The sequence below is a fragment of the Bubalus kerabau genome, chromosome 2 (genome assembly GCF_029407905.1).
Source record: "Bubalus kerabau isolate K-KA32 ecotype Philippines breed swamp buffalo chromosome 2, PCC_UOA_SB_1v2, whole genome shotgun sequence".
Classification (NCBI taxonomy): domain Eukaryota; kingdom Metazoa; phylum Chordata; class Mammalia; order Artiodactyla; family Bovidae; genus Bubalus; species Bubalus kerabau.
Genome location: NC_073625.1, coordinates 137,435,664 through 137,507,752, shown reverse-complemented (window position 1 = coordinate 137,507,752; position 72,089 = coordinate 137,435,664). Strand labels below are relative to the sequence as shown.

Genomic DNA, 72,089 nt, shown 5'->3' with positions numbered 1-72,089 from the left:
GTGGGAAGAACAGACATCTTTACAATATTGAATCTTTATACCCATGAACATGGACTATCTCCCCATTTATGTAGTTCTCCTATTTTGTTCACCATGGTTCTATAGTTTTCCTCATATAGATCTCATATTTTCCTATAAAGTATATTCTTAATTTCACTTGTTTGTTTTTGGTATATAGGAGAGCAACTGAATTTTGTATATTAACCATATATTCCAATTTGCTATAATAGATTATTAGTTTCAGGAGTTTTTCTGCCATTCTTTCAGATTTTATACATAAATCACCACCTTATCTCCACAGTTTTACTTTTTTTTCCTTGGTTTTTAATCCCTTTGTTTCCTTTTCTTATCTTACTGCATTAGCCAGGATTTGTGATACAATATGGAAAAGAAGTGGTGGGTGGGGATATCTTTACAATGTTTTTAACCTTCGTGGAAAAGCTTCAAATTTTTAACCAATAATATGGAGTGAGCTGTAGAGTTTTATAGGTATTCTTTAAGAAGATGTGGAAGTTTCCATATGGCTAAATTTTCTCTTTTCTTAGTATATCAGTTATACTTTTTCAGTTGTCACTCTAGAGTTTGTAATAAACACTTACAACTAATCCAGATCAATTTGGAAATAATACTATACCACTTCACTTCACAGATAGTGTATTTATGTTATAATAACAAAATAGTCCTAATTTCTTCCTTCTATCCTTTGCATCATTTTGGTCCTCCACTTGGAACACATGTATACCTGTGGCGGATTCATTTTGATATTTGGCAAAACTAATACAATTTTGTAAAGTTTAAAAATAAAATAAAATTAAAATAAATAAATAAATAAAAGCATATATGAGTGTGTATACTTAAATACAGTTAGCTACTGTGTATATATACATTGTTGATATTTTTTAACAAACTGTTATCTGTTAGATCAATTAAGATAAAAAAACAAACACTTTATGTTACCTTCACTTATTACCTCTCCAGTGCTCTTCCTTTCTTTATGTAGACAAATGTTTCTCATCTTCATTATTTTCCTTCTCCTTAAAGAAGTTCTTTTAGAATTTCTCAAAAGACAGGTCTACTGGCAATAAAATACCTCAATTTTTGTGTATCTAAAGAAAGTTTTTACTTCTTCTCTACTTTTGAAGGATAATTTTTCAGGGTACAGAATTCTAGGCTGGTGGGTTTTATTTCTCTTACATCTTAAATATTTCATTCCACTCTCTTCTTGCTTGCACAGTAGTTTCTGAATTGAAGTTAGATACAATTCTTATCTTTGTTCTTTTTATCTTATACAATTCTTATTTTTGTTCTTTGCAGGTAAGATGTTTTTCTTCCCACTCTGGCTTCTCTTAGAAAGTTTTTTCTTTTTCTTTTATTTTCTATAGTTTGAAAAGTATACATCAAGTTACAAATTTTTTGACATTTATCCTGCTTGGCATTCTCTGAGTTTCCTGGGTCTGTGAACTGGTGTCATTAATTTGGGAAAATTATGAGTCATTATTATTTCAAATATTTCTCCTGCTTCTTCCTCTCTGTCTTCTCCCCTGGTACTTCCAATATGTGCATGTTATAACTTTTATAGTTATCCCATACTTCTTGGATATTCCAGGATCTTCATTTATTGGTCTGTTTGTTTCTTGATCTTGGAGAATTCTATTGAGATGTTATTAAGCTCAATATCAAGATGTTATCATAGAATCTTTCCTCAGTTGTTTCAGTTTATTCAGAAGCCATTAAAATCAGTATTTGTATCTGTTATGCTGTTTTTGATCTATCGTATTTATTTTGGTTCTTGAAATTTCCATCTTTTTTTTTTTCACTTAAATTATCCATCTGTTCTTGCATGTTGTTTACTTTATCCATTACTTAGTATATTAATTACTGCTTTTTAAAAAATTTCCTGGTCTGATACTTCTAACATCTCTGTAATATCTGAAGTGGTACTGATCCCTGTTTTGTCTCTTTGGACTGAGTGTCTTTTGCCTTTTGATATGTCTTATGATTTTTTTCTTGATAGGCAGGCATGGCTTACTAGGGAAAAGGAAATGTAAATTGACCTTAGTAATGTGGTGATAATCTGTGGGGAACAGGAAGCATTCATAGCCCTAAAATTAGGTCTCAGTCTCTTAGTGAGCCTCTGTCTTTACACTAAGTGTGAACCTCACATTTGCATCTCAGTCTCTCCAATCTGCCCAAATAACCTCCTTGCCTACAACCTACTCAAGAGGACAGGAGACAGGGTGGCTAGAGTACACAGGAAGTGGGTATTTCTCTTCTTTGCTACATGGGCCACCAAGAGGGATGGGCCATGGTGGAGAGTTCTGACAAAATGTGGTCCACTGGAGAAAGGAATGGCAAACCATTTCATTATTCTTGCTTTGAGAACCCCATGAACAGTATGAAAAGGCAAAAACACAATACACTGAAAGACATGTCCTATCCCAGGTCAATATGTGTCTTATCCCAGGTGCCCAATATGTTACTGGAGATCAGTGCAGAAATAACACCAGAAAGAATGAAGAGATGGAGCCAAAGCAAAAACAACACCCAGTTGTGGTTGTGACTGGTGATAGAAGTAAATTCCAATGCTGTAAAGGGCAATATTGCATAGGAACCTGGAATATTAGGCCCATGAATCATGGCATATTGGAAGTGGTCAAACAGGAGCTGGCTAGAGTGAACATCGACATTCTAGGAATCAGTGAACTAAAATGGACTGGAATGGGTGAATTTAATTCAGATGACCATTATATCTACTACCGTGGACAAGAATACCTTACAAGAAATGGAGTAGCCATCATTGTCAACAAAAGAGTCCAAAATGCAATACTTGGATTAAATCTCAAAAACAACAGAATGATCTCTGTTCATTTCCAAGGTAAACCATTCAATATCACAGTAATCCAAGTACATTCCCCAACCAGCAATGTTGAAGAAGCTGATGTTGAACAGTTCTATGGAGACCTACAAGACCTTCTAGAACTGATACCCAAAAAAGATGTCCTTTTCATTAGAGGGAACTGGAATGAAAAAGCAGGAAGTCAAAAGATACCTGGAGTAACAGGCAAATTTGGTATTTGAGTACAAAACGAGTCAAAGGCTAACAGAGTTTTGCCAAGAGAACACACTGATCATAGCAATCACCCTCTTCCAACAACACAAGAAAAGACTCTACACATGGACATCACCAGATGGTCAATACCAAAATCAAATTGATTGTATTCTTTGCAGCCAAAGATGGAGAAACTCTATACAGTCAGCAAAAACAAGACCAGAAGCTGACTGTGGCTCCTTATTGAACTCTTTATATGAACTCGTTATTGCCAAATTGAGACTTAAATTGAAAGTAAGGAAAACCTCTAGACCATTGAAGTATGACCTAAATCAAATTCTGTATGATTATACAGTGGACGAGACACATAGACCAAGGGATTAGATCTGATAGACAGAGTGCCTGAAGAACTATGGGCAGATGTTCATGACATTGTACAAGAAAAAGTAATCAAGATCATCTCCAAGAAATAGAAATGTAAGAAGGCAAAATGGTTGTCTGAGGAGGCATACAAATAGCTGAGAAAAGAAGAGAAGCTAAAGGCAAAGAAAAAGGAAATATATACCCATTTCAATGCAGAGTTCCAAAGAATGGTAAGGAGAGATAAGAAAGCCTTCCTCGGTGATCAATGCAAAGAAATAGAACAAAATAATAGAATGGGAAAGACTAGAGATCTCTTCAAGAAAATTAGAGATACCAAGGGAAGATTTCATGCAATGATGGGGATAATAAAGGACAAAAATGGTATGGCCCTAACAGAAGCAGAAGATATTAAGAAGAGGTGGCAAGAATACACTGAAGAACTATACACAAAAAATATTCATGACCCAGATAACCACAATGGTGTGATCACTCACTTAGAGCCAGACATCCTGGAATGGGAAGTCTTAGGAAGCCTTAAGAAGCATCACTATGAACAAAGCTAGTGGAGGTGATGGAATTCCAGTTGAGCTATTTCAAATCATTAAAGATGATACTGTGCAAGTCCTGTTCTCAATATGCCAGCAAATTTGGAAAACTCAGCAGTGGCCACAGGACTGAAAAAGGTCAGTTTTCATTCCAATCCCAAAGAAAGGCAATGTCAAGGAATGCTCAAACTACCACACATTTACTCTCATCTCACACACTAGCAAAGCAATGCTCAAAATTCTCCAAGTCACGCTTCAATAGTACATTGACTGTGAACTTCCAGATGTTCAAGCTGGATTTTGAAAAGGCAGAGGAACCAGAGATCAAATTGCCAGCATCCACTGGCTTGTCGAAGCAGCAAGAGTTTTCCAGAAAAACACCTTCTTCTGCTTTATTGACTACAGCAAAGCCTTTGACAGTGTGGATCACAACAAACTGTGGAAAATCTTCAAGAGATGGGAATATCAGACCCCCTGACCTGCCTCCTAAGAAATCTGTATGCAGGTCAAGAAGCAACAGTTAGACCTGAACATGGAACAACAGACTGGTTTCAAATCAGGAAAGAAGTAAGTCAAGGCTGTATATTGTCACCCTGCTTATTTAACTTATATGCAGAGTACATCATGAGCAATGCTGGGCTGGATGAAGCACAAGGTGGCATCAAGATTGCTGGGAGAAATAGCAATAACCTCAGATATGCAGATGATACCACCCTTTGGGCATAAAGGGAAGAGGAACTAAAAAGCCTCTTGATGAAAGTGAAAGTGGAGAGTGAAAAAGTTGGCTTAAAACTCAACATTCAGAAATAAAAGATCATGGCATCTGGTTCTATCCTTTCATGGCAAATAGATGGGGAAACAATGGAAACAGTGACAGACTTCATTTTGGGGGGATCCAAAATCACTGAAGATGGTGACTGCAGCCATGAAATTAAAAGACACTTGTTCCTTGGAAGAAAAGTTATGACTAACCTTGACAGCATATTAAAAAGAAGAGACTTTACTTTGCCAACAAAGGTACATCTAATCAAAGCTATGGTTTTTCCAGTAGTCATGTATGGATGTAGAGTTAGAATATAAAGAAAGCTGAGTGCCGAAGAATTGATGCTTTTGAACTGTGGTGTTGGAGAAGACTCTTGAGAGTCCCTTGAACTGCACTGAGATCCAACCAGTCCATTCTAAAGGAAATGAGTCCTGAATATTCACTGGAAGGACTGATGCTGAAGCTGAAACTCCACTACCGTGGCCACCGGATATGAAGAACTGACTCATTTGAAAACACCCTCATGCTGGGAAAGATTGAAGGTGGGAGGAGAAGGGGATGACAAAGGATGAAGCGTTTGGATGGCATCACCAACTCAATGGACATGAGTTTGAGTAAGCTCTGGGTGTTGGTGATGGACAGGGAAGCCTGGCATGCTGCAGTCATGGTGTTGCAAAGACTGGGACAGGACTGAGCGACTGAACTGAATTGAACGTATTATGTGGAGTTGGGTATTTCAGTAGCCCCAGGTCAGTGAGGCTCTGATAAAACTTCATCAGGTTACCCTCAGGTTAAATCATTTCCCTGAGGTCAGACCTTGTTAAGAAATACAGAATGTTCTGCAGTATTTCAACATGATTTCGTTTTTCTATCTATGGCAAAGGCGGCTCAGAGGTTAAAGCGTCTGCCTGGAATGTGAGGAGACTGGGGTTCGATCCCTGGGTCAGGGAAGATCCCCTGGAGAAGGCAATGGCACCCCACTCCAGTACTCTTGCCTGGAGAATCCCATGGAGGGAGGAGCTGGTAGGCTACAGTCCATGGGGTCACTAAGAGTCAGACAGGACTGAGAGACTTCACTTTCACTTTCACCTATGGCAAAAGTATAAGAGGATTTTTAATCTGGTATTCACTGTGAGAACCTAGTAGGCTCCAAAACTCAGAAAAGTGGATGGCTTCCCACTGCCTGGGTATCGTTGAAGATTTTACTCTCAGAGTTTTCCACACTGAGCCTCCAGCAATTCATCAAATACAGTTGTTTTCCCTACCCCAGCACTGTCTCCCCAGGAGGTTTTAGTGCATGGCTTTTTTCTTCAGTAGGCTGTGATTCTCTGTTTTTGCCCATCAGTCTGTCTAAATTTGGGGGCACCTCTTTTACTCTGACCTAACTTTCTTACACCTCTAACATGAGTTGATTTTTCAGTTTTTGGTTGTTAAGATAGAGTGGTGACTTCCAAACTTCTAACAAGCCAGAACTTTGTAATTTCTTTTTGAAGTAACAAATCATTTGAAGCTAAAAAGATGTTAAATCTCATTTCTCCTCTATTTTTATATTCCCATGGTACATTCTAATGAAAAGGAGACAAACCTCTTACATTTTTTTTTCCCCTAGCACTTCTATCTTCATTTTCTTCTCATTAGCCATCCATAGGAGCCAGCTTGATCAGCAGGAAATGTTGTATATGACAAATAAAAATGTTTAGACATATTTTCTTCATTATTTCCTTACTGATTCCACCCCCTTTCCTTTTCCTCATGATGAATGAATACCAGAGGAGCAAGTTGTTCACTCATGTTTAAATATTCTTCTTGTGCTGTCTAGCTGACATTAAGACATTTTGACTTTGCTGATGTTGCCTTTTTCATTTAATGATTACTCCAATATTTTCCATCCAGAAGTATAAACGTTTTAACATTTTTTTTATTTTAGGAGTTTTGAAGAAATCACTCATAGAAAGAGTGCCTTGGCACTTAGATAAAGTGAAAACCTTTGAAATCTGAATGTATAGCATATATTTATTCTCCTTCAAATTGAAACTTACAGAAGAAAGCCTGTTCTCTCACTGAGAGAGCTGTTGATCCTCTCAGAGGCAGTAGAAAATATAAACATATAATCATATTGTATTAAAAAATAAATGTCTGTGTTATCCAGTCTAATGGAGGCCTCTCCTATTTCAGTTTGATTGATATTTTACAAATATGGGTTTTAAAAAGTGAAATTGAATTGTACTTCTCCCTGAGGTAATTTTTTTTTTCTTTTTATCCAGAAGTTAAAAGGAAATCCAGACTTCCTCTTTCCCTTTAAAATGAATATTTTTTCCCCTAACAGTAAAGTTGGTGGTGTACTTACTTGACAATGATATAAAATTCTATGCACAATTCTTATTGTTACTTGGGTGTTAGGCAGAAAGATAATCAAAATATTCTGAGTGCATATCTTTATTTTCAGGGATAGGACATGAACAGATGTTATGTGGCCAAACACTGACTTGTCTTTCACCTCAATCCCATTTCCTTCCCCTATCAATATAGCTTCTCTTTTATATACAACTATATCTACTTCTCTCTGTCTCTCTTTTCTTTTTCTTTTTTTCTTACTAGATTACTTCCAAGACCCCTTATTCAGGATTTTAAATACTTTAATTGAGTTATCTAGGCTTTTGCTTTATAATCTTTCCCTGAGAGTTTTTCCCCCTACATTTTGAGCAATGAAAACAAAACAGGGGACTGGCAAATAAGCTTCCATCAATAATAAATGCGTTTGGATAAAATCCTAGATTTTGTTTGTTACCATTAATGCTATGATGCAGACCCTTACAACATGTCTACCAATATGGTCATGTAAATTTGCATCTTTAATGATTCTGTTGCTACAGGTTGATGAATATTTCACAGTAAAAAGTTTGTTTGCTTTATAACAAAATTATAAACAGGCAGGATAAGAGCCTCTAGGGCAATAATTGCTTCACAGTATGAGGCATCTACATCTCAAATTGCTCTGCATCTGGCTTCTAAATCATCTGTACAGAAGATGGTACCGCCAGCCAAAAAGCAGGAAAAGCAAGGTCTATTTATCAACACACAGAGCACAGTATATTTGAAGTATCTATAATTTATTCCTATTTTTCAAACAGAAAACCAAGGAAAACCAAGACAGGCTTGATAGTTTTTAAAATGGAATAAAGTTTAAAAACTGGGGACTATGCTAGAAAAGTCAGCATGCTATTGTTATCACAAATAAACATTACAGTCTTAAAATTTTTCTAGATCAAGTAGCATCATATCAAAAATGAATAGAAATAAGAGATAACACTCTACCCCACCTGCTATCAAAAACAGAAGAGATAACTCATATTTTTGTTGTCCTATGCTGGGTATTCAGTTATTTGTTTTTGGTTAGATATTACATTTTATTCTGATTCCAAATCTATGACACAGATTGCTCACAGGATTGCTCTAATTTATAGGTGAGGTAACTGAGGCTCCAAGAAGTAAGTACATTTGCTCAAATTCAAAGCTAGCCTCCAGCCACTCTGAAAATAAAAAATTTTTGTTTTTCTTTTCTGATACCAAAATCTATTGTCTTAATGACTGGGATATTTACCTTTATTTCTGGGTATGTGTAAATTTTATATTTATTCCAACATCTGAAATAGTTCTCAGGAATAGTAAGCAAACAAATATAATGCAAATTCAGCTCCAATTTGATGTTCTGGAGTTATCTGCTGCTAGTCAAGGATGAGTGACTGTTCCAGAATCAGGGTAAGGTGTGCCACTAGCCAACGTGCTTGTGCATTTGCATGAGCCAAAAGTAAGACAGAACTGGCCAAGTTATCTTCAAGGCATGCAAAGATATGCCACTTTTCTCCTACATACAACCCCATTTCACTTTCTACATAGCTTTATCACTATGTGAAATTATTGTATGTATTGAATTGAATTTTGCCATCTCTTTGCCTCCCCTTACACTAAGGTAAGCATGACAAGAATATGGTCCTGGTAATGTTGTTTTCAGTCAAATACTCAGAGTTTAGAACAGTGATGAAATATATGTGCAGAGTGAATGGATGAAAGAAACATTTTTGGAGGAGTTGTAAAGTAATGTGTATATGGAAGTGAAGAGAAGTAAGGAATCATTTCCAAATAGCTCTTGGCTTTATGTAAACTTTTTCCTACTGTCTGAGAAACTCCAATAGAAAGTTCCATAAATGGAAGTTGGACATACTACTTGGACAAAAAAAAAAGCAAGTGACCTGGTTAAACAATCACTTAGCATCAATGTAGTTAGAGAGGATAGAGAAATAATTGTAATAGAAAGTTTTTAATAAAAAAGATACCCAAAGGGTTGACAAAATCAAAGTTTCAAAATATTGACAAAAGAGAAAAATCTAACAGATTTCTGTTAATCATTTGAGTTCTATGGCATCTGAAGATGTAGCAAGAGTAAATTCAGCAGCTTTTTCAAATAACTAATACTCCATATCTGACATAACAATGCAAAAATCTAGAAAATTAGCCCAATTCGAATGGTACTTGTAAGACATTAAATATAAAGACAGATGATTTCTCTTCAAAGGGCAATAGAGTCGTGGCTTATCAGTTGTTCAGGTGCTAGGCTCTCATTTTGGAATCTGTGAATAAGATGTGAGAGAGTTTTCCCCCACACTTAAGAACAAAAAATTTCATTAACCTTTCACCCAGTTGGGCTGAACACATGGGATTAATACTGGAGTCAAAAAATAAGCAAACAGCAACAAACCTTGAGTCCCTCATAACACTTTTCAAATATTATGTAAGGAACTGAAGGGCATGGAGTCCAGGTGGTGTTTAAATCTTTTCCCCCAACTTGAAGGCCATACCTTTGGAAGAGAAAATAGATATGAAAAATGAACAGCTGGTTGCATCAGTGGAATCAAAGAACAGGATTTGGTTTTTTGGACCAGGATTATGTGAACAAAACCATTTTCTCCTGCAGTGCAAAGTACATCTTCTAGGTTTATAGAGGGCATATTTTTCAGGACATTCACTGACAAATCAAGAAGATTCTTAAATCTCAAAAGGGATAGCAAATGCATGAAGAAAGGTCAATGATAAATAATACAATGCATATCAATTAAAATACAGAGAAGAAAAACAGTGGTGTAGATACTATTCTAAGGAAAATTTAATGTGTGTTTAATGTGAAACTAAATGTCTTTATGACCAACCTAGATAGCATATTCAAAAGCAGAGACATTACTTTGCCGAGAAAGGTCCGTCTAGTCAAGGCTCTGGTTTTTCCAGTGGTCATGTATGGATGTGAGAGTTGGACTGTGAAGAAAGCTGAGCACCAAAGAATTGATGCTTTTGAACTGTGGTGTTGGAGAAGACTCTTGAGAGTCCCTTGGACTTCAAGGAGATCCAACCAGTCCATTCTGAAGGAGATCAGTCCTGGATGTTCTTTGGAAGGAAATATGCTAAAGCTGAAACTCCAGTACTTTGGCCACCTCATGCGAAGAGTTGACTCATTGGAAAAGACTCTGATGCTGGGAGGGATTGGGTGCAGGAGGAGAAGGGGACGACAGAGGATGAGATGGCTGGATGGCATCACCAACTTGATGGACATGAGTTTGGGTGAACTCAGGGAGTTGGTGATGGACAGGGAGGCCTGGTGAGCTGCAATTCATTGGGTCGCAAAGAGTCGGAGACGACTGAGCAACTGAACTGAACTGAAATGTCTTTACACTTTTAAACAATAATGCTGAGATTAAGTGTAATAAGATGAAAAAATATTAACATGAAGGCAGATGTGGGGTGAAACACAGATCTAAATTGCTATAATGAGAATTTTAACATGTTTAGGAGGAAAAATCTGAAAAAATGAGTCAGATTTTATGTCAAGATTATAAATAATTATTTGTAAATTAGCTTGATTAGTGAAGAAAGAGATAGCAAAGGCATTTTGTTTTAAAGATATGCTACTTTTGCCTAACCAACCACAATGATTTCCTATTAAAAGTCACAAAACAGGAAAAATGGCAAGGGTCTTAGTGATAGAGTTTTTCTATGAATTCCATCTGAAGAAAGGCCCATATATTATAAATTCCTGAATTATTTGGTCATGATAGTAATTTTCTCTTTCAAATATTTTAGAAAGAAATAAGAAGATCTTTTCATGTCATATGGAGAAAAGAGTGGAGAAAGTGATTTGTAAATGATAACTTTAAAACTTTTCTTATGCCTTCTAAAAGTCTATAACTGCCCAAGAACAGAATTGAGCTACTCTAAAACTAAGAATTTAGGAGCATAGAAAATTACTTTAGGGAAAGAAAAAAGATATGATCCTGTGACCCAAACTTCCAGAGCAATTGTTCTTATCCAGGGGCAGTTTTGCCTGCCACCTCCACGATATCTGCCTGTGTCTGAACACATTTTCAGTGTCACAACTTTCGGATACTACCAGCATCTACTGGGTAGAGGCCAAGGATGCTGCTCAGCATCCTACAGCCTCCTGCTCCAACAAATAGCTATCTAGCATAAAGTGGCAATGCAATTAAAGCTGAAAAATTCTGCTCTAGTTAGTAATATAGCTTTATGAATACATGAGATTAAAAAAAAATCATGAATTACTATAATGAGAAAAAAGAAAACATCAAAGCAAGTTACTGTGGCTATACGTGAAACTCCCTGTTGAAGTTGAGAATCAATGGGTATACTTTTAAGAATGCAGGCCTGGAAGATGGTTATTTTGAGGTGCTATTCTGTTATCTTCTCTGTCTGCTGGCTTCCCAATTAAAGTCTTTTCCTTGCCTCAACACCTCATCTCTGATTCATTGGCCTGTTGTGTGGCAAGCATAATGAGCTCGGTTGTATTCAGTTATCCAACAGACCCAAAACATGGTGTCTACTCATGGACTCTTCCCATAGTGCTTCTTCATCCCATATGGACTACTTCAGTGGCAATGAGCATCACAACATCCTTTAAATTTGATCTGGAGATCAATCCCTGAGCCTTTGGAGTGGGAGCACTGACCCCAAGACCCTAGACTACCAGAAAATAAACCCTAGTGAAGTGAAGTCGTTCAGTCGTATCCGACTCTTTGCGACCCCATGGACTAGAGCCTACCAGGTTCCTCCATCCATGGGGTTTTCCAGGCAAGAATACTGGAGTGGGTTGCCATTAGGGAGTATCAAATAGTGAAATCTCACAGAAAGAAAACCACTTGAATACAAGACCCAGCATCGCCCAACCACCAGTAGCATCCTGTGTATCTAAACAACAAACAAAACAAAAATACAAATCCAATCATCAACAGACAGGATTATCACCTCACTCAGCATTGCCCATCTGAGGAAAACAAACAAGCAAAAACTCAGCACAAATCTTATCCTATAGGAAGTTTACATAAACCACTGGACCAACCTTAGGAGAGCAGAAACCAGAACAAAGAAAGAATTCAACATTGAAGCCTGGGGAAAGGAGACCTTAAACACAATAAGTTAAAAAAATAATAATGATGATGAAAAGGCAGAAAAATGCTACACCATTAAAGGAATAAACTAGAAACACAAAAGTCCAAATAAATGAAGAGGAAATAGGCAAACTACCTGAAAAAGAATTCAGAATAATGATAGTAAAGATGATCAAAAACCTTGAAATAAAAATGGAAAAAATGCAAGAATCAATTAACAAAGTTCTAGAAGAATTAAAGAATAAACATACAGAAAAAAACAACACAATTAGTGAAATTAAAAATACTCTAGAAGCAATCAATAGCAGAATATCTGAAGCAGAAGAATGAATCAGTGAGCTGGAAGATAAAATGGTGGAAATAACTTCTGAAGAGCAGAATAAAGTAAAAAGAATGAAAAGAACTGAACATAGTCTCAGAGACCTCTAGAACAATATCAAATGCACCAACATTCAAATTATAGGGGTCCCAGAAGAAGAAGAGAAAAAGAAAGGGTACCTGAAATTTTTTGAAGAGATTATAGTTGAAAATTTTCCCAACATGGAAAAGGAAATAGTCAATCAAGTCCAAGAGGCAGAAAGAGTCCCATACAGGATAAACACAAGGAGAAACACACCAAGACACATATTAATCAAACTAACAAAGAGTAAACACAAAGAAAGAATATTAAAAGCGGCAAGGGAGAAGCAACACATAACATACAAGGGAAACCTCATATACTTAGCTGATTTTCAGCAGAAACTCTGCAGGCCAGAAGGGAATGGCAGGATATATTTAAGGTACTAAAAGGGAAAAGTCTACAACCAAAATTACTGTACCCAGCAAGGATCTCATTCAAAATTGGTGGAGAGATATAAAAACTTTTCAGAAAAGCAAAAGTTAAGAAAATTCAGAACCACCAAACCAGCTTTACAACAAATCTTAAAATGACTTAAATAGTTAATAAATACAAGAGAAGAAAAAAAGATCTACAAAATAAACCCAAAACAATTATGCAAATAGCAATAGGAACATATATATCAATAATTACTTTAAATGTAAATAGATTAACGCTCCAACCAAAAGACACAGACTGGCTGAATGGATACAAAAAGAACACCAATATACATGCTGTCTACAAGAAACCCATTTCAGAACTAAAGACACATATAGACTGAAAGTGAGAGGATGGAAAAATATATTCCATGCAAATGGGAAGCAAAAGAAAGCTGGAGTAGCAATCCTCATATCTGACAAAATAGACCTTAAAATAAAGAAGATTACAAGAGATAAGGAAGGACACTACATAATGATCAAGGGATCAATACACGAGGAAGATATAACAATTGTAAATATCTATGCATCCAACATAGGAGCACCTCAATACGTAAGACAAAAACTAACATTCGTAAAAGGAGAAATTGACAGTAACATAATAATAGTAGGAGACTTTAACACCCTACTCACCAATGGACAGATCATCAAACCAGAAAATTAATAAGGAAACATAAATCTTAAATGATACATTAGATGAGATGGATCTCATTGATATCTTCAGGACATTCTATCCAAATGCAGAAGAATACACCTTCTTCTCAAGTGCACATGGAACATTCTCCAGGATAGACCATGTCTTGGGTCACAAATCAAATCTCAATGAATTTAAGAAAATTGAAATTATTTCAAGCATCTTCTCTGACCACAATGATATGAGACTAGTTATCAATAATAATAAAAAAAACTGTAAGAAACACAAACACATGGAGATTAAACAACAACAAAAAGAATGCAGGCATGGTATATAGTTTTCTAGTTCTGTTTCATCCACATTATTTTATAATACTCAGGTGGAAGCAACTCTAGTAATATGAGTTGGAGTTACAGAATAACACAGGATATACATAATAAATCTGAAAACTAATAGCTGATAACCATTGCAGATTCTCTTCATAAGCTTCTTTTTTTTTTTTTGTATTTTCACCCACAGAATGGAAAGAAAATAATATCTGTTGGGAGCCGCATCAGGCATTACTGACAAAATGGAGGCACGGACCCAACCCCCTCTTCTCATCTCGCAGGCACAGCCCTGGGATGAAGGAGTTAGGCCTTGTGATTATGACTTGTTCTTTCCTTTCTTCGGTTGAGTTGGCTGGAAAGAATGTTAAGGTGCTTGAGAGAAGCATGAGAAAGCACAAAGCCTTCTACAGCTGTGCCCAGAAAATAATCTATAAAATAACCATTGACATTTGTTCAAGGATCTTTACAAAGAATTTCCTAGGATAAGCACATAGGCCACAGCTTGAGGCCATTGGAAGGGTTGTTATCTGAGACCTGTTTGTGAGGGAAATATTTATGGCTAAAGAAGATTGCTGAGTTTAGGGTTTAGGAATAATTAAGAATAGCTAGAAGCCTTTTTAGGAGATAGTGGTCTTAAGATGCTAGGGGCAAACAGGATTTAGAAAGATAAGAAATAAACTGAGGAATGTAGCATGAGTTACAATGTAATCACAAGTTAAGTACAGTAAATCTGGGTGGGGGAAACTAAAAACCTCTGACCTAATGCTTTTGTCAAAGTATAAAAGAGAACCTGAAGCTTGAAACAAACATGTTGTTCCGGACTATGAGTCAGAGGCTACATCATCATCTGCTGACACCGCTCACCCCTTCAGGCTGATTCCCTGGCTGCTGGAGCTAGACTCCGGCAAATATCTACCTCTTAGCTTTTTGATTTTTTTATCTTTTCTCTTTTTGGATATTAGGTGCAATAACAAAGCACTTAGTAATGCTTGTCATAGTGTGGGGCATATCAGTTCAGTTTAGTTACACAGTCATGTCCAACTCTTTGCGAACCCATGAACCACAGCACGCCAGGCCTCCCTGTCCATCATCAACTCTCAGAGCCTACTCAAACTCATGCCCATTGAGTTGGTGATGCCGTCAAATCATCTCATCCTCTGTCATCCCCTTCTCCTCATGCCCTCAGCTTTCCCAGCATCAGGGTCTTTTCAAATGAGTCAGTTCTTCTTATTAGGAGGCCAAAGTATTGGAGTTTCAGCTTCAACATCAGTCTTTCCAATGAACACATATGATTGATTTCCTTTAGGTTGGACTGGTTGGATCTCCTTGCAGTCCAAGGGACTCTCAAGAGTCTTCTCCAACACCACAGTTCACAAGTATCAATTCTTCGGTGCTCAGCTTTCTTTATAGTCCAACTCTCACATCCATACATGACTACTGAAAAACCATAGCCTTGACTAGACGGACCTTTGTTGGCAAAGTAATGTCTCTGCTTTTTAATATGCTATCTAGGTTGGTCATCGGAGAAGGTGATGGCACCCGACTCCTGTGCTCTTGCCTGGAAAACCCCATGGACGAAGGACTGAAGCGACTTAGCAGCAGCAGCAGCAGCAGGTTGGTCATAACTTTCCTTCCAAGGAATAAGCTCCTTTTAATTTCTTGGCTGCAATTACCATCTGCAGTGATTTTGGAGCCCCACAAAATAAAGTAAGCCACTGTTTCCACTGTTTCCCCATCTTATTGCCATAGAGTGATGGAACCGGATGCCATGATCTTTGTTTTCTGAATGTTGAGCTTTAAACCAACTTTTTCACTCTCCACTTTCACTTTCATCAAGAGGCTCTTTAGTTCCTCTTCACTTTCTGCCATAAGGGTGGTGTCATCTGAATATCTGACGTTATTGATATTTCTCCCGGCAATCTTGATTCCAGCTTGTGCTTCCTCCAGCCCAGTGTTTCTCATGATGTACTCTGCATATAAGTTAAATAAGCAGAGTGACAATATACAGCCTTGGCATACTCCTTTTCCTATTTGGAACCAGTCTGTGAGCATCTTTTAATTTCGTGGCTGCAGTCACAATCTGCAGTGATTTTGGAGCCCAAAAAATAAAGTCTGCCACTGTTTCCACTGTTTCTCCATCTACTTGCCATGAAGGGATGGGACCGGATGCCATGATCTTTGTTTTCTGAATGTTGAGCTTTAGGCCAACTTTTTCACTTTCCTCTGGGGCATATAGCTTGCTTTTTAATTAGTAGATCCTGTGCTCTCATTTTCTTAATCTATAAATTAAGAATACTTGCTAGAATGATCTCCAAGATAAGATTTAAGATCTGAAATTTCCTTTAATTTAATAGACTGTATGAAAAAAATTTTTAAAAAAACCTAAAACTAAAACAGAAAAAAAAATACGTGATATATTTAAGCAATCCTATTTAAAATAGTGGCATAGCCCTATAGTATCCTAAATTCTAAAATATAGTAAATTTTAAAAATAATACTAAAAAGTACCAGAGAACTTTTACATTCAGTGCTAGAGTGAACACAAGAAAGCACAAACTTGCAAGATAAGAAAGATACAGAAGACAAAGTAGAATTATGCGATTTCCACTTTTATTTAACAATGGCAAAAAAAAAAAAGAAAAAATTCAAACATGATTAAGAAGCTCATTGAGTTGGGACAACACAGAATCAATATTAGATTTGTGGAGCTAAAATCTGATGACCAAAGACATTGTAAACCAACACAGAACATAAGCTGCTAAGCAAGAACCAGGATCTTTTCAAAAGACTTGTCTCCAGCCCTGCATGGTGAATGACTTACAAGTTTACTAAGTAGTACTTAGAAAATATTCAGAGTGCAATTTTGAGAAATCCTAAAGAGAGAAGAGATGAAAAATATCATTGTAACATTTCTAAAAGAATAGGTAATTGAGTAGATTCTAAAAAGTTTAAACTACTATTTCCTCACTCTTAGTCCATTTCATAACTTTGTCATGATCATTTCTGCATACCATCAATATTAGGATTTGTTGTTTTTTAAAAATATAACTGTACTTTATTTATTTCTGACTGTGCTAGGTCTTTGTTGCTGTGCAGGCTTTTCTCTAATTGTGGCAAGTGGGGGCTACTCTCTAGTTGCAGTGCTGAGGTGTCTCATTGTTGTGGCTTCTATTGTGGGGCACGTGTTCTAGGGCTCATGGGCTCCAGCAGTTGTGGCTCCTGGTCTGTAGAGCACAGGCTCAGTAGGTGTGGTGCATGGGCTTAGTTACTGCACAGCATGTGAGATCATCTCAGATCAGGGATCGAACTTGCGACTCCTGCATTGGCAGGTGGATACTTCACCACTGAGCTACAAGGGAAGCCCCAATAGGATTTGTTTTTAAAAAGAATGTTTTGATTACTTCTATAAATGGAAACCATATATATCCCTTACTACTAATAGAAATGTCATGATGAATATAATGAACTCAAACCCATGTTTTAAAATTCTTTCTAGATGCTCCTGCCTGCCAAAATGCTACATCATGATCCTTTGTTTTATTAAAGGGAATATTTGTGTTACTGAAACACATTAATAAATTCTATTACCAAACTGAGGCATCCTTCTTGATGATTATAAGTTTATAATTGAAAAGGGAATGATTTGACATCATTTAATTAACATCATATAATTATTCAATTAATAATGATTTAAGTCAGTGTATCACATGAAATGAAGTTCAGCTAAAGTCAACTTGAACAACTGAGTATTATGTCTTGCTTGAGGTAGGCGTGCCATAAAAACTACCAGAAGCACCTGCGGATTTTTTATAAATTGACCCATTCTCAGGGTCCCCTAGCAGAGCTGCAGATTCAGTTGATCTGGGTGGGGCCTGGGTATCGGCATTCACCCCAGATTCCCAGGTGATTCTAATGTGTAGCCTAGACTGAGAACTCTGCTCCAGAATGACACATGTAATGGAGTAGATTATTTAGCAAATTGTTTGAGGGCTCTTCAAAAATGAACTATTTAATACTAAGACTGAACTTCATTTTCTGATACAATTGGTACACTAATCATTGATGCAAGATCACAGATATGCTGAATACTGATTTCATCAAGGCATTTAACCATGATAATAAAAGTATTAATAATTTGATTTTGATCTGGTTAAACTACTATCCAAAGTATATCTAAAGTGTATGTGAAATGTATCTGTGTATATGAGAGAGAGAAAGTGTATCCTATATAAAGGCTAATCCTCTAATTTGACAATTGAAAAATCTCTACCAATGATGTGAATAGGACACTGACTTGTAAGAGCTATGATGACGTAATATTATGAACAACATATAACATTCAGCACAACAAAGGTCTACTTTCAAAACAGCCTTATACTGAAGTAGTGATGATAATGTTTAATACCGGGAAAAAGTTGACTCCTGGATTCTGAGTTAAGATTTGGCTATGAAAGGACAGGGTAACAGTCTTGCAATTTAGCAATGTATGTATTAAAAGATGTAGGAATTTAGCAGCTTGCATGTTCAATATGATACATTGGAGTATTATGGTTATTAAAACAAAACAACCCTCCATAATGTGAGTTTAGCTGCATCAGAAGACATGCTCAGTCTCTCAGTTGTGTCCACTCTGCAACTGTATGAACTGTAGCCCACCAGGCTCCTCTGTTCGTGGAATTCATGGCAAGAATACTGGAACAGGTTTCCATTCCCTACTCCAGGTGATCTTCCTGACCCAAGGATTAAACCCAACTCTTGAATCTCCTGCACTGGCATGTGGATTCATTACCACTAGCACCACCTGGGAAGCCCCAGTCAGAAGAGTAGTCACCGTATCAGGATATATCTTGCTCTTGCTCTGTTCAAGTCATACAGGATTTGAGATTCTGGATGTTAATTTTTTTTAAGGTTGTGATAAACAAGTCTGTCCAAAAAGAATGAATAAGATAAAAAAGGTATTTAACTTGGAAATTAAGTGTGTATGTTAAACACAAGTAGAAAAAAACATTGTTGTCAAGATCTAACCTCAAATCAAACCTCAAACTACTGCCATGCAATGATGACTTGTCCTTAAGGTAAGGACATCTCTTGCAACTGAAATTTTCCAACCAAAGAGAATGACTTCATTTAAGAAACAATGAAGTTTGGGTGCTGACAATGTGGTAAAACTTCGGGCAGTGTTTCCCCTAGCTTCCTTACAGGTCTACCATTCATTTAACACACACTTCAGGGGACCAAGCAATCTGTTTAAGATTAGGAAAGTACTTAATATCAGAAATGGAATTAGAGTAGGGGCTCGTTTTATTTTTTGTTTTTCCATCATTAAGTTGTGTCCAACTCTTTGTGATCCCATGGACTGCAGCACGCCAGGCTTCCCTGTATTCCACTGTCTCCTGGAGTTTGCTCAAATTAATGTCCATAGAGTTGGTGATGCGATCTAATCATCTCATCTTCTGCTACCTCTTTCTCCTTTTGCATTCAATCTTTCCCAGCATCAAGATCTTTTCCAATGAGTCAGCTCTTCATTGGAAGTGGTGGCCAAAGGACAGAACTTCAGCTACAGCATTGGTCCTTCCAATGAATACTCAATGTTGATTTCTTTAAGGATTGACTGGCTTGATCTCCTTGCTGTCCAAAGAACTCACAAGAGTCTTCTCCAGCACCACAGTTTGAAAGTATCCATTGTTTAGTGTTCAGCCTTCTTTGTGGTCCAACTATCACATCCATACATGACTTCTGGAAAAAACCACAGCTTTGACACTACAGACTTTTGTCAACAAAAGTGATGTCTCTGCCTTTACTATGTTAGCCTTTGTCCTGCTTCATTTTGTACTCAGCATGTACAAAGCCAAACTTGCCTATTATTCTGGGTATCTCTTCAGTTCAGTTCAGTTCAGTTCAGTTGCTCAGTCATGTCCGGCTCTTTGCAACCCCATGAATCGCAGCACGCCAGGCCTCCCTGTCCATTACCAACTCCAGGACTTCACTCAGACTCACGTCCATCAAATCAGTGATGCCATCCAGCCATCTCATCCTCTGTTGTTCCCTTCTCCTCCTGCCCTCAATCCCTCCCAGCATCAGAGTCTTTTCCAATGAGTCAACTCTTCACATGAGGTGGCCAAAGTACTGGAGTTTCAGCTTTAGCATCATTCCCTCCAAAGAAATCCCAGGGCTGATCTCCTTCAGAATGGACTGGTTGGATCTCCTTGCAGTCCAAGGGACTCTCAAGAGTCTTCTCCAACACCACAGTTCAAAAGCATCAATTCTTCAGCGCTCAGCCTTCTTCACAGTCCAACTCTCACATCCATACACGGCCGCAGGAAAAACCAGAGCCTTGACTAGACGGACCTTTGTTGGCAAAGTAATGTCTCTGCTTTTGAATATGCTATCTAGGTTGGTCATAACTTTCCTTCCAAGGATTAAGTGTCTTTTAATTTCATGGCTGCAGTCACCATCTGCAGTGATTTTGGAGCCCCAAAAAATAAAGTCTGACACTGTTTCCACTGTTTCCCCATCTATTTCCCATGAAGTGGTGGGACTGGATGCCATGAACTTTGTTTTCTGAATGTTGAGCTTTAAGCCAACTTTTTCACTCTCCACTTTCACTTTCATGAAGAGGCTTTTTAGTTCCTCTTCACTTTCTTCCATAAAGGTGGTGTCATCTGCATATCTGAGGGATATCTCTTAACTTCCTATTTTTGTATTCCATTCTGCTATGATGAAAAGGACATACTTTTTTGGTGTGAATTTTGGAAGGTGTTGTAGATCTTCATAGAACCAATCAACTTCATTCAGCTTCTTCAGCATTAGTTGTTGGGGCATAGACTTGGATTGCTGTGATGTTGAATGATTTGCCTTGGAAACAAACCAAGATCATTCTGTCGATTTTGAGGTCATACCCAAGTACTGGATGTCAAACTCGTTTGTTGTCTATGGTGGCTACTCCATTTCTTCTAAGGGATTCTTGCCCACAGTAGTAGACATAATGGTCATCTGAATTAAATTTACCCATTCCCATTTTATTTTAGTTCACTGATTCCTAAGATGTCAATGTTCACTCTTGCCATCTCCTGCTTGACCACATCCAATTTACCTTGATTCATGGACCTAACATTCAAGGCTCCTATGCAATATTGTTCTTCACAGCACTGGACGTTACTTTCACCACCAGACACATCCACACCTCAGTGTTGTTTCCTCTTTGGACCAGCCACTTTATTCTTTCTGGAACTATTAGTAATGACCCTCTGTTCTTCCCCAGTAGCATATTGGACACCTTTTGACCTGGGGAGCTCGTATTCAGATGTTTTATATTTTTGCCCTTTCATACTGTTCATGGGGTTCTTGCAGCAAAAATACTGGAATGGGTTGCCATTTCCTCCTTCAGTGGGCCATGTTTTGTAAGAACTCTTCTCTGTGACCCATCTGTCCTGGGTGGCCTTACACAGCATAGCTCATAGCTTCATTGAGTTGTACAAGCCCTTTCACCACAAGGCTGCGATGCATGAAGAGGAGGAACTTCTAGTCTTCTCCTAATATGGACAATTGCTTTTTCTTGAAGAAAATAGTTATATATTCCCAACTTATCTTTTTATCACATTCCCCATCTCTATTATATTTCAAATGGTCACAGAGAGTATGAGAGATGTGGAAATGTGTTTTCTGGCTTGCAGTATGAATTTAATATGTATTGTCAACTTTCAAACATAAGAAATTCAGTCTTAACTACATGACTCAAGTAGGAGTCATGTATGTGTGCATATAAAAAGTAAAAAGTTTTTAAAAAGTAAAAAAAAAAAGTAAAAAGTATATTTTCTACTATCTTACAACAATTTATATTTGCCATCTAGCAGAGTGCTTTAAGTCTATTAGAGTGTATTAGTCTATCACAAAAATAGCTTTAGAAGTTATGGCCTTAAGCAAGTTTTTCTTTCTTTGAATGAATAAATGAAATATGATTGTTGAAAATAACTTCTTAACAACTTTATTTATTTTTGAAGCCTGTAAATACACTGTGAAAGAGAAGTAAGCTTTGGCATTTCCGTTCAAAAACTCTTCAAATTGTGGATAACTATGTATAAATATTGCCTTAGTAAACTAAGCAGGGAAAAACTGTTCTTTGAATGGCTCAGAACCTCCTGACCATAATCAAATTGAATGAGTGAAAGATCTATATCCCACATCAGATTTATAGTCATCCAACTCTCATAAAAATGCCTGAGATGTAATTATAAAATAAATTAACCATAATCTTTACAGAGGTGTCAGTAGCACATATTTAATTTTGCATGTTTTTAAGGGCTAATAAATCAGGTGAAAAGAAGTATATGCCAAAAGCCATAACAATTTTTACACTCAGATGAGGTGTTTGTTTTTTTTTTTTTTTCTGTTACTTTGGTAAATAGCCAAAGTTTCTGCCACGAAACTCAACAGTTAAACAAACACTTTAAGCAGAATAGTAATGTTTAAGTGTTTTAAAGTATTTGTACATTTCAGTAAGTGTTCACAATACATTATTTAAATAAATGAGAACATATGAACAATGAAATAAGGTATTTTTATACACACACAAAAATAAAGCCCTTCTGTTATTCTCTATTTTATTAGTCAAGTGATTGGGCATGCTACTTTTTTGTTTCTATTTTCCCACCTATAAAATTAGAACATGAATAACAATATTGGATTGTTGTGATAATTAAATAAAATAATGAATGTATAGTGGAGAAGGCAATGGCACCCCACTCCAGTACTCTTGCCTGGAAAATCCCATGGATGGAGGAGCCTGGTAGGTAGGCTGCAATCCATGGGGTCGCTGAGAATCAGACACGACTGAGCGACTTCACTTTCACTTTTCACTGTCATGCATTGGGGAAGGCAATGGCAACCCACTCCAGTGTTCTTGCCTGGAGAATCCCGGGGACGGGGGAGCCTGGTGGGCTGCCGTCTATGGAGTCGCACAGAGTTGGACACGACTGAAGCGATTTAGCAGCAGCAGCATAGTGTTTAACATAGACCTAGCACTCAGAAAAGATTCATAAATCTTAATTACTGCTCCTGCCATTGTTAAAACTATCTCTCCTTTTGAATCTCTATTCAACAAGTGTGGAAGATACATATTAGATTAGTGCAAAAGTAATTGTGATTTTTGGATTGTTGAAATTTGCCATTTGATATTGGAATACATCCTTAATATGTGTGGTTATGTTATACATCACTTTAATGCACATTTCTTACTTTATGTTTCCTTCCTAATAACATTACTTGCTATTTATTTTATACTTATTTTAGGCCAAGAAAATTATGTTAGACAAAAAGCAAATTTGAGTGATTTTCTTATCTGAGTTCAAAATGGGTCTTAAAACAGCCAAGACAACTCACAGCATCAACATACATTTGACCCAGGAACTGCTAAGGAAAATACAGTGCAGTGGTGGTTCAAAAAGTTTTGCAAAGGAGATGAGAGCCTTCAGGATGAGAAGCACAGTGGACAGTCATTGGAAGTTGAGTACGACCAATTGAGAGGATCATTGAAGCTGATCCTCTCACAACTACATGAGAAGTCGCTGAAGAACTCAACATCAACCATTCTATGGTCATATGGCATTTGAAGCAAATTGGAAAGGTGAAAAAGCTCGATAAGTGGATGGCTCATGAGCTCACTGAAAATCGAAAAAATTGTCATTTTGAAATGTCATCTTCTCTTACTCTATGCAACAAGGAACAGAGAATCCTCTGGGATTGTGATGTGCCAAAAAAGTGGATTTTATACAAAAAATGGCGATGACTAGTTAGCTCAGTGCTTGGACTGAGAAGGAGCTCAAAAGCACTTCCCAAAGCCAAACTGCACCAGAAAAGGTCATGGTCATTGTTTGGTGATTTGCTGCCAGTCTGATCCACTACAGCTTTCTGAATTCCAGAGAAACCATTGTATCTGAGAAGTATGTTCAGCAAATCAATGAGATACCCTGAAAACTGCAATGCCTGCAGTCACCACTGGTCAACAGAAGGTCCAATTCTTCACCAGGACAATTGCACAACCAACACTTTAAAAGTTGAACGAATTGGGCTACAATGTTTTTGCCTCATCTGCCATATTCACCTGACCTCTTGCCAAGTGACTACCATTTTTTTAAGCATCTCAACAACTTTTTGCAGTGAAACACTTCCATGAGCAACAAGAGGCTGAAAATGCTTTCTAAGAGTCCACTGAATCCCAAAGCACAAATGTTTATGCTACAGGAGTAAACACTTCTCATTGGCAAAATTGTGTTGATTGCAATGGTTCATATTCTGATTAATAAAGATTTGTTTGATCCTACTTATAATGATTTAAAATTAACGGTCTGGAACTGCAGTTATGTTTGCACCAACCTGCTGCTGCTGCTAAGTCTCTTCAGTCGCGTCCGACTCTGTGTGACCCCATAGACGGCAGCCTACCAGGCTCCTCCATCCATGGGATTTCCCAGGCAAGAGTACTGGAGTGGGTTGCCATTTCCTTCTCCATTGCACCAATCTAATATTTGGTAAAAAGTCCTATAAGATGGAATTTCTTTCCTTTTTCACATAATAATCTAGAATATTTTTATTAGGGAATGAATGCCTCTGTCTCCCTCAAAACTCTTATCTTGAAACCCTAACCTGCAATGTTATAGTATTTGTAGATGAGGTCTTTGGGAGATAGATTTAGATGAGGTAATGTGGATGGTGTCTTCATGATGGAATTGGTGCCCTTATAAAAATAGAAAGAGACCTGAGAGCTTTCTCTCCCTCCCGCTCACTCCCCTAATGTTTGGGCACTGAGGAAAGAAAATGTAAGGACATAGTAAGGAAGTAGTTGTTTATGAGACAGAATGCAAGACCTAACCAGATATCAAAGCTGCCAGCACCTTGGTCCTGGACTTCTTGCCTCCATAACTGTGACAAAATCAGTGGTTTAATCCACCCAGGCTATAGTATTTTGTTATAATAACTGGAGCAGAATAAGACAATTTTACTCTCTGACTTACTTGCACTTGCACGTAATTATGCATAAAACATAGTATCCAAAACACTTAAAAGATCTTTTATAAAAACAGCACTGAGTCATATCCAGTAAATAAATGTCCTCTACTAACAATGTAGTCTGATCACTGGTGCTCTGCTTGTAAGTCTGGCTTCCCACAGGCTGGATCCTAAAACATTATTTGTTACATTGATGTTCTGAAAGAAAAAAAAAAAAAAATATATATATATATATATAAAACCTCACAAAGTGTCAAAGTCAAATAAACTTTGGAAACAATAGATATAAAAATATTCTTGGGAATCCTGCATTGTAGTGAGTTTTATTATATCTTGTGGTTATCAAGAGTTACCTTTCTTTGGAAAATAGTACCTTGATCTCTTCCCTGAAGTTACTTCTCCTTGATTATGTGTACTCCTGGTGGAATTATAAACCAAAGGAGCCCTTTATGTATAAAAACACCACATGTAACCTAAACTAGCCAACTGAATTCTATCTCCTATGGTTTTTCCATCTTAACTTTGAATGAATGTTTCAAGGGCTGAAACAATTGACCTAAAGACAGTTGGAGCTCATGCAATCCATGGTGGTTCCCCAGCAGGATTCTTAATAAGTTCTTACTGTCTAGATCCTAGCTTCTGTATTTTTCAAGTCTATTCTCCATCTTTGTCAAGGCTGTGAGATACAAGATATACAATAATTATATCCCAACTCTGTTCAACTTAAGCAATGTCTTTCTTCTGCTTGCTGGGAGAGTAACTTAAATGATAAACATAGACAAAACAAAAAAAATACACATACAACCTGCCAACCAACCATGAAGGAAATATGTGTGTGTATATACATATGTATCTGTACATCTCTCTCTCTTTCTCCCTTTCTCTCCTTATCTACATCTACGTTTTACCCAATATTCCTCAACCTCACCTAACCAAACAGTTCCTTCCTTCTGCTTCACCCCCTTATCCTCTGCTGCTGCTGCTGCTGCTAAGTCACTTCAGTCGTGTCCGACTCTGTGCGACCCCATAGACGGCAGCCCTAGAAATGTATTATCTCCAGCTAACATTCTTGAGCAATGTGTTCTGTTGAATTATATGTGTCCGTGAGGAATGTGTTCAGTCTGGACATGGACTCTGGCATTCCATTAGTGATTCCATTACTGCTTCCAGTCCATTCACTTCCTACATTTCTGCATATCATTTTCATTGCATCTAAGTGACTGCATCACATTGATCAAGGATTGAAAAATTCATAGTTATACAAGAAAACTAATTTTGAACTGCATCATCTGAGCTTTTTGCACAGGAATATAAAGAAGTGCCATCTTCCATTAGGTTAGAAAAGGAGATCAGAAACTCACCTAGATTACTGTTCCCCCCCTTGCTTGCATCTGTATTGGCTTAAAGCAATTAATCATAAGCGAGGACAAGGGGTGAAAGCATATGGTCTCTGATATTTAATAAATGAATTAGTGGTGCCCCTTGTTTAAGCATATAAATTAATAAGCATTAGGTCCTTTACTTAATGAGGAATTTCCCTTTTAAAACCTGAATGAATTATGTAAAAGACCATGGTATAAATTCAAAGGCATTTTCTGACCTTCTAATATTCTGGCCAGCATGAATTTTTAACAAGATGCTGTATATCTGTTAGGTCTATTAGAAATTGTTCATTGGAAACTTTTGCATTAAAAAAAAAAGCAAAACTAGTGAAGCAAATAAAGTACCTAAGATAACAAGAGAAAATGTAACTTGGGTAATGCTGAAGTTTTGAAAAAAGCTTTTATGATCTCACATTTGTTCTAAAATAATAAGGAATAATAAAAATCTTTATTTTTATTGATTTTATCTCATATTTTACAACGTTCAAAACTATATGAAATAATAAGAATGTAACCATTAATATTTATTTTTGAGAGTAAAAATCATAGGTAAAACTAAAATTTTCTATGTTCTTTATCATATATTGTCTTACAAGATTTTTTCTATAAACTGTTTACCAAGATCTTTAAAATCAAAAGAAAAAGCCTTAAAAAGGTTCAATGCACAATACTGGATGCTTGGGGCTAGCGCACTGGGACGACCCAGAGGGATGGTATGGGGAGCGAGGAGGGAGGAGGGTTCAGGATGGGGAACACATGTATACCTGTGATGGATTCATTCTGATATTTGGCAAAACTAATACAATTTTGTAAAGTTTAAAAATAAAATAAAAATTTTTTAAAAATTTATAATAAAATATATTTTAATCTTGAGATATAATTTAATTTCAAAAATGTAAAAAGGCTCAGCATTGTCTCCTAACACTATTCTAAACTTAGTTGCTTGTATCTCTGTGAAGATATTATGACCCTATTTTAACTCAGGGAGAAGACTGGTTGACAAACCATTCTCCTTGGGAAGTACCTAGAAATGGAATGACTCGGCTATATGGTAGGTATGTGTTTAACTTATATTCTAACCAAAAAGCTTACCAAAGTGATGGTACCACTTTATACTCCATCCAGTGTATATGAGAGTTCTAGTTGCTACCCATCTTCATCAACACTTATTATTAGATTTAAATATGCAATTATTCTAATGGATATACTCATTGTGGTATAAATTTGCATTTTTCTGATGACTAATGGTGCTGAACATCTTTTCAAGTGCCTATTTGTCATAAACATACATTCTTTTGTGAAGTGTCTGTTTTAATATTTTATATTTAAATTGGGCTATTCACATTCTTGTGTTGCAAGATTGTTTATGCATTTTGGATACAAGTATTTGACAAATATTTGTATCGCAATTTTTTCCCATTTCTTTGTTGCTATTTTTTTTTTCATCCTTTGTTTTGTTTTCAAAATCTTTTAAAGGGAAATTGTTCTTATTTGTGATAAAGTTCAATTCATTAATTTTCTTGGTGTGGTTTCCTGTGTATCTAATACAAGAAATGTTTGCTTATTTGAATGTTGCAAGGATTTTCTCCTATGATTCCTTTCAAGAATATTACATCTTCAGTTTTCACAACAAGGTCAATGATACATCTCAATTTTTATATATAACAATGAGGCAAGAGTCAAAATTTATTTTCTCCATATAAATATATAGTTTTCCTAGCTCCAAATACATGAGAATCTATCTCTGAATCACCACTTCTCTCTCATTGATCTAAATATCTTTTTGATAATTCCATATTCTCTTAATCACAGTGGCTTTAGAGAGAGGTTCTTTAAATCTGCTAATTAAAGTCCTCCAATTTTGTTCTTTTTAAAAATTATTTTGTCTATCCTACAAGAAAAAAAAATAATAATAAATTAAAAATAAAAAAATAAAATAACAACACATCAAAAAAAAAATTACAACAAGAACAACAACAAAAAATTATTTTGTCTATCCTAGATAATTTATATTTTTAATTTTGGAAAAAATGATGTCTTAAATTTGAATCTTCCAGTCTGGGAATATATCTATTTATTTAGGTCTTCTTCAATTTTTCTGGGTAATGTTTTATAGTTTGCAGTATCATGGTATCACAGATAATTTTAGATATTTGCCACATTTCCATTTGTCCTTTTCTTTTACAGTTTTCTTTATTCCTTTTCTTAGAATTTCTTATCTTTCATTTAAGGGCATATATTTTATCTAGTGAAGCATGATTAAAATAGCTGCTTTAAAGTTTCTCTCTGATATCTCCACCATATGGAATATCCTCGCATTGGCATCTGTTGACAATCCTTTCCCTTAAGAATTTTCCTGGTTCATTCATGTGGATGAATTTTGGATTGTGTCTCAGACAATTTTAGTATGTTGTGAAGACTCTGGGTCCTATTAAAATCTTCTGATCACCCACCAATCTCTTTAGCAATTTGCATGATTAGGTTTAGATTGAGAGTTCTGTCTCAGTTGCTGGGGCAGTGATTCTAATATCAGAATATATTCCAAGGTTTTTGCTATGCTGCTTTGAATCTGTCTCATATATGCTCAACTCAGGGGTAAACTGAACTTGTGTGGTTCATACACTGAATTAGGAGACCTGCTTTGCCCACACTGTCTGCCTTCCAGGGAGTGCTTTTCCTGGTTTGCTGCTCTGAAAGACAGTTTCGCTCAGAATTTCAGTCCTCTGTCTACTAGTGCAGTAGCACAGGACTAGGGACACCCTCTGGGCAAGACTCCTCCCTCCTCAAAACAGAGAAAAAATAATTGGAGTTTCACAACAAACAGATCACAAGGTCTCCATTTTTCTACTTTAAGGGTTAGAAAGATATTTTGCTGAGGGTTTTTAACTCCTATACTGCCACCACTGCAGTGTCACTCCATGACTCGGGCACTTGTGGGAAGGACCAGTGGTTTTTAATTGGCCATTTGCCTATTCATATTTTATACTCTGCTTATTTATCTCTCTGTTGATGTCTACTTCTACTTTTACTAATACTTAAACATTTATTTTCTGGATCTCATAATAATACTAATACTTGAATTCATATATCTCATTCTATTGTTTGTTTCTTTTCTTGATCATTAATGCTTGTTTTTAATAATATGTTAGGGGCTTCCCTGATGGCTTGCTGGGTAAAGAATTTGTCTTCAATGCAAGAGACATAGGAGATGTAGGTCAATCCCTGGGTCAGGAAGATTCCCTGGAGGAGGAAATGGCAACCCACTCCAGTATTCTTGCCTGAAAAATCTCATGAACAGATGAGCCTGGCATGTTTCAGCAGTATGTGAATCAAGAACTTCCAGACATACAAGTTGGGTTTAGAAAAGGCAGAGGAAGCAAAGATAATTGCTAACATTCGTTGGATCACAGAGAAAGCAAGGGAATTACAGAAAAATGTCTCCTTCTGCTTCATTGACTACACTAAAGCCTTTGTGTGGATCACAACAAACTGTGGAAAGTTCTTCAAGAGATGGGAATACCAGACTACCTTACCTGTCTCCTGAGAAACCTATATGCAGGTCAAGAAGCAACGGCTAGAAACTTACATGGGACAACTGACTGGTTCAAAATTGGGAAAGGAGTACAACAAGACTGTATATTGTCACCCTATTTATTTAACTTATATGCAGAGTACATCATGCAAAATTCTGCACTGGATGAATCACAAGCTGGAAACAAGATTGCTGGGAGAAATATCAACAAGCTCAGGTATGAAGATGATACCAAAGTGAAGAGGAACTAAAGAGCCTCTTGATGAGGGTGAAAGAGGAGAGTGGAAAAGTTGGTTAAAACTCAACATTCAAAAAAAAAAAACCTCAACATTCAAAAACTTAAGATCATGGCATCCGGTTCCATCACTTTATGGCAAATAGGGAAGAAGTGGAAGCAGTGACAGATTTTTTTTCTTGGGTTCTAAACTCACTTCAGATGGTGACTGCAGCAATGAAATTAAAAGATGCTTGCTCTTTGAAAGGAAAGCTGTGACAAACCTAGACTGCATATTAAAAACCAGACATCACTTTGCTGACAAAGGTCTATGTAGTCAAAGGTATGGCTTTTCCAGTAGTCATGTACAGCTATGAGAGTTGGACCATAAAGAAGGCTGAGAGCTGAAGAATTGATGCTTTCAAAGTGTGGTGCTGGAGAAGACTCATGAGAGTCCCTTGGACCATGAGAAGATCAAACCAGTCAATACTAAGGAAATCAAACTTGAATATTCATTGAAAAGAATGATGCTGAAGCTCCAATACTTTGGCCACGTGATGTGATGAGTCAACTCACTGGAAAAGACCCTGATACTGGGAAAGATAGAAGGCAAAAGGAGAAGAGGGCATAGAGGATGACATGGTTAAATAGTATCACTGACTCAGTGGACATGAATTTGAGAAAACTCTGGGAGGCAGTGAAGGACACTATCTCCTTAGGGAAGCCTAGCGTGCTGTAGTCCATGGGGTCACAAAGAGTTGGACACGACTTAGCAACTGAACAACAACCACATGTGTTGTGACTGAAAAAAAAAAAAATTACTATTTGATGAATTCTTTGAGATCTTTGGGGCAATTTCTATTTGTTTCTCTCAGAAGTCTGAGGTCACTAATAATCTAAGCATTCTAAGCTGAAAACATATTCTCAGCTGAAGAGTTTCCAGAAGACATGAGTGCTATGAATTTAGAACTGAAACTTACATGAGGATAAACATGTTTAAAAAAAAAAAGTTAAATCTTGCTTATAGATACAATTTAGGAAAAGATTTTCTTTTTGGTTTTCCTATTTAATTCTTTCACCAAGTTTGCCTTCCAGACCCTTTGTTTGTTTGTTTACTAAGTCTATTCAGATTCTTTAACTTGTGTGGGGCCCATGGAAACATTAAAACAAAAGCTTTATGTCACTAGTGGTTTCCAGATGGCCTCTAAGATGCTGGATAGCTTCAATCTTTTCATACCTTTCTGGATTTTGAAGTTCTTGGCTGCATTACTGCCTATACAGACCAAATCATTGAAAGCAGTATGAGAATTATTGGATTCCTTGAGTTATTCTAGTTTTTAGAAACTGTAAGTAGGTACAATCCATAGATGCTATGAATACAATACCTACTTTTAACTGATTTCTTCTTAATCTTTCAGAAAATCACCTTGTCTATTAAGAAAAAAATGCCAGGTCAGACCCTTTAAGCTGGAAAGTACATCCTTTCTTAATGTCATTTACAAAATGGCCATAGTTATAGAGGTATCTTTCTTAGGAGTCTGCTCAAAAAGAGGAAAACAAGAAGGAATATGAAGTAGAATATAAAAACAGAATATTTGTGAATCCGCACTTGTATAACTTTCTGCAAAGTGCAGTTATAATTTTATATGGTCATATTTAGGACACTTTCATGAACAAAATAAATGTAATAGAAATATACACAGAATTTAATAAGTATTCTGAGATCAAAGGACATGAGATGAGTGCTTTAGGGAAAAGAGAATAAAATTAGGTTGGAGCTAAATTTTGATTTAGAGAGAGTTTAAGGAAATCAAAAGTAATGATTTTCAAGTGTACTGCAAGGAGTTTCTTTAAAGAGAAGTTTAGGTAGGCATATTGGGTACATTGACTTTCATTCTGTTTTCCTTCTCTTTGATATTCTGCTACTGCACTACAACTTGCAATTGATCAAAATAAAATAAGCTCCCTCTCTCTCTCTCTCTATAAATATATGAATATACAAAATATACATTTATATTAAAAAGTATGTTAAAGTTATTCTAGAAAAATTGGTTGGGAAGAAATTATCTGTAAAAAAAAAAAAAGCATGTGCTCTTTTTTTAAGTTTGGAAATTTATAATTGTTATATTTAGATAATGCCACCTCCCATAATCTAATGAAGTAGACAATTAAGTAATTAAGTCCTACAGAATTTATGTTACAATTTCACTGTTCCTGAAAATACAGTGCATTCAAAAATCCAATGCTTTTGCTGATTTTCTGTGATATTGACTATCAATTATGAAAAAGACAGTATTTAATTTCCAACTGTAATGTAGATTTGTTTATGTCTCTTTTCAGTTCTGGCCACTTTTGCTGCTTGTATTTTGATGCTCTATTATTAGGTTCACACACAGTTATGATTTTTTATGTCTTTCTGATGACACTGATATGCCTTTATTTGTTAATACTCATTATCTAGAGGATTACTTTATTTGATATTAATATAGTCAGCAGCTTTCCTATGCTTAAAAAAATGTCCATATTTGCTGGAAAATAGTGAGAATTGGCCACTGACAAGACTAGAAGGTTAAGTAAGGATCAGGTCATAAGAAACATTTTAAGTTATGCTGATGATTTGGAACTTTATATGAAGATATTGGGAAGATATTAAAGCTTTTCAGAAGTGTTGAATTTGTAACAGATAACAAACCCTGTAATTTTGTTACTTAACTGCCTACTTCATGAGATTATGGAATAAGGCATTTTCTAGATATGAGAATTAGGAATTTCTAAACTACTATAAGAATTTAAAAGGGTGTTATAGTGCAGGGGTCAACAAACTTTAAAAAAAAGAAAAAAGATTGTATAGTAAATTTTTGGTGGGCCATATAAGGTTTCTATTGAATATTCTTTGCTTATTTATAACTCTTAAAATGTAAATAATGTTCTTACCTTGTAGACCACATAAAAACAGGTTATGGATTAAACTTAGTTCAGGGTCTTAGTTTTCCAACACTTGTTGAAATTCTTTTCCTTTTTAAACTGTTTAGTAGTCTGTTTTATTTTTAAAAAAATAGAGTTTATCCATTCACCTACTGATGGACATTTGCTTTGGTTCCAGCTTTGGGCTGTTAAAAATAAAGCTGCCATAAACATTCATAAGTAAGTCTTTGTATAGACATTTATTTCCTTTTTCTATTATAAATACCTAGTAGTAAAATGCTTAACAGGTATGTACTTTCTGGAAACTACCAAATTATTTTTCAGTTGAGTTGTATATTTCTTTCTTTTGCATAAGCAATGTATGGAAGTTCTAATAACTCTGCCTTCTAATAAACAGTTGATAAGGTAATTCAACTGTGACCGACCATAAGAAGCGAGCCGGCTGCAACGGACCTCACAGAAGCATGGCCAAGAGGAGATACCCCACGTCCAAGTAACGATGGCTGCGCAAGTGGAAGACAGCCAGAGGAGCTACTCCATGTTCAAGGTCAGGAGGGGCGGTGGTGAGGAGATGCCCCTTGTCCAAGGTAAGGAGCAGCAGCTGCGCTTTGCTGGAGCAGCCGTGAAGAGATATCCCACGTAAAAGGCAAGATAAACCCAAGTAAGATGGTAGGTGTTGCAAAAGGGCATCAGAGGGCAGACACACTGAAACCATAATCACAGAAAACTAATCAATCTAATCACATGGACCACAGCCTTGTCTAACTCAATGAAACTAAGCCACGCCGTGTAGAGCCACCCAAGTTGGGCGGGTTATGGTGGAGGTCTGACAGAATGTGCTCCACTGGAGAAGGGAATGGCAAACCACTTCAGTATTCTTGCCTTGAGAACCCCATGAACAGTATGAAAAGGCAAAATGATAGGAAACTGAAAGAGGAACTCCCCAGGTTGGTAGTTGTCCAATATGTTACTGGAGATCAGTGGAGAAATAACTCCAGAAAGAATGAAGGGATGGAGCCAAAGCAAAAACAATACCCAGTTGTGGATGTGACCAGTGATAAAAGCAAGGTCCAATGCTGTAAAGAGCAATATTGCATAGGAACCTGGAATCTTAGGTCCACAAATCAAGACAAATTGGAAGTGGTCAAACAGAAGATGGCAAGAGTGAACGTTGACATTCTAAGGATCAGCGAATGAAAATGGACTGGAATGGGTAAATTTAAATCAGATGACCATTATATCTACTACTGTGGGCAGGAATCCCTTATAAAAAATGGAGTAGCCATCATAGTCAACAAAAGAGTCCAAAATGCAGTACTTGGATGCAGTCTCAAAAACAACAGAATGATCTCTGTTCATTTCCAAGGCAAACCATTCAATATCACAGTAATCCAAGTCTATGCCCCAACCAGTAATGCTGAAGAAGCTGAAGTTGAATGGTTCCATGAAGACCTACAAGAACTTTTAGAATTAACACCCCCAAAAGATGTCCTTTTCATTATAGGGGACTGCAATGCAAAAGTAGGAAGTCAAGAAACACCTGGAGTAACAGGCAAATTTGGCCTTGGAATACAGAATGATGCAGGGCAAAGGCCAATAGAGTTTTGCCAGAGAATGCACTGGTCATAGCAAACACCCTCTTCCAACAACACAAGAGAAGACTCTACACATGGACATCACCAGATGGTCAACACCGAAATCAGATTGATTATATTCTTTGCAGCCAAAGATGGAGAAGCTCTATACAGTCAGCAAAAACAAGACCGGGAGCTGACTGTGGCTCAGACCATGAGCTCCTTATTGCCAAATTCAGACTTAAATTGAAGAAAGTAGGGAAAATCACTAGACCGTTCAGGTATGACCTAAATCCAATCCCTTATGATTATACAGTGGAAGTGAGAAATAGATTTAAGGGACTAAATCTGATAGATAGAGTGCCTGATGAACTATGGAATGAGGTTTGTGACATTGTACAGGAGACAGGGATCAAGACCATCTCCATGGAAAAGAAATGCAAAAAAGCAAAATGGCTGTCTGGGGAGGTCTTACAAATAGCTGTGAAAAAAGGGAAGCAAAAAGCAAAGGAGAAAAGGAAAGATATAAGCATCTGAATGCAGAGTTCCAAAGAATAGCAAGGAGAGATAAGAAAGTCTTCCTCAGGGATCAATGCAAAGAAATAGAGAAAAACAGCAGAATGGGAAAGACTAGAGATCTCTTCAAGAAAATTAGAGATACCAAGGGAACATTTCATGCAAAGATGGGCTCTATAAAGGACAGAAATGGTATAGACCTAACAGAAGCAGAAGATATTAAGAAGAGGCAGCAAAAATACACAGAAGAACAATACAAAAAAGATCTTCAAGACCAATATAATCATGATGGTGTGATGACTCACCTAGAGCCAGACATCCTGGAATGTGAAGTAAGTGGGCCTTAGAAAGCATCACTACAAACAAAGCTAGTGGAGGTGATGGAATTCCAGTTGAGCTATTCCTAATCCTGAAAGATGATGCTGTGAAAGTGCTGCACTCAATATGCCAGCAAATTTGGAAAACTCAGCAGTGGCCATAGGACTGGAAAAGGTCAGTTTTCCTTCCAATCCCAAAGAAAGGCAATGCCAAAGAATGCTCAAACTACCACACAATTGCACTCATCTCACACGCTAGTAAAGTAATGCTCAAAATTCTCCAAGTCAGGCTTCAGCAATATGTGAAACGTGAACTTCCTGATGTTCAAGCTGGTTTTAGAAAAGGCAGAGGAACCAGAGATCAAATTGCCAACATCCTCTGGATCATGGAAAAAGCAAGAGAGTTCCAGAAAAACATCTATTTCTGCTTTATTGACTATGCCAAAGCCTTTGACTGTGTGGATCACAATAAACTGTGGAAAATTCTTCAAGAGATGGGAATACCAGACCCCCTGACCTGCCTCTTGAGAAACCTATATGCAGGTCAGGAAGCAACAGTTAGAACTAGACATGGAACAGAAGAGTGGTTCCAAATAGGAAAAGGAGTATGTCAAGGCTGTATATTGTCACCCTCCTTATTTAACATATATGCAGAGTACATCATGAGAAACGCTGGGCTGGAAGAAGCACAAGCTGGGATCAAGATTGCCAGGAGAAATATCAATAACCTCACATATGCAGATGACACCACCCTTATGGCAGAAAATGAAGAGGAATGAAAAAGCCTCTTGATGAAAGTGAACAAGGAGAGTGAAAATGTTGGCTTAAAGTTCAACATTCAGAAAACGAAGATCATGGCTTCTCTCCCATCCCTTCATGGCAAATAGATGGGGAAACAGTGGATGACTGCATTTTTCTAGGCTCCAAAATCACCACAGATGGTGATTTGCAGCCATGAAATTAATAAACGCTTACTCCTTGGAAGGGAAGTTTTTACCAACCTAGATAGCATATTCAAAAGCAGAGACATTACTTTGCCAACAAAGGTCCATCTAGTCAAGGCTATGGTTTTTCCAGTGGTATGTATGGATGTGAGAGTTGGACTGTGAAGAAAGCTGAGTGCTGAAGAATTGATGCTTTTGAACTGTGGTGTTGGAGAAGACTCTTGAGAGTTCCTTGGACTGCAAGGAGATCCAACCAGTCCACTCTGAAGGAGATCAGCCCTGGGATTTCTTTGGAAGGAATGATGCTAAAGCTGAAACTCCAATACTTTGGCCACCTCATGTGAAGAGTTGACTCATTGGAAAAGACTCTGATGCTGGGAGGGATTGGGTGCAGGAGGAAAAGGGGATGACCTAGGATGAGATGGCTGGATGGCATCACCAACTCGATGGACATGAGTCTGAGTGAACTCCGGGAGTTGGTGATGGACAGGGAGGCCTGGTGTGCTGTGATTCATGGGGTCGCAAAGAGTCGTACATGACTGAGCGACTGAACTGAACTGAACTGAAGGTAAATCTTTTTAACGTGTACACATATTAATAGGTATGTAGGTATACCTCATTTTGGTTTTAATTTTCATGTATATCTTGTCTAAAGATGTGAGTACTGTTCGTGTACTTATTAGACATTCATTTATCTTCTTTATTTGGTTAGTCTGTTCCAACCATGACACAAAAATTTTCTCTTTTTCCTTCCAGAAGTTGTATATTTTAAGTTTTATCTTAAGTCTATGATCCAATTTTAGGTAATGGTTTGTTATATGAAGCAAGGTATAAATTTGCTATAGTGCAGGTATAATGTTTATGAATTATTTTGCTTCTGCATAACAATAAATCTGTAGTTTTCAAGTATTTTAAAAAACATTTTCACTGAGTATAGAATATCAGGTTGACAGATTTTTTTTTTTTTTTTAAAGTCTCTTGTTACTCTTCTGTCTCTGGCTTATATTATTCACAAAAAGAACTCTGGTGACATTCTTATCTTTGTTTCTTTGAATGTAATTTGTCTATTTTCCCCTCTGTTTGTGTTTAAGACTTTTGTTTTTTTAATGGTTTTTAAGAAATTTGATTGCCATGTGCCTTGATATAGTTTTTTTTGTTTTTTTTTTTTTTTGAACATTTCTTGTACTTTGAGTTTGTTGAACTGCTTAAATATTTGGACTTAAGATTTTTATCTTAAGCTAAGATTTTAGTTTCTTGAACATGTTAAATGTTCAAGAATGAACTTGTTAAAATGACTTAAAATGTCAAGTTAAAATGACTGTACTTGTCTGCTAATACTATACTCTGGGTTATTTCTGTGTCATTTTTGAATATCTGACTTTTCTCATAATTGTGGGTTTTATTTCCTGTTTCTTTGAATATCTGGTGATTTTTGATTGATTGTAAAACAGTCTATATTTTATTTTTATATTCTATAAAATATTCTATATTTTACCTTATTGCATGTTGAATAATTTTTATTCTTATTCTTGAGATTTGTTCTGGGACAAAATTAAAGTATTCGGAAACATTTTAATTCTTTAAGGTTTTGCTTTATAAAATCAGTTCATGTGACATCAAAAAACAATTTCAGTTCAGTTCAGTTCAGTTGCTCAGTCGTGTCTGATTCTTTGTGACCCCATGAACAGCAGCATGCCAGCCTCCCTGTCCATCACCAACTCCCAGAGTTCACCATGTTGGATCATAGAAAAAGCAAAAGAATTCCGGAAAAACATCTACTTCTGCTTTATTGATTACGCCAAAACCTTAGCCTGTGCAGATCACATCAAACTGTAGAAAATTCTTCAAGATATGGGAATACCAGACCACCTTACTAATCTCCTGAGAAATCTGTATGCAGGTCAAGAAACAATAGTTAGACCTGGACGTGGAACCACAGACTGGTTCCAAATAGGAAAAAGAGTACTCCAAGGCCGTATATTGTCACCCTGCTTATTTAACTTATATGCAGACTACATCATGTGAAATGCCTGGCTAGATGAAGCACAAATTAGAATCAAGATTTCCAGGAGAAATGTGAATAACCTCAGTTTTGCAGATGAGACATTTTAACAAGTTCTCACCCTTAGGGCAGAAAGTGAAGAACTAAAGAGCCTCTTGATGAAAGTGAAAAAGAAGAATGAAGGAAGCTGGCTTAAAACATAACATTCAAAACAGTAATATCATGGCATCTGGTCCCATCACATCATGACAATTAGATGGGGAAACAGTGGAAACAGTGTAAGACTTTATTTTTTGGGGCTCCAAAATCACTGCAGATGGTGACTGCAGCCATGAAATTAAAAGATGCATGCTCCTTGGAAAAAAAGCTATGACCAACCTAGACAGCATATTAAAAAGCAGAGACATTACTTTGCCAACAAAGGTCTGTCTAGTCAAAGCTATGAGTTTTCCAGTAATCATGTATGGATGTGAGAGTTGAACTGTAAAGAAAGCTGAGCACTGAAAAATTGATGCTTTTGAACTGTGGTGTTGGAAAAGACTCTTGAGAGTCGCTTGGACTGCAAGGAGATCCAACCAGTCAATCCTCAAGGAAATCAGTCCTGAATACTCTTTGGAAGGACTGATGCTGAAGCTGAAACTCCAATACTTTGGCCACCTGATGCAAAGAACTGACTCATTGGAATAGACCCTTGTTCTAGGAAAGATTGAAAGCAGGAGAAGAAGGGGACAGAGGGTGAGATGGTTGGATGGCATCACTGACTCGATGGACATGAGTTTGAGCAAGTTCTGGGAGCTGGTGACAGACAGGACTGCATGCTGCAGTCCATGGGGTTGCAAAGAGTTGGACATGACTGAGCGACTGAACTGAACTGATTTTGTCCTACTGAAACTGACCTCCTGTGGGGATCCTGGACATGAAAGCTTTTTAAACAGGTGCTAATCAGGGAAGGGAGGGGATGCAGAAACAAGGGAGAAGCAGCCAAGAAACAAAAGTGCAGCTTTGGGGGTGAGGTGGGGGGCGGGTCTTGGTTCTACCTCAAGTGATACACATAACAGTATCTTTGAGCTCTTTATAGAAATTACCCCCCCCAAAGTAAGATGTTAGCATTCTTCATTATAGAAAAGACGACCTAAGACCAGATTAAAGGAACCAGAGAATCACTTTAGGAGGAGACAACCTGAGGCCAGATTAAAGGAGTGTAGATCTTGCGCACAACTTTATTCTTACCAGCAATCTCACACTTGAACCATTGCTAAAATACTCCTCACCAGGAGATTACTCATATGAGCAATTAATCATGCCTACATGATGAAGTTCTAATAAATGCTTCAGAACAGTAAGCCTTGGGTGAGCTCCTGAGGTTGTCCATGACCTGTACCTCTCATCACGCATCAATGCTTGAGAGTTTATGCTAATCTTGAATCCACAGCAGACAAGAGTTGGAAGATTCATGTTTGAAAGCCTCCTAGACTCTACCTTAGTGCTGTTCTTTTGATGAATTTGATTCATATATATTCATTTTTGATGTACTTAAAGACCAAGGCAAAGAAAGAAGTGTGACACACAATATCCACAGAATAAACCACACCCTTTCTCAGAACAACTGATATATCAGAACAATGTGTACAATGAGTTCCCAGGAGGACAGTACTCAAAATCTATAGGGTTTCTCAAATTTCTCTTATCTACCATGAAACAAATTATGATTCTAAAATTTTAGCAATTATATAAATAAAGCTGTGCTATTTCTAAACAAAATATGCTACTACTTCAATTAATTCTTTGAAAAGAAATTATTACAACACATAAAGTTTTATACATGCTCATCAATGTTAAGAATTTCCCTAAAAAAAAAAAAAAAGAGAGAGAGAGAGGGAAAGAGCATGGAATAACAGCCACATTGTCAAAGAGACAAAATCTGAGAAGATTTTTAAAAATAACAAAAAAGAATTGTTAAATTGCACAAATATTTGCTTATCCTAAGTCTCCAAGTTCTCCATTAATGAGATAAATTTCCTTCAGTTCAGTTCAGTCACTCTGTCATGTTGGATCTTTGTGACTCCATGGACGGCAGCACGCCAGACCTTCCTGTACAACACCAACTCCCAGAGTTTACTCAAACTCATGTTCATGGAGTCAGGGGTGCCATCTAACAATCTCATTCTCTGTCACCCCTTCTCCTCCCACCTTCAATCTTTCGCAGCATCAGAGTCTTTTCAAATGAGTCAGTTCTTCACATCAGGTGGCCACAGTATTGGAGTTTCAGCTTCAGCATCAGTCCTTCCAATGAATATTCAGGACTGATTTCTTTTAGAACGGACTGGTAGGATCTCCTTGCAGTCAAAGGGAATCTCAAAAGTCTTTTCCAATGCTACAGTTCAAAAGCATCAATTCTTCAGTACTCAGCTTTCTTTAGAGTCCAGCTCCCACATCCATATATGACTACTGGAAAAACCATAGCTTTGACTCTATAGATCTTTATTGGCAAAGTAATGTCTCTGCTTTTAATATGCTGTCTAGGTTGGTCATAACTTTTCCTCCAAGGAGCAAACATCTTTTAATTTCATGGCTGCAGTCAACATCTGCAATGATTTCTCAGCCCAAGAAAATTAAGTTTGTCACTGTTTTCATTGTTTACCATTTATTAGCCATTAAGTGATGGGGCCAGATGCCATGACCTTAGTTTTCTGAATGTGGAGTTTTAAGCCAACATTTTCACTCTCCTCTTTCAGTTTCATCAAGAGGCTCTTTAGTTCTTCTTTCCTTTATGCCAAAAGGGTGGTGTCATCTGCATATCTGAGGTTATTGATATTTCTCCTGGCAATCTTAATTCCAGCTTGTTCTTCATCCAGTTAAGCATTTCTCATGATGTGCTCTGTATGTAAGTCAAATAAGCAGGGTGACAATATACAGCCTTTACATACTCCTTTCCTGATTAGGAAACAGTATGTTGTTCCATGTCCAGTTCTAACTGATGCTTCTTGACCTACATACAGATTTCTCAGGAGGCAGGTCAGGTGATCTGGTATTCCCATCTCTTTCAGAATTTTCTAGTTTGTTGTGACCCACACAGTCAGTCTTTGGTACAGTCAATAAAGCAGAAGTACATGTTTTTATGGAACTCTCTTGCTTTTTCAATGATCCAATGGATGTTGGCAATTTGATCTCTGGTTCCTCTCCCTTTTCTAAATCCACCTTGAACATCTGGAAGTTCTCGGTTCATGTACTGTTGAAGCCTGGCATGGAGAATTTTGAGCCTTACTTTGCTAGCATGTGACATGAGTGCAATTGTGCAGTGGTTTGAGCATTCTTTGGCATTGCCTTTCTTTGGGATTGGAATGAAAACTGACCTTTTCCAGTCCTGTGGCCACTGCTGAGTTTTCTAAATTTGCTGGCTTATTGAGTGCAGGACTTGCACAGCATCATCTTTAATGATGTGAAATAGCTCAGCTGGAATCCCATCACCTCCACTAGCTTTTTCACAGTGATGCTTCCTAAGGCCCACTTGACTTAGCATTCCAGAATGTCTGACTCTAGGTAAGTGATCATGAAAATCTTTTTTCTGTGTGTAGTTCTTCTGTGTATTCTTGCCACCTCTTGTTAATATCCTCTGCTTTTGTTAAGTTCATACCATGTCTGTCCTTTATTGTGCCCATCTTTGCATAAAAAGTCCCCTTGTATCTTTAATTTTCTTGAAGAGATCTTTAGTCTTTCCAATTCTATTGTTTTCTTTTTCTTGACATTAATCACTGAGGAAGGCTTTCATATCTCTCCTTACTCTTCTTTGGGACTCTGCATTCAAATGGGTATATCTTTCCTTTTCCTTTCGCTTCTCTTCTTTACATAGGTATTTGTGAGGCCTCCTTAGACAACCATTTTGCCTTTTTGCACTTCTTTTTCTCGTGATGGTCTTGATCCCTGTCTCATGTACAATGTCACAAACCTCTGTCCATAGTTCTTCAGTCACTCTGTCTATCAGATCTAATCCCTTGAATCTATTTGTCCTTTTCACTGTATAATCTTAAGGGATTTGATTTAGGTCATACCTGAATGGTCTAGTGGTTTTCCCTACTCTCTTCAATTTAAGTCTGAATTTGGCAATAAGGAGTTCATAATCCAAGCCACAATCAACTCCTGATCTTATTTTTTCCTGACTGTATAGAGCCTCTTCATCTTTGGTTGCAAAGAATATAATCAATCTGATTTCAGTATTGACCATCTGGTGATGTCGATGTGTAGAGTCTTATGTTGTTGGAAGAGGGTGTTTGCTATGCCCAGTGCATTCTCTTGGCAAAATTCTATTAGTTTTTGCCCTGCTTCATTCCATACTCCAAGACCAAATTTGCCTGTTACTCCAGGTGTTTCTTGACTTCCTACTTTTGCACTCCAGTCCCCTCTAATGAAAAGGACATCTTTTCTGGGTGTTAGTTCTAGAAGGTCTTGTAGGTCTTCATAGAACTGTTCAGTTTTAGCTTCTTCAGCATTACTGGTCTGGGCATAGACTTGGATTTCCATGATATTGAATGGTTTGCCTTGGAAAGGAACAGAGATCATTCTGTGGTTTTTGAGATTGGATCAAAATAAAAGGGAAGGAACACATCCCACCCTTCAACAGAAAATTGGATTAAAGATTCTTTTGTGGACTCTGTTGTTGACTATGAAGGTTACTCCATTTTTTTCTAAGGGATTCTTGCCCACAGTCATAGATATGATGGTCATATGAGTTAAATTTACCCATTCTAGTACATTTTGGAGAAGGCATGGCAACCCACTCCAGTACTCTTGCCCGGAAAATCCCATGGGATGGGGGAGCCTGGTAGGCTGCAGTCCATGGGGTCGCTAAGAGTTGGACATGACTGAGTGACTTCACTTTGACTTTTCACTTTCATGCATTGGAGAAGGAAATGGCAACCCACCCCAGTATTCTTGCCTGGAGAATCCCAGGGATCGGGGAGCCCGGTGGGCTGCCATCTATGGGGTCGCACAGAGTCAAACACGACTGAAGCAACTTAGCAGCAGCAGCAGTCCATTTTAGTTCGACGATTCCTAAAATGTCGACATTCACTCTTGCCATTTCCTGTTCGACCACTTCCAATTTGCCTTGATTCATGGACTTAACATCCCAGGTTTCTATGTAATATTGCCCTTTACAATATTGGACTTTACTTCTATCACCAGTCACATCCACAAATGGGTGTTGTTTTTGCTTTGGCCCCATCTCTTCCTTCTTTCTGGAGTTATTTCTCCACTGATCTCCAGTACCATATTGGGTGCCTACTGTCCTGGGGAGTTCATCTTTCAGTATCCTATCTTTTTGCCTTTTCATACTGTTCATGGGGTTCTCAAGGCAAGAATACTGAAGTGGTTTGCCATTCTGTTCTCCAGTGGACCCTGTTTTGTCAGAACTCTTTACCATGACCAGTCCACCTTGAGTGACCCTACATCAGTTCACTTCAGTTGCTCAGTCATGTCCGACTTTTTGCGACCCCATGAATCACAGCACACCAGGCCTCCTTTTCCATCACCAACTCCCGGAGTTTACTGAAACTCATGTCCATCGAGTCCATGATGCCATACAGCCATCTCATCCTCTGTCGTCCCCTTCTCCTCCTAGCCCCAATCCCTCCCAGCATCAGAGTCTTTTCCAATGAGTCAACTTTTCACATGAGGTGGCCAAAGTATTGGAGTTTCAGCTTCAGTATCAGTCCTGCCAATGAACACCCAGGACTGATCTCCTTTAGAATGGACTGGTTGGATCTCCTTGCAGCCCAAGGACTCTCAAGAGTCTTCTCCAACACCATGGTTCAAAAGCATCAATTCTTCTGCACTCAATTTTCTTCACAGCCCAACTCTCACACACATAAATGACCACTGGAAAAACCATAGCCTTGACTAGACGGACCTTTGTTGGAAAAGTAATGTCTCTGCTTTTGAATATGCTATGTAGGTTGGTCATAACTGTCCTTCCAAGGAGTAAGCGTCTTTTAATTTCATGGCTGCAGTCGCCATCTGCAGTGATTTTGGAGCCCAAAAGAATAAAATCTGTCACTGTTTCCCCATCTATTTCCCATGAAGTGATGGGGCCAGATGCCATGATCTTCATTTTCTGAATGTTGAGCTTTAAGCCAACTTTTTCACTCCCCTCTTTCACTTTTAACAAGAGGCTTTTTAGTTCCTCTTCACTTTATGTCATAAGGGTGGTGTCATCTGCATATCTGAGGTTACTGAGATTTCTCCTGGCAATCTTGATTCTAGCTTGTGCTTCTTCCAGTCCAGCGTTTCTCATGATGTATTCTGCATAGAAGTTAAATAAGCAGGTTGACAATATACAGCCTTGACGTACTCCTTTTCCTATTTGGAACCAGTGTGTTGTTCCATGTCCAGTTCTAACTGTTGCTTCCTGATCTGCATATAGGTTTCTCAAGAGGTAGGTCAGTTGGTCTGGTATTCCCATCTCTTTCAGAATTTTACACAGTTTATTGTGGCCCTACATGGCATGACTCAGAACTCATTTCATTATTTAGAAGAGGCTGTGGTCCATGTGATCAGATTGGCTAGTTTTCTGTGACTGTGGTTTTCAGTGTATCTGCCCTGTGATGGAGAAGGTAAAAGGCTTATGGAAGCTTCCTGTTGGGAGAGACTCACTGAGAGGAAAAAAATGGGTCCTGTTCTGATGGGTGGGGCCATGCTCTGTAAATTTTTAAACCAATTTTTTGTTGAAGTGTGGGGATGTGTCCCGTCCCTTTTATTTGGCCTGAGGTCAAACTGTGGTGGAGGTAATGAAGATAATGGCAACCTCCTTCAAAAGTTCCCATGCAAGCACTGCTACACTCAGTGCCCCCAACCCTGCAGCAGGCCACTACTGACCCAAGGCTCCACCAAGATTCCTGAACATTCCCAGGCAAGTCTCATTCAGTCTCTTGTGGGGTCACTGCTCCTTTCTCCTGGGTCCTTGTGCACACAGGTTCTGTTTGTGCCCTCCAAGTGTCTTTTTTTCCACTCCTGTGTAAGTTCTGGCAGCTCTCTGGTGGGGTTAATGGTTGCCTCCTCCAAGAGGGCTTATTCCATACCCAGGTCTACTGCACCCAGAGCCCCAGGCCCCACTGCCCCTGCAGCAGTCCACTTCTGACCTGTACCTCCTGAGGAGACATTCAAACACAGTTCTGTCTGTCTCTGTGGGGTCTCTGGATCCTGGTGCACACAAAATATGCTTGACCTCTCTAAGTATCTCTGGTGGTTATGGGGCTTGATTCTAAATGTGATTTTGCCCCTCATACCATGTTGCTGGGGCTTCTCCTTTGCCCTTGGACTCAGGGTATCTCCTCAAAGTCACTCCAGCACCACGCAGTCCTAAATTCCCTTATATAGTTGCAACTCAAACAGAAAAATGGACAAAAGACTGATGAGGTCTTCACATAGGGAACAAAACTATAACCAGTGAAAGATCTTGCATATTAACGTGTAACTTTGTAGCTTCACAAAATGCAAATTAGTATCATATGAAAGACAACGATGATGGCATAATTATTTTTTATGAGAAATGTCTGTCATTGCTATTCATATGTCCATCATGGTTAATATGAACAGATGAATGGAAGAGCTTGGTACCTAGCACCTTGTACACACCTCATAAAGGTTTGTTGAAATGAATGTTACTTCTTCCAACTCTTCTTCTATTATTTCTGCCAGAACAACTGTAGTTGGAGCAGGAATGAGAGTTTGTTGTGTAAGCAGAACAGTGGTTCCAAAGACAGTAAAATAAAGAAAAGAGAAAGAGGGAGAAATTTTGAGAGAGACAGAAAAACAGAGACATAGACAGAGCAAGAGAGAGAAGGGTGTGGCAGTAATATTACTGTCTATTACTCAGAACTGTCCAAATGTATATATAAATACAAATACCTGTATTTTTACCATGGGAGATGACACATTTTGTATTCAGTCTGAAAGCTGCAACCCACTGACTTACTAATATATGTAAATTATTTGCATAAAGCATTATGTTGAGAGAAGAAATAAAGCAAGATTACCCCTTGTGGCTAATCAGGGGTGAATATGCTACCAGTACTTTTACTGTTGTTGGCATTACATGCCTCACCTTGCATGACTGCACTTTATCTGGTCCTATAAGTACTTGAAAAGTACTTTCTTTGCATATATTTCCATGATACATACATTTCTATCTTCCTCATACATTGAAAAATAATTCATTTAGCCAAAAATAGTGAATTTTTAAAAATAAGTCCCTGGTTTGATCAAAATCTGTCAAAAGTAACAACACAATTGAATCACTGAGTATTACAAACACACATCATAAAATCATGATAAACAAACAAATAAGTCAGAGAGAGTTGACAAGCAGAGGTTAAATCCTTGCAATACATAGCAATGCAGGTCCTATGTTTGGTATCTGAACTTAAAAATGTTCTGGAGTATTACCAAGACTGTCTCATCAGAATTCATTTCCCCTGCCAAAGCATTCCATAAGTGTGGAAGAGATAAAACTGCAACACAGAAACATATGGGCAGAAGATAAAAGGAGATCAGTGAGCAGGAAAATATGTTTCTTAAAATCTGTGCTACAGTCATTTTTCTTCTCAGTTTTGTTGTTTGTTTTGCCATTGAATGCCCATAGCCAACATTAAGAATGTTTCTACACAACAGCAAGAAAATAAATTGATTCAGACCAAAAAGAGTCAGTTTGGTTAATAAAATAACAACAGCAACAGCAGTAGCAACAAATGGAAATCAAGTTGCTTGGTACTTTATAATAAATTGATTGATTTGTTTAAATGTTCTATAGGTACAGGCCTAATAACTTGTAATAAAGGTAAATATTTCATTTCAAATTTGCTGTAACTGTAATCATGTGTTCATGAGTACTTTTAATATTCATGTCCCTTTGTGCTTTATGAAATGTTTACTATTTAGTTCTTTGCTTTCTTCAAGGTATTATATCTGAAAATGGAAATGTTTCCCTAAAGACAGAAGTGCTATTTGAGAAGTGATCTAATATTCTAACTAAACAGGTTCCCATGAGTTAGTAAGATGACAAATAGATTTTTATCCCAGTTTAACTTTTCCTAGATCCATTCCTTTTCTGTCGTGTACATACTCTCAAAATCTTTGATTTAAACTCTTTCCATATTTGATTTTCATTCCAAGAATAAAGTCATAATTCTATTTATCCAAGTTGCTGTATTTTATTACAAATGGTTAGACAAATTCTTCAATTTATTGATTTGCACGGGGGGTAGTACTTGTATAAAGTACAGATTTCCATAATAACCTACCTAAACTATTTTGCCAGGTAGAGTCTGAAATATTCCAGACATCTGCTGCTGCTGCTAAGTCGCATCAGTCGTGTCTGCATAGATGGCAGCCCACCAGGCTCCTCCATCCCTGGAATTCTCCAGGCAAGAATACTGGAGTGGTTTTCCATTTCCTTCTCCAGTGATCGAAAGTGAAAAGTGAGTGAAGTCTCTCAGTCGTGTCTGACTCTTAGCAACCCCATGGACTGCAGCCTACCAGGCTCCTCCATCCATGGGATTTCCCAGGCAAGAGTACTGGAGTTGGGTTTTCATTGCCTTCTCCATTCCAGACATCTAAATATCAATGAAATAAAGAATTAAATAACTGAGTTAAGTAAGCAAGAGTTTTAATACAAATGTACACTGGAAAAGTCACTGTTCATGAAATATGGAGATACTGGTTGAAAAAAAAAAAATAATTGCTCAAAAAAGCAAACATGCACCCCATATTATTTTAATTCCAAAACTCAATATATAATTTGCATATCAGTAATACACGTCAAATCTCCCAAGGAAAATTGTAAAGAACATAATCAACATCTCCTATGTGAATGGAGCTGGTCAGGCATGACCTTAAAATAAATTATTCTTGAAGGCAGTTTTAGCTCTTTGAAATTTAACTAAAGCTTGAGTGGCTAGAGATTGAAATAAAGAAAAAATAATGTAGTATTTCAAGAGAGGGGAAAAACTAGCACAAAAAGTAATTCCATTTCTTAGCATTTGTTTTTCAATTTCACAACCTCGGGTTGAAGCAGCAACTTGAAAATTTAGAGTGACCTGTCTTACATATTACAAAGGGCAGACATTCAATACATACCTGTTGAATGAATGAATGGAAGAAGAGTAAGTATGAAAGCTAAGCATGAAATAAATTAGTTGAAAAAAAATAGTCTTATAGTTTCTTTGGAATTAGAACTTGAAATACAATTAATAATAGCTACTAGTCAGTCAATGAATATTTATTGAGACTTCGGTCCAACAATTTCTAGAGATGTTTTGAAATCAACAAAGTAAAACTGAAAATACCTCCTTCTCCACCCAAGCTCCTCAAATATAAATACCTAAAAATATATCAATAAGACATAAGAGCTGAGCAGAGAATTAAATCAGAATCATGTATTGTAGAATAAGATGATCTCTTTGAGGTGGTGACATTTAAACTGGAATCTAAATGATAAAGGAAAAATAGCCACACAAAGATTGGGAGAACATCATGAAAGGCAAAATAAAGTTAATAGCAAAAGAAAAGCCATTAAGTTAGAATGTCTTTGATATGTGTTATCACACTGAACAGAAAGTAGACAAATATATCTACAGGTTGTTGGGAGATACTTTATGAAAAGGCCAAACGGGATAGCAGGGTTTAGATAACTTAAGAGCTTTTTAAGAAAAGAGACAGGTAGGGTGACTTTCATCAAGCAAGTGAAGGAGTTTAAGAAGAAGAAAGTTATTAACATCACATATTATAGAACATTATATTGTTTACATATTATAACACTGAGTCTGGAGTCCTTAGAGAATTCAAAGTTTGAAAATAAAACAGTTGAGTCTTTGGCATATGAGTGTTTAAACCATGAATCTGTGGGGTTTAAACCTACAAGACAGTGGGATAAAAGAACAGTATCAGGAAAAGGAGGCTTCAGGGAGAGCTAAGACACTGACTCTAAATACAAATCACAGAAAATAAAAGATGATTTTATTTTTTCATTTCCTTCTCAGTAGTTTTTAAACTAGAAATAAAAATTATAAACCAAAACTGTAATAGTGTTCTTTAATTTACCTAGTGAGTGTTCCTTTGGAAAGATAGATCAGTAATCTTGCTCTGTATGTGATTTTATATTAATTTATTGTTGACTTGCAATTGGTCTTTGGGATTTTGCACATTTACAAACTGTGGCAAAGCTATGACAGACCTGGATGGTGTATTGAAAAGCAAAGACATCACTTATATCAAGGCTATGGTCTTTCCAATAGTTAGGTATGGATGTGAGAGTCTTGGACCATAAAGAAGGCAGAGCACCAAAGAACTGATGATTTCAAACTATGATGCTGGAGAAGACTCTTGAGAGTCCCTTGGGCAGCAAGAAGATCAAACCAGTCCATCAAAAAGGAAACCAATCATGAATACTCATTGTAAGAACTGATGTTTAAGCTGAAGCTCCAATACTTTGGCAACCTAATGTGACAAGCCAACTCATTGGAAAAGACCCTGATGCTGGGAAAGATTGAAGGCATAAGAAGAAGGTGACAGAGGATGAGATGGTTGGATGGCATCACCAATGCAATGGACATGAACTTGGGCAAACTCTGGGAGATGGTGAAGGACAGGGAGGCCTGGTGTGCTGCAAAAGTCCATGAGTTGCAGAGTTAGACATAACTTGGCAATGGAACAACAAGAACATAGGATATTTATAATCCCGAGGTGTTTTTTTTTTTAATTTTATTTATTTTTAAATCCCTGCCTAAAGGAAAAAAAGTCCTCTTAAGAATCAAAAAATATTTATGGGAACCTGAATATCCATTTATTGCTGACTGATTCATTTATTTTGATACAAAATAAAATAAGTAAAATAAATATCAGTAAATTTTTCTAATTTAAATTAGAAATTTTTATTGATTGAGTGCATTGATTATTTAAGATAATATACAAGGAGACAAGCTTGGCAGGTTACAGTCCACGGGGTTGCAATGAACTAGGCACAAGTGAAGTGACTTAGCATGCACACAAGAGAAGACAAGACAATATCTCCAATTATTTAAGTGAATTATTTAGAGAGTTATCTAACTTAGACATACTAAATTAGATTTGGTGTGGTTAAAAAGTACTTTAGACTTTAGGCTTAATATTTTTGTTGTTGTTGTTGTTTTTTGTTTGTTTGTTTAAGTCACTTAGAATTTCAAATTGAGGAGGAAAAATTAACTTTATGGCCAATTTTGCCTAACCTACTAACTTTTAATTAAAATATATTTGGGACTTGAGTATTGGCCATTGATAAAAATTTCAGATTGTCTGTGAGTAGAACCATGACGTATGTCTTTGTCTACTAACTATAGTGGAATTGCTATATAATCCAAATATTCAAAGTATATTTTCCCTATGTCCTGTGGTTTAGGACAATTTTGAAATCTCCTTGATAGTCAAAGGATATTTTTATTTTGTATAATGGAATGGTCTAGTTTGGAATTGAAATTACTCATTTGAACAGTTCCTAAGCATGGATTTCATGCCTGTTTTGGTCATATTTGATCCTATTGATGATTACATTGGTTATCTTCTTTTTAAAGTCACTCAGTCATGTCGGACTCTTTGCGACCCCATGGACTAGACAGTCCATGGAATTCTCCAGGCCAGAATACCGGAGTGGGTAGCCTTTCCCCTCTCCAGCAGATCTTCCCAACCAGGAATCAAACCAAGGCCTCCTGCATTGCAGGCAGATTCTTTACCAACTGAGCTATCAGGGAAGCACACATTGGTTCTCGTGCAACTAAAAATAAAATAGATATCATATGAGGAGGCTGATTACAGTATTTAAATACATATTCTATGTAAACAAATTTAGATCTTTTGACATTTTAAAGTCTGCTATGAAATGTAGAGTTGTAAGAGTTACCTAAACTCTTTCAAGTTATCTAAACATTTTTCAAAACATAAGGCATTCTCTTCTGCATCATCCTTCTTGTAGGCCTGCACATAGTTGTCCAGACTTCAGTACTTCCAAGCAGTAGAAACTTTCTTGGTAGACTGACCCATCCTGTTGTTCAGTAAGTGGCCATAGCTTGTGACAACTTTACTGTTACCTTATTAATATGACTGTAAGAGATTTTAGCTTGTTTTTAATGTTCCTTATTTTCTCTCTCTCTCTCATACACATTAGAATTATCTCTTTCTGAGAATCTTAAAGAAAGCTGAGCCCTGAAGAATTGATGCTTTTGAACTGTGGTGTTGGAGAAGACTCTTGAGAGTCCTTTGGACTGCAAGGAGATCCAACCAGTCCATCCTAAAGGAGATCAGTCCTGGGGGTTCATTGGAAGAACTGAAGCTGAAGCTGAAACTCCAATACTTTAGCCACCTGATGCGAAGAACTGACTCATTTGAAAAGACCCTGATGCTGGGAAAGATTGAAGGTGGAAGGAGAAGGGGACGAGAGAGGATGAGATGGTTGGATGACATCACTGACTTGATGGACATGAGTTTGAGCAAGCTCCAGGTGTTGGATGGACAGGGAAGCCTGGCATGCTGAAGTCCATGGGTTCACAAAGAGTAGGACATGACTGAGCAACTGAACTGAACTGAGAATCTTAAAATATCAACTTTGGGTTGCAACTCAACAGAAATAGTAACTATATCTTTTTGTTTTAATAAAAAATTTAAAAAGTTGAGTCAGTTTGAGTGATGTATATAAGCCTAGAGCCTGTTATACAGAGTGAAGTAAGTCAGAAAGAGTAAAAAGTATTGCATATTAATGCATATATATGGAATCAAGACAAATGGTATTTACAAACCTGTTTGCAGGGAATGGAGATGCAGAAGTAGGGAATGGACTTGTGAGCACAATGGGGGAAATAGAGAGTGGTGCTTTTGGAGAAAATAACATCAATATATATATACTATCATGTGTAAAATAGATACCTGGTGTGTGTGTATGTGTGCTAACCTGCTCAGTCATGTCCAACTCTTTGCAGCCCCATGGACTGTAGTCCATGGGATTTTCCAAACAAGAATACTGGAGAGGGTTGGCATTCCCTACTCCAGGGGATCTTCCTGATGCAGGGATCAAACCGACGTCCTTTGCATCTCCTGCATTGGCAAGTGGATTCTTTAACACTAGTGCCACCTGGGAAGCCCAGATAGCTGATGAGAAGTTGCTATATAGCAGAGGGAGCCCAGCCTGGTGCTCTGTGATGACCTGGAGGGGTGAAACTGGTGGGGGAGGGATGGAGGCTCAAAAGGGAGAGGATGTATATATTTTATATATATATATATATATATATATAAATAAAATTATGGTTGATTCACTTTGTGGTACCATAAAAACCAGTACTGTAAAGCAATTTCCCTCCAATTAAAAAGTAAATTAAAAAATAAGTCTATAATTATCTTACAATTTTGATATTTTAATTTTTGTATGAGTTGGTTTTTCCTTTTCATATTTGTAAAAATGAGTGTAAAAGATGAATATACATATATATATATCCTAAAACATTTGTATTTTTTATTTGTATCAATGTTTGTAAAGTGACTGCATATCTGCATATCAAGAAGACTGGAGTGGGTTGCCATTTCCTTCTTCAAAATATTCTTGAGATGAAAATATATTTCTAAAAGTTAAAAAATGTCTATTGTAAGAGTAATCAATTTTGTTACCACCGTATTAAGATCATCAGCATCGTTCTAGGAGAGTGTAGTATGCATTGCCAAACACTGCTGTTATTCAAATGGCCTCTGTTTTGGTCACAAGTCTTTTAACTCTCATCAGCCATGGCCCAGAATCCAAAATCTCCCAGGCTTACTGAACTAACACTGACATATTTTCTGGCAGTTGTACTTTGCAACAATGATATTATCATTTGTCAAGTATATGGTACCTATAGTTATCGAGTTCTTCTGACTTACATGATTATCAATAAAATACCATTGTTCTCCAACTGAATGTCAATCAGATATGTCATATTTGGTGACCAATAACTTTTGAACCTCATCTGAAATATATATAAAATTTATGCTTATATATATATATCTGTTATGACCTTCTAACACCAGGGCTTTGAAACAGGTGGATGCTCAGGATGAGATTCATCAGCAGGTCTGTGCCTTTAAGCATGAAGACCATTTCTGAATGTTGGTACTTACCTACCAATGTCAGTAATGCTCTTCTAACAACAAACCTCAGAGGGAGATCTGGTTATCCTTCTAACATACATATGAGGAAACTGAATATAAGTGAGATGTAGTGTGTTCTCATGGATTTACAGCAAGAAAGTGATGGGAGTTACGACTCAATGCATGCTGTTCTACCTAGAGGAAGCATTCTATCCTGCATCAGGTTTCACTTTCAGCATGTGGAAAAGCCTGTTATAGTAGAGGCTCTGAAACCTGACTGGCTCCCTTAGCTGAAGTTCTTATCAACATCTTCCTTCAGTTTAAATGAGTATTTTGCTATAAGACAGCATTTTTTTTTTTTTTTTTTTGCCTTAGGGAGAAAAACAGAATGCCAGCTTTTGCTACAAAACTATGTGAATAATTTTAAGCCAATAAAGAATATTTAAAGCAGAGTCAGTGTCCTTTCATCAATACCCTAGGCCCACTCTTGCAGTTGAACAAGAGTTTGGTTTCTTACTCTTATTTGTTGTAGCAGAAAAATTTTGTGGAGACAAAAAGATTATATATATATATACACACACACACACATATACATAAATAAAATATTATATGTATATATAAATAAAATAAGATTTATGTATATATATAGATCATGTAAAATTACACAAGGAAACATATGGTACCAGAGTCCAGTGCTCTAAAATCAACCAAGTTATTTATATAATTGAAGATATTGAGGGCTTCTCTGCTGGATCAGACAGTAAAGAATCTGCTTGCAATGCAGGAGACCCAATTAAGTCCCTGGGTTAGGAAGATCCCCTGGAGAAGGGCATGGCTACCTGCTCCAGTATTCTGGGCTGGAGAATTCCATGGGAGAGGAGACTGGAGGACTACAGTCCATGGGGGTCTCAAAGAATCAGATACGACTAAGAGACTGATGTTGTACCCTATAAGCCCTGGCTATATATCTATCTATCTAATTCAGTTCAGTTCAGTCGCTCAGTCATGTTCAACTCTTTGTGAACCCATGGACTGCAGCACGAGGCTTCCCTGTCCATCACCAACCTCCCAGAGCTTACTCAAACTCATGTCCATCAAGTCAGTGATGTCATCCAACAATTTCATCCTCTCTTGTCCCCTTCTACTCCTGCCATCAATCTTTCCCAGCACCAGGGTCTTTTCCAAAGAGTCAGTTCTTTACCTCAGGTGGCCAAAGTATTGGAGTTTCAACCTCAACATCAGTCCTTCTGATGAATATTCAGGACTTATTTCCTTTAGGATGGACTGGTTGGATATCCTTGCAGTCCAAGAGACCCTCAAGCATCTTCTCCAACACCACAGTTCAAAAGGATCAATTCTTTGGTGCTCAGCTTTCTTTATATTTCAACTCTCACATCAGTACATGACTACTAGAAAAACCATCAGTTCAGTTCAGTTCAGTCACTCAGATGTGTCCAACTCTTTGCGACCCCATGAATCGCAGCACGCCAGGCCTCCCTGTCCATCACCAACTCCCAGAGTTCACTCAGACTCACATCTATTGAGTCAGTGATGCCATCCAGCCATCTCATCCTCTGTCGTCCCCTTCTCCTCTTGACCCCAATCCCTCCCAGCATCAGAGTTTTTTCCAATGAGTCAACTCTTCGCATGAGGTGGCCAAAGTACTGGAGTTTCAGCTTTGGCTTAAAGCTCACATTCAGAAAACGAAGATCATGGCATCCGGTCCCATCACTTCATGGGAAATAGATGGGGAAACAGTGGAAACAGTGTCAGACTTTATTTTCTTGGGCTCCAAAATCACTGCAGATGGTGACTGCAGCCATGAAATTAAAAGACGCTTACTCCTTGGAAGGAATGTTATGACCAACCTAGATAGCATATTCAAAAGCAGAGAAAAACCATAGCTTTGCCTAGATGGACCTTTGTTGGCAAAGTAATGTCTTTGCTTTTTAATATGCTATCATATTGGTTGGTCATAGTTTTTCTTCCAAGGAGCCAGTATCTTTAAATTTCATTGCTGAAGTCACTATCTTCAGTGATTTTGGAGCCCAAGAAAATAAAGTCTCTCACTGTTTCTGTTGTTCCCCTCTCTGTTTGCCATAAAGTGATGGGGCCAGATGCCGTGATCTTAGTTTTCTGAATGTTGACTTTTAAGCCAACTTTTTCACCTCCTCTTTCATTTTCATCAAGAGGCTCTTTAGTTCTTCTTTGCTTTCTGCCATAAGGGTGGTGTCATCTGCATATCTGAGAGGTTATTATTATTACTTCAGCAATCTTGATTCCAGCTTGTGCTTCATCCAGCCTGGCATTTCACATGATGTACTCTGCATGTAAGTTAAATAAGCAGGGTGACAAAATATACAGCCTTGATGTACTCCTTTCCCGATTTGGAACCAGTCTGTTGTTCCATGTCCAGTTCTAACTATTCCTTCTAGACCTGCATACAGATTTCTCAAGAGGCAGGTCAGGTGGTCTGGTATTCCCATCTCTTTCAGAGTTTTTCAGTTTGTTGTGATCCACACGATCAAAGGCTTTGGCATAGTCAATAATGCAGATGTTGAAGATTTTCTGGAAACCTCTTGCTTTTTTGATGATCCAATGGATGTTGACACTTTCATCTCTGGTTCTTATGTTTTTTCTAAATCCAGATTAAACATCTGGAAGTTCATAGTTCATGTACTGTTGAAGCCTGGCTTGGAGAATTTTAAGCATTACTTTGCTAGCATGTGAGATAAGTGCAATTGTGTGGTAGTTTGAACATTCTTTGGCATTGCCTTTCTTTGGGATTAGAATGAAAACTGACCTTTTCCAGTCCTGTGGCCACTGCTGAGTTTTCCAAATTTGCTGGCATATTGAGTGCAGGACTTGCACAGCATCATCTTTAATGATTTGAAATAGCTCAACTGGTGTTCCATCACTTCCACTAGCTTTGTTCATAGTGATGCTTCCTAAGGCCCACTTGACTTCACATTCCATGATGTCTGACTCCAGGTGAGTGATCACACCATCGTGGCTATCTGGGTTATGAAGATCTTTTTTGTATAGTTCTTCTATGTATTCTTGCCACATCTTCTTAATATCTTCTGCTTCTGTTAAGTCCGTACCATTTCTGTTCTTTATTGTACCCATCTTTGCTCAAAATGTTCCCTTGGTGTCTAATTTTCTTGAAGTGCTCTCTAGTCTTTCCCAGTCTATTTTTTTCCTCTATTTCTTTGCATTCAACACTAAGGAAGGCTTTCTTATCTCCCCCTTGCTATTCTTTTGAACTCTGCTTTCAAATGGGCATATCTTTCCTTTTCTCTTTTGCCTTTAGCTTCTCTTCTTTTCTCACCTATCTGTAAGGCCTCCTCAGACCCCCATTTTGCCTTTATCCATTTCTTTTTCTAGTAATGGTCTTGATCACTGCTTCCTATACAATGTCACCAACCTCCATCCATAGTTCTTCAGGCACTCAATCAGATCTAATCCCTTGAATCTATTTCTCACTTCTACTGTATAATCTTATAGGATTTGATTTAGGTCATACCTGAAATGTCCAGTGGTTTTCTATACTTTCTTATATTTAATTATGAATTTGGCAATTAAGCAGCTTATGATCTGAGCCACAGTCAGCTCCCTTTCTTGTTTTTGCTGACTGTATAGAGCTTCTCCATCTTTGGCGGAAAAGAATATAATCAATCTGATTTCAGCATTGACCATCTGGTGATGTCCATGTGGAGTCTTCTTTTGTGTTGTTGGAAGAGCGTGCTTACTATGACCAGTGTGTTCTCTTGGCTTTACCCTGCTTCATTACGTGTTCCAAGGCCAAATTTCCCTGTTTACTCCAGGTGTCTCTTGACATCCTACTTTTGCATTCCAGTCCTCCATAATGAAAAGGACATCTTTTTTGGGGTGTTAGTTATAAAAGGTCTTGTATGTCTTCATAAAACTGTTCAACTTCAGCTTCTTAAGCATTGCTGGTTGGGGCATAGACTTGGATTACTGTGATATTGAATGGTTTGCCTTGGAAACAAACAGAGATCATTCTGTCGTTTTTGAGATTGCATCCAAGTACTGCATTTTGGACTCTTCTGTTGACTATGAGGGCTACTCCATTTCTTCTAAGGGATTCTTGCCCACAGTAGTAGATATAATGGTCATCTGAGTTAAATTCACCCATTCCAGTCCATTTTAGTTCACTGATTCCTGAAATGTCAGTATTCACTTTAGCCACCTCCTGTTCAACCACTTCCAATTTGCCTTGATTCATGAACCCAACATTCCACGTTCCTCTGTAATATTGTTTTTACAATATTGCACTATCTACCTACCTATTATCTACTTACTATTGACAATTTTGGCTTAAAATATGAAAGTACTGCCTGATAATTTTCATGTAGAACTTTGACTTGGTGCATCAAAAAATGTTGTTCATCCTCAGTACCCTCAGTATAATAAACATCTTACAGATTTGCCGCTTTGTGTCCTCTGATTTCTGAAATAGGGAAATGCACTCTAGCCATTCTTTCTCATTAGTTATTGTTTGCTGAGGTTTTGAAACAGAAATACAGTAAGAGACTTGATTTAAAAATGCTAATTGAATTCCAGTCTCTACTAAAATGCCCAATTAGCAAAATATCTTGAGAAAGTAATAAAAACGTCAGTACCTGTGGACTTCCAGGTATTTGACATTCTGATTAATTTGAACATTCCAAATTTAGTACGCATAGGTAAAGATAAGCTGGGGGCAAATTTTTTTTTATCCTCTCTTTCATTCTATGAAGTATAACTCTATTTCAATTGCCCATACCTCTTGGTCCACTATACGTATCCCTGCTACTGTAATCTTTACAAAGTTAAATCATACTTCCAGGTTGGTAGACCAACTTAAGTTATTTGCATGTTGTGGGGGGGTGGGGGGGGTGGTGGTGGGAATTTAAAATATCAACCAGCCCCACAATGCTTGTAAAAATGACTCAAAGGATTGCTAAAAAACAGCATCTCAAGTGACATCTGGTGTTTTTAAAATCCTGACTTAAATGACCAAAGGTCTATAAAAGTGAAGGAAAGCTTATATAAGGGAGGATATTATCCATAAAAGACAAACTTTGAGAATTTCTTTCATATAAAATGAAGATAGGATCAGATTGAAAGGAATAGCACAAATCTATTCACAACTGACCTTCCTGAGAAGATGGTACTTAAGCCATAGGATATAAACAGAGCACAGTTGGGCCCAAATGCCCCACACCTAGCATTTTCTTTTTGACAGGGTGTATTTGGATGCTTACACTAAAAACAGACTAACATTAAGATAAAGGCCACTTTCCTTGGAACAGCACACAGCATGCATCAGCAGCTACTTTAGGCTTTCCGAAAGCAAACTGACCCCCTTGAATAGAAAACATCCCAGGCACAAAGAATTTACCTATAAAGGCTTTGCAGCATCATGCTGAAAACGGCCCTATGATGTACCTCATATGGAAGCTGGACTAAAGAGAAAAATATCTTGAATACATAAAAATTTTGGCATAGTGGCTTCCTGGACCTCAAGAAGAAATTAAATAGAGAAATTCTATTCCTAAAGTAGTAGAGCCCATGTTCTCAGCCTCACTGGATCAAAGATTTGGTAACGGACTGTTATGGTAACTAATCAACTACCATACAGGACAAAAGGCCCTGCAGAGGGATGCGGGTCATTGGCACAGTGAGAAAGTTTAGGCTGATATGTCCACAGTGAATCTGAGTTATATAAGCAGAGTACAGAGAATAATTATCTTTTATTACCCCTGGAACATTACCAAATTTTGATTACATTGCTTTCACATATCTGAAACCTCAATACATCTGAATAATCAACCCTATAAGTCACATATTTTGGCCAAACTATAATAAAACTAGAAAGTAATAACATAAAGATATGAAACATTGCAACTCACACACATATATATTCACTTTTAGAAATTCTTATAAATAATAACTTACTTAAATAATTGAATTCAATGAAAGTAATACATATAATAATGTATGGGATATAGCCAAATCTGTAATTAGAATAAGTAATCAGCTCTAAACAGTTTACTTATTAAACATGAGAGAAATAAGTATTCAACTTAAAAATTATAAATATTATAAATATGACTAGATTATAAAGGATGGACAACAAATAAATCCAGGAGCTGGATGAACCACAAAGAGTAGAACTAATAAATATATCTAGGAATATTAAAATCATCAATATAAAACACACAGACAAATATTCTCTGTCAAGATTAATTAACCAAAATGAAAAACACAATTTTGAGAATGAGAAAGAGCTTAAGACCTCAAATAAAGAAGCAAAGAAAAAAGTCTTCGAGAAATATAATTTTTACTTCCAGTACCACGGCAGAGCAGATTCAACCCAAAGGTCATTCTGCAAAGTACATTTAGATTGTGGATAAATTACAGCCAATAAACATTTGCAAAACTCCTCTAGACTTTCTAGAAAGCCTTGGAAATCTACCCTTTCCCTTTAAAAAAAAAAAAAACATGAAGCTCTAAACAAAAGAAGTACTGAGGTTTACACTACCTGAAAGATGGGTTTGCTTTTTAGACGCATGTGTGCTGCTGCTGCTGCTGCTAAGTCACTTCAGTCGTGTCCGACTCTGTGTGACCCCATAGACGGCAGCCCACCAGGCTCCGCCATCCCTGGGATTCTCCAGGCAAGAACACTGGAGTGGGTTGCCATTTCCTTCTCCGATGCAAGAAAGTGAAAAGTGAAAGTACACCTGAATAAAAATGGAATTCTATGCTTTGTGCTTTTGGGTAGCAGTTGGTATTTAATCCTAGACTCCTTTATGTCCAGAACATTGAAAGTGAAAAGCAATCAATAGCAGTTTGGGGGAAAAAACCAAAACCCTTGCTGGAAGAAAAAATTTAGATCCTCAGGATTACCACAAAATATAGCTCGTAATTTAAAACAATGCCAGACACACAAAAAACAAGCTGCTTTAAGTGACTATCATTAGTTGGAATTCAAATGTTATAACCTCTTCAGAGATGAATTTTGTATGATTTATCAAAATTGCTTATGCGTCTACCTTTTATCCATTCTACTTCTAGCAATCTATCTCTAGATATGCTAGCAACAATAAATCAAGACACATACACAGAATATTGTGACTTTCTTTATAATAACTAAAGATTGGTAATACCTCTATTTTATCAGCATGGACTGGTGAAATAAATTCTGATTTATCCTTAAATGAATTATTATGAATATATAAAAAGGATTGTGAAAGCTCTTTATATACTGGTCATAGGAATAATTTCTAAGAAAGGTGAAATTTTCATAGTTTCTTCATACAAAAGCATCTTTCACATTTGAAAGAGAAACATATGTGTCTGTATGTGTGCGTGCATGCTAAGTTGATTCAGTCATGTATGACTCTTTGAGACCCTATGGACTCTAGCCCTCCAGGCTCCTCTGTTCATGGGATTCTCCAGGAAAGAACACTGGAGTGGGCTGTCATATCCTCCTCCAGGGGATCTTCCCGAGCCAGGGACTGAACCCCTGTCTCATTATGTTTCTTGTAGTGGTAGGTGGGTTCTTTAACATTAGTGCCAACCACATGTGTATGCATATCTTGATTTGCTTATATTTTCTAAGAAAAAGGACATTAGAATAAGAAACAAAAAACAACTATGTAAGCAGTATGAGTGATAAACTAATCACATAAGTGAAACTTACAGGACTAAACTTGCTTTATGGCTTTGACTGCAGAATAAATATTTTACATAATTAAAAATAAAAAGGAAAATAAAGCAAGGCCTAAAAATTGAAAGTGAGTAGAAAAAATGTGCATGTCTAGCTTTTTCAAAACAATAATTAATTTTTAAACAAATGTTTTTATGGATAATATTCTGCCCTATCCAACACTCCATTTGCTAAAATTCATATGATAAATTCCCAGACAATGAGGAGTTTCTATAGTCCTCATTTTATAGTCAAAATGTATACACAAAATGTCTTCCCCACAATTTCATCATTCATTCTTCCACTTAACAAAAAACTCCTGTGAACCAATTATATAGGACAGAATAAATAATCCAAATGTGCTCAGTTATGGTCATTTCTTCACCTCACACTATATTTATTGTTCTTATTTTATTGTTTCTGAAATTTAAATGTCTGAGCCTTGCCCCTGAGAAGGGAACCAAGAACATTGCTAATTTCACAAAAGCAGAAATTTCAAGACAGAAAGCAAACAATAATCTACATAGGGTTTAAAAGTTTAATATGGTTAGATAGAAAGATACTATGAAGTTTTATGTTACTAATACTAATGCTCAACAGTTATTGAAATGATAGAATTGCTTTTCTGCTCAGCATTCAGATTTTAATTAATTTTATTGATGCATTAAAAGATTTCACTAATAATATATAATCTTCAAAATCATATTTAGAGATTTTTGCCTCCTTTTGATGCCTTTGAAATGATCAAACTGTGACTTTTTCTTTCTAGGTAATAATTTGCTTTATTGTGGCTGTCTTCCTTACAAAAAATATTCTCATTAAAAAGTAGATTTAGAAAATTATGGTGCTTGGGATTCTATCATCATTTCACTCACTGGAATTCTGTAACACAGTTGCCTAACAGAATTTGGCTGATTGTTTAAACATCAGATCAACTAAATGGAAAATAAAAACAGTAGAAACAGCTTGATTTCTCCTATGTGGGCTCTCCAAATGTCATGACACTAGTGAGACCACTTTGTGAAAAAGTATATGAAACTGTGTGTTAGAAAAGCAAAACTGATCAAAGACTAGAGGAATCATTACTGAAAACTCTCCCCTGGAGGAAAAGGAGTAGGCAGGTGAATAAATATATGTGGGCAGAGCCAGGGCACAGACTAAAGAAAGAAATGTTCTCCAAAACCCACACATTGGCAGATGGACAGGTTATATCCTGGCTTGGAAAAGCCTTGCAAATTTGAAAAGAGACATTTTGGGAAGAAGACTGCAACCCTTGCTTAGGCCTTTTATGAGGTTCATAAACAGAGGCTGGATATTGAAATGACATGTGTCTTTTCCTGTACCTAGGCTCAAAGGGAAAAAGTGGAAAGAGTGACAGAATTTATTTTCTTGGACTCCAAAATCACTGCAGACTTTGACTGCAGCCATGAAATTAAAAGACGCTTGCTCCTTGAAAGAAAGCTATGACAAACCTGCTGCTGCTGCTAAGTCGCTTCAGTCGTGTCCGACTCTGTGCAACCCCATAGACGGCAGCCCACCAGGCTCCCCCGTCCCTGGGATTCCCCAGGCATGGCAAACCTAGACAGTGAATTAAGAAGCAGAGGCATCGCTTTGCCGACAAAAGTGCGTCGTGTCAAAGCTATAGCTTTTCCAGTGTGTGCATTCTAAGTTACTTCAGTTGTGTCTGACTCTTTGTGATCTTATGGACCATAGCCTGCCAGGCTCCTCTGTCCATGGTACTCTCCAGGCAAGAATACTGGAGTGGATTGCCATGTCCTCCTCCAGGAGATCTTCCCAACCCAGGGACTGAAATTGTATCTCTTATGTCTCTTGCATTGGCAGGCAGGTTCTTTACCACTAGCACCACCTGCATAGTTGAACCATAAGGATGGCTGAGTGCCAAAGAATTGATGCTTTTGAACTGTGGTGCTGAAGACTCCTGAGAGTCCCTTGAACTGCAAGGAAATCAAACCAGTCAATCCTAAAGGAAATCAACCCTGGATACTCATTAGAAGGACTGATGCTAAAGCTGAAGCTCCAATACTTTGGCCACCTAATGTGAAAAGCCTAATCACTGGAAAAGACCTCAATGCTGGGGAAGATTGAAGGCCAAAGGAAAAGGAGGCAGCAGAGGATGAGATGGTTAGATAGCATCACCAACTCAATGAGCGTGAATTTGAGCAAATTACAGGAGATAGTGAAGAACAGAGAAGCCTGGCGTAGTACAGTCCATGGGTCACAAAGAGCTGGACATAACTTAGTGACTGAAAAACAAAGACTCAATGGGGGGAAATTCCAGAACCAAGGGAGGGTGCTCTTCTACCCTGTAATACAGAGTAACATAAGGGGGAAAACTAAGATAGCCTATAATAAAATTAATAAAATAATATGTCCACAAATGTATTTGTCAATGATATCTCAATAAAGCAGGGATAAAATAACACCTTTATCTGTATTTGATCTTTCTTTCTTTTTTAGATAAAAGACTATTTTAAAAGTACAACTTTCAATATCAAAAGCTGAAAACAAGCTAAGCATTCATTATTGTGGGGGTGATCTATAAAATACATCCATACTATAATAAATAGTCATGGGCTTCCTTCATAGCTTAGTTGGTAAAGAACCCACCTGCAATGCAGGAGACCCCAGTTTGATTCCTGGGTCAGGAAGATCTGCTGGAGAAGGGATAGGCTTCCCACTTCAGTATTCTTGGGCTTCCCTTGTAGCTGAGCTGGTAAAGAATCTGCCTACAATGTGGGAGACCTGGGTTTGATCCTTGGATTGGGAAGATCCCCTGGAGAAGAGAAGGCTACCCACTCCAGTATTCTGGCCTGGAGAATTCCATGGACTGTATAGTCCATGGGTTCACAAAGAGTTGGACACAAGTGAGCAACTTTCCACTCACCATGATAAAGAGTCATAAGAAAGCAGCCCTTAGTAAGAATGTGATACATAGGTTCATTCGCCTGAAAAAATAACAATGATATTTTTAACATAAATTCCAGAACAATATGTGTATGTTTCATTGTTTATAAAAGTGCAATGTATATATGCATATACATACATGTGTATAAGTGTGTTCTCAAAGCATACCAGATAAATAAGGAAATGGCAGTCCACTATAGTATGCTTGCCTGGAGAATCCCATGGACAGAGGATCCTGGCAGACTACAGTCCATGGAGTTGCACAGAGTCAGACACAACTTAGGTAACTTAACCAGCATCCTAATAGCACCCATACACCAAACTGTTAGCAGTACATGGAGAAGGGTGGCTCTGGGATGGTTTCAGTTATAGTCACGGGTTGATATTGGGAAATTGAAAGTCTAAAGATGAGAACTTACTCTTTTTTTTTTAAACAAAAATATCCTGGTTACTTTAACTTTTATGTGCTTACAAGAGTTTAAAATCTTCAAAATAGATTTGACTTATTAATCATCTCTCACTGTTTCAAGAGATTTTCTCTGTTAATATTTCTTATCCTGTACCATCAAATTTTTTGCTGTCTCGCATACAGGGCTGTCATTACCATCTTTATAAATTCTATACATATGCGTTAGCATACTGTATTGGTGTTTTTCTTTCTGGCTTACTTCACAGATGTATAGAACAATCTTTTGGACTCTGTGGGAGAGGGAGGAGGGGGGATGATTTGGGAGAATGGCATTAAAACATGTATAATATCATATAAGAAACAAATCGCCAGTCCAGGTTTGATGCAGGATACAGGAAGCTTGGGGCTGGTGCACTGGGATGACCCAGAGAGATGGTAAGGGGAGGGAGGTGGGAGGAGGGCTCAGGATTGGGAACACGTGTACACCCGTGGCAGATGCATGATGATGTATGGCAAAACCAATACAATATTGTAAAGTAAAAAAAATAAAAAATAAAAATAAAAATGTCAAAATAGATTTGACTTATTAATCATCTCTTACTGTTTCAAGAGATTTTCTCTCTTAATATTTCTTATCCTGTACCATCAAATTTTAACTTTTCTTCCCCTCCTTGTTTCTTTTGACTTAAAAAAGCACATTCCAGTTTACTCTCAAATGAACAGAAGAAATTTTTAAAATCCCTCAATTCCATATTACTTTTTAAGAAACTATTTTATCTTCTTTTATAGTCAGGTCAACTCCCAAGGACAGAGCCTGGTGGGCTGCAGTCCATGTGATAGCAAAGAGTCAGACACAATTGAGAGGCTAAGCACAGCACATAGTCAGGTCAACACAAACTACACTCAGTCTTTTTCCTGTCTTTCTGCTTATGCTGTGAGGCCCTGAAATCAGGTTCCCATATCTGAGCATTCATTAAAACATCTCTGATAAAATGTATCAATTACTTCTTAGTTAATTAATCCATTGGATTATTTCTGTCTTTATGTTGTGCATGTGCATGTGTGTGTGCAGTAAGTCACTTCAGTTATGTCCAAACTCTTTGTGACCCTATGAACCAAAGACCGCCAGGCTCCTCTGTCCATGGGATTTTCCAGGCAAGAATACTGGAGAGGGTTGCCATGCCCTTCTCCAGGGGATCATCCCAACACAAGGATCAAACCCGTGTCTCTTATGTATCCTGCCTTTGTGGGTGGGTTCCTTACCACTAGCACCACCTGGGAAGCCCTTATCTGGTGGTCTTTGACATTAACATCCATTCCTTCCTCTGAACCTCTCCCTCATCTTTTGAGTTAGATTTTAGGAATCTCCCCCCATCCTCCTTCTGATTATGATTCTCTAATGATTCCCATCACTTCATGGGAAATAGATGGGGAAACAGTGGAAACAGTGTCAGACTTTATTTTTTGGGCTCCAAAATCACTGCAGATGGTGATTGCAGCCATGAAATTAAAAGATGCTTACTCCTTGGAGGGAAAGTTATGACCAACCTAGATAGCATATTCAAAAGCAGAGACATTACTTTTCCAACAAAGGTCCATCTAGTTAAGGCTATGGTTTTTCCAGTGGTCATGTATGGATGTGAGAGTTGGACTGTGAAGAAGGCTGAGCACTGAAGAATTGATGCTTTTGAACTGTGGTGTTGGAGAAGACTCTTGAGAATCCTTTGGACTGCAAGGAGATCCAACCAGTCCATCCTAAAGGAGATCAGTCCTGGGTGTTCATTGGAAAGACTGATGCTAAAGCTGAAACTCCAGTACTTTGGCCACCTCATGGAAGAGTTGACTCATTGGAAAAGACTCTGATGCTGGGAGGGATTGGGGGCAGGAGGAAAAGGGGACGACAGAGGATGAGATGGCTGGATGGCATCACTGACTCGATGGACGTGGGTTTGGGTGAACTTCGGGAGTTGGTGATGGACAGGGAGGCCTGGCGTGCTGCAATTCATGGGGTCTCAAAGAGTCAGACACAACTGAGCGACTAAACTGAACTGAATGATTCCTTCTAAGTCACCTCTGTGAATTCATTTTTTCCAGGTCCTTCTTAAATGTTGGTGGGTCTAAGGATCCTGTTCTTGTTCTATTTTACTCTGACTTTGCACAATCTTAGATGATGGCAACCACATAAGAATTGAATCACCATGTGCTGATACCCAAGTCAATGACTTCAGGCCTGAAGTAGACCATCCCTATGAGAACTACTCAATGAGTGTTGCCAACTGGATGTTTCCTCAGCAGATCAGAAAGAACATACTTCAGACTAACTGGCTTCTCTGTTCTTCTCCTTAGCTCAGTTACTAGCAAAGGTTCATCCTGTTTCATCCAATTTCATTCTGAATTTGAGTAATTGTCTTGAATTTATTTTCTTCCTCATTCTACTGCCACATTTCATCCATTTTCAAGTCCAAAAGATTCTAATCACACTATGTTTTGTATAAGTAAAGATATTCCTCCTCCATCTCCAACATTCAAGTTTTGGTTCAAACTTGCATCATCTCTCACTGAGACTATTGCTCTGACTTTCAAATACTGTGTATCCCTCTGATTCTGTTCTCTGTCTGCACATTGCTACTGATCTCAGCCACCTGATAATTCAGATAGGATCCTATGTTTGCATGACTGAATACTTGCAATGATTTCCATTATCCATAGACCATCCCACCAATTCTTGCTCTATATTTTGCCAGTGCTTTTTCTTCACATGACTATAGCTGGTGGTAAGCCAGCTACAGTGGTAAGGCTACAGCTACTATAATGTATCATTTTGTTTCATATCCCTGTGCATTTGTCCACTGAACTGGGAATGCCCATTGTTTCTACTTGCTTAGTTCTCTGACATTTTTGAACACGTTTTCAAAAATCTTTTGGGAAAACTTAGATAATTGCTCTGTGTGCCTCTGCTATCCTAAGACTAACTTGAGAATTCTAAATTTCCAAACAAACAAATATCAGCATCTAAGCACACCAGTTTACATTTTATACAATCTGCTTCCAAGGCAACTAAATACTGAAGAAGGCAAATTTCATCTTGGCTACATGGTTGGCCATCTTTGTTCATTTATATGCTAATTCAAATTGAAAGCAATATGATGTAATGATTATGGTTATTCCAGAAGACTGTGTGCCTAATACCTTTTTTAACACAAAATTTAATATTGTAATTCAGGGACCAGCAGTAAAACTTGATGCCGTCTGTTGTTATGCAAATCTGTTGATTATTTCCTTAAGGAAATAGTGTCAAACTGACTTCTCAGTTAAAGGGGCAACAAGGTCTTAAAATCTGTTCTGGCTCATTGGGCCTCTTAGTTATACACACAAATATTGGATTAAGTTAAATTACTGTGTAAAACAATAAGAAAAAAATGAACGATGGCTATAACATGGAATTTTGCATACTCACCATAGAAGTCAGTATTCATATATGAAATAACTATTTTTTAATTAGAAGGCTCACTAAAAGAGTGACTATTTTGTTTTTAAAGAAAACAAAATGATTATTTTGTTTTTTAATAAGAATCCATGATAAAAACATGTAACCAGTAATTCTTTACAGCTCTAATGGATTAATATTTTTATTAAATTACTTTATAAAGATTAAATTGATTTTAAAGCCCTGCCAATGCAGATACTGAATTTTATTATTCCCATTTTACTAAATAGAGACTGTATATTAAAACTTCAAGTTCCTGCAAATATTAGTTATCCACATGTGAGTAAAGAGAAAATTTTTATTTTTTTAACTTTGTGTTTCATAGCATGAATATATATACCTTTATATTTCAGCATTCTCTGACTTCCATTTTTGACAAAATTTCATATAGTTTAAGTGGACAGCATTCTAAATTTAAATGATTTTCTCCCCTCTAGTACATACTCAACATCAACATTACTGGAAAGATGAATTTTAAAAGTGGCTGAAACACAATATATACAGACCAGCTATGGCACAATGGTAGGACCACTTAGCCATCCCATGAGGTGCCTATCTTATACTATCCTGTTCTGTGGTTTTTAACTGCGATTTGTCTCTGAAACCTAAGTGTAAATGAGGTCGTGGACTGTGTCTCATACATTTCAGTACTCCCGAAAAAGCTAGCATAAAACCCTGCACATAGCAGCCATAAACAAAATATCTATTAATTTACTCCCTGAGATACAGAAATAATTAGCTTAACATGGCTTTGTTTTGAAAGAGCTGAGCTTTAATGATTTAAGGAGAAGAAATTGATGTTTAAATGATTTGAGGATAGGAAGAAAACTGAGTAAAAGCTGAAATCTAACATACAGGGCATGAATTTGAGTTACTTTGAGAGAACAAAATGTGGGCAGGTGGCTAAAGAAAATAAAGTCACAGGATACAAGGGAAAACTGAGTGAAAATGCTGAGGTAATCTTTACAATTTGACATTGTGATTTTAAGAAGTGCAAAAGAATAAGCAGGAGTATATGACTCTTTGGATGCGGAGTGAAGGTGAAAATACTCAAAAATAGCATCTAGATTTCAATCCTGAAAGCATAAGACTCTTGAGTACATGAGTTCTGGTCACCTGAGACCATACTGATGTAGTGTTCAGGGGTGAACTTGCTGTATGGATACAGCTGAACACAGAGAATCTCAGAAAGCTAGAGGGCTCAGGGTACAAAACAAGAAACATTTATTTTTGGTTTATATGTCTTTAGTTTAGCTAAAGTAGTTCTACTTTACATTTCAGATCTTCAGGTTAGTCAGCCAACTCTGCTTCAGGTTGCAGGTGTGTGAATCTGTTGCAATGACTCTGTGTCTCAGGTTGGAAGGTCGGTGTTTATTATGAACTGAATGTTTGTGTGCCTCCCCAGAATTCATATATTGAAACATAAATTTAATGTGAGGTAGTCAGTGAGTGTGTGTGTTCTTTAGAAATATTCGTCATCTTAAACTCAGGTACAAAGGTAATAGAAAATTACCTTTAGCATTAGCTAGGGTTTTACCATTCATATTCAAACAAGTAGAGGGTGTGTAAGGACATTTAAGTAAACAATAGATTTTACAGTATAAAAGGGAACATGAAGACAAACTTAGTGAGCATAAGAAAGTGATAGGTAATATATTAGAGCTCTCTGTGAAGTGGAAGAAATGCTACAGAAATGCTAAGGGATATAAGCTAGAAGACTAGGAAGTGGCAAAAAGGAAGGATATTTGGAAGTTTTACATTTGATGCAATTACTGTATCTGTGAGAGTGTGGACGACATGATATGGAGGAGAAAAGATGAAAGGACTAGAGATGAAGGCTTTGAAAGGATCGTCCATGTGAGTGGTGAAGTTGCCAAGAATGTTGATTATAGTAGTGGGAAAGCTGGCAATGAACAAGGGGAAAGAAGTTGATGGGAAAGTTGAAGGAAATGGTTGTCTAAAGCCCTGGGCTTTGGAGAAGAAATTAACTGAAGGAAGCAACAGAGGGCAAGGAGGATTTGTATCCTAATGCCAGGATAAAGGTACACAGACTGTGAAAGACAAGGAACATGTGAAGGCTTTTCATTTGAGAAGGAGTCATCAAGGCAGAGCAGATTTTGTTTGGGGTGGGAAGAAAGCTTCAGAGATACAGTTAAGGACATAGAAGTCTTTGCTGTTGTTAATGGTCATTAGCCATCAGAAAGAAAACTCAGGAAAGGAGCAGGGGATTGAAATTAAGTAAGGCAAATTATTCCAAGTGATATAGAACTGGGAAGAGGAATCCTCACATTAGGATTTTTTATTTAAGTGAGGTAATTAGAAATGTAAGGCATAAAAGAATTCATCCTGACAATCTCTTAGGGAAAGTTGGGTCAGCAGTTCAATTGTAAGTAAAGGATCACAGACAACTTACACAACATTCTTAGGAATAAATGAGCTAACCTTAAAATCAGGGAATCATTCTGCTGGTTTTTATAATGCTACCACACATAGAATTTGAATAGACCTAGCAAAAAAAAGGTGTCTATAGTTATGTTTTGGATTCTCCAGGGTCAGTCTCAACAGTCTTAACAAGAACCCAACTTGTTTGGGTTCAGAAACAAGTATAATCCCTGATGAGCGATACTCAACAAATATCTGCTGAATGAAAGACATGTATATGTGCCTTTGATGAGATGGTTGGATAGCATGACCAATTCAATGAACATGAACTTGAGCAAATTCTGGGAGATGATGAGGGATGAGGCCTAGCTGGCTTTCAGTCCATGGGGTTGTACAGAATTGGACGCAACTTAGCAACTGAACAACAACAACGTGCCTTTCTGTCTCAGCCTTCTTGAAATCAGCTTCCTCGAAGCCATTTGAGGGAGGCATTTTGCACAACCCTTCTTCTGATGCCCTCTGCCAACACTGCCCAGGGTTCACCCTGTTGGCCAAACCTCCACCATCACTCTGATGCAGTGTCAGAGCCCTGCCTCTGAGTTCTTGGCAGGCATTGGGGATGACACTCTCACTTCAAGAGAGAGTCTATTTCCTCAGGCTTCTCAAGGTCACTTTTCACCCTGCAATGTTATAACACCATTCTATGCTCCTACAGATAGTAGAGAAGCACATGGACACTACTATTTTCAGTTGTTTCCTTCTTCCCTTCTCCTCTCATCTCCTTTTCTTATTTGCTCTCTTTTGTAACAGTGGCTCTCCCCAGTAATATCCCTTCCTTGAACATCAAGTTGTAAAAACATGTATTTGGAAGTCAGTTGCCCAAAACATCTGTTTCTCAGACTCATCAAAGTTTATCAAGAGATTTGTTATTTGATCAAGATGCCTAAAAAGAAAAATATCAATCTTATTTGTTGAATGTTTCTCCTAATTTATTATACATAATGGTACATAGAAAAAAACTTATTATTTGCACTATTTCTTAAGTCAGCTGCATAGCAGAGGTTTTATTAGATTTGGAACATGTCAACTTATTTCCCCTAAAGTTATATTTTGCAATTAGTAGTGATGCCTACTAATAAGGGTTGATAGAAAGAGAAGACCCAGTGAAAATAAATGTGTTTCTTAACTAACAACCAGATCTAGATAGCCCCAATTTGGTGGAAAATTTTAACTCTTTAGTATTTATTTCAACTCCTAAACTATTCATACAAGTGAGATATTTATGAAAGGTCATACAAATGAGCATTACTTCTAAATTAAATAAAATGAATTAGATGAAAACTTAATCCTCAGAGATGAATAAAATATTTTAATTATATTACACATGCAGAACTTTTGTTAAAAAATAGAAATACCTGATAGAATGAATTTATGCTATGATCTGATATAAAATTTTTATCCCCACATTTTTTCCAGAATTGTAATCAGTATTAAATTCACATAAAATATTTAATAATAAACAGAGGACACAAAGAAAGTCAACAGTATCATTTTAAACTAATAATTCATGAAGCTGTGAGGAATATAAAAATCTATATATATGAGGAATCATTTAACTTGTTATGCCTAAGATATTTCTTCCCTGTTTACATTTTAAGTTAATATTGTTCACATATTCACAAGGTT

The 72,089-nt window shown here is 37.3% G+C and overlaps 2 long non-coding RNA genes across 3 annotated transcripts; both read left to right on the top strand.

Annotated features, from left to right (window-relative positions):
- The first annotated feature begins 14,791 nt into the window (after positions 1 to 14,791).
- On the top strand, positions 14,792 to 24,239 carry LOC129644920 (uncharacterized). The gene is made up of 3 exons (XR_008711056.1): positions 14,792 to 14,906; positions 15,457 to 15,558; positions 23,233 to 24,239. It is a non-coding gene; the product is annotated as an uncharacterized LOC129644920 (long non-coding RNA).
- Positions 24,240 to 47,667: 23,428 nt separating this feature from the next.
- LOC129644919 (uncharacterized) lies at positions 47,668 to 52,006 on the top strand. Of its 2 annotated transcripts, none has more exons than XR_008711055.1 (3): positions 47,668 to 47,821; positions 51,346 to 51,424; positions 51,538 to 52,006. It is a non-coding gene; the product is annotated as an uncharacterized LOC129644919 (long non-coding RNA). The 2 variants fall into 2 exon arrangements; XR_008711054.1 differs by lacking the exon at positions 47,668 to 47,821 and adding an exon at positions 49,644 to 50,084.
- Positions 52,007 to 72,089: the final 20,083 nt, after the last annotated feature.